Genomic DNA, 58,831 nt, shown 5'->3' with positions numbered 1-58,831 from the left:
TCTGGCTCGCTGGTAACAATGCTGAGTGAGAAGCTGATCCGCTTCCCTGTCCAAAGAGAGGCATGTAGTAATCAGTTTTATCTGCTCTTTTGGCATGAAGTCCTGGAGCAGAAGGAGGATTTGAAGCTGGTCCTCACTGCCTCAGTGTAACAGCAGCTGCTCTTCCCTCTCTCAGGTCAGGACATGCTATTTCCCGATCTCTTTCCCGCGGGGTAGTGGGGAGTGAGTGCCTGCTGGAAAAAAAAGGGTAAAAGAAAGGGTTCGAAGTTGGTCACGTGCAACAGAGCAGATGTGAACGTACGAAGGAAGTGATCAGAAAATTCTCAACGGAGGCAACTGGTTCCTTTCCCCTTCCCGTGCCTGCGCAGGACTTTGGGAACTCTGCTGCTGGTGCATCAGCAGAGAACTGCTAACACTTCTCGTGGAAAAAATAGGTTTCTGCCTGTTTTATAGAGTTGATCTGGGGGGACAGTTAAAGGGTTGAACTGAACTTTTTGTAGTAAGGATATAAATCCTATTGTAAACTACGGAAAGTGCTTTGGAGTAAAACAAAATTAGCAATAATAAGCAAAAAAATCCATGGTATTACACGTGGGTTGTTATAATGCGTTTATGAAAAGATGAGGAAATAGTGTTTTCCTAGTGTTTTTTAATCAGAAGTTATAACACTTCAATTTTGGTGGCATGCTCCTGGAAAGGATTTTAAAACAAACAGCCCTCTTCCCCCCCTTCCCCTCCACACACACACGCACGCACACACAAGGAAAAAACAGTGAAAACCAACCCTATTCTCCCAAGTAATCTTTTATCTTGTGCAGAATTTTACTTTATTTTGTTTAGAATGAGGGAAAGAGTGCAACAGTGCAGCTCAAGTAGGTATTTTGTGGACTAAGTGAACCAATTTTTGTTTTGCTTTTAATTCAACCTGAAGTTATACTCCTGTTACTTTCTAACCTTAAGAGCAGAGCTCTGTAGGTCTGCTACAAAGAATCAACACAAAATAACTTTTTGAATGCATGGGGGATGGGTGCCAGGGAAGATTTTTTTTTTTTTTTTTCCTTGTTTCGTATTACTTGGAACGGATCTGTTTCCCTTAGACTATATCCCATATCCCTGTCTGCGTTCAAACAGTGGACTATTCACTTGCTTGCCCATCTGTCTGTGAATGTGGAAGACATTTTATGTTTCCTTCTCCAGGAGGTGGGCAGTATGATGGGAAAGGAATCAAGTGAGAAGAAGAAGGGGGAAAAGAGGTGTTTTTTTAACCATAGTTTACTTGAATGTAGGAGTAGAAGGTGTTTTGCACAAATCTGCTGATGATACTAAATTGGAAGGAGCTTTTGACTCCATAGAGGCTTGAGAGGCCTTGCAGAAAGATGGAGAAAAAATAGGGAGCTGGGCAATCACTGACCACATGAAGTTTAACAAGAGCAAGTCCAGATTCTGCAACCTGGGAAGAGGCAATCTTAGCTATATGTACAGACTGGAGAATGAGATGCTGGAGAGCAGCCCCACTGAAAAAATCTGGGGGTCTTGGTTGACAGCAAATTGAACATGAATCAACAGTGTGCCCAGGCAGCCCAGAAGGCCAACCACAGCCTAGGGTGCATCAAACATGGTGTTTCTAGCTGCTCAAGGGAAGTGCTTCTCCTGCTTCACACTGTAGTGGTGAAGCCCCAACTCGAGCACTGTGTGCAGTTCTGGCCATCATAGAAAAAGAACATAAAGCTAAGAGAGTGTCCAAAGGAGGACTACAAAGATGGATCTAGACAGGAAGGTGTATGAGGAGCAGTGGTAATCCCTTGGTTTTCTCAGTATGGAGAAGAGATCAAGGAGAGACCTCATCATGGCCTACAGCTTCTTTGGTGACAAGAAATATGCCAAGGGAATGGCGTGAAGCTGTGACTGGGGAGGTACAAGTGTGTGGCACAAGCAGTGTCCCAGGCATGTGGATCTGAATGGAAGTCATCCTTTCTGCTGTTGTTCTTGCTGTTGAGTGGAGCAGCTCTGCCATGCATGGGGATCAGTTCTGTGCTGTGTCAGTTCTCTGCACCGGTATGCCCTCCTGCTCCCACCATCCTTCCCACCAACTGTCCCAGCTGCTAATGAAGTTTCCTTTTTGGCAGGGGCAAGGCCTCTACTTAAATTCACTGTGACTGCACTCTATGCTCTTTCAGCCCTTCAGAGCAGCACATCTGCTTTCAGAACCACAGAATGGTTAAAGCTGAAAAGGGCTTTTGGAGGTCTTCCAATCCTATTTTGCTCAGGAAGAGACGCCCAGAGCACATTGTCCAGAACCACGTCCAGGTAGCTTTTGAAGGTCTCCAAGGAGGAAGACTCCACAACTTTTCTGTACCAGTGCTTGGTCAGTCACACAGTAAAGAAGTGTTTCCTGATGTTTAGAGAGAACATTTATGTTCCACTTTGTGCTTGTTTTTCTTATCCTGGCTCTGGGCACCACTGAAAAGGCCTAGCTCTATCCTCTTGGCACACTCCCTTCAGGTAATTATGGACATTGATGAGTTCTCTCCTGAGCTTCCTCTACTCCAGGCTGAACAGTTCCAGCTCTCAGCCTCTCCTTGTAGGAGAGGGTACTCCAGTCTCTTAATCAACCTTGTTGCTCTCCACTGGACTCTTTTTTAGTTGACTCCATGTCTATCTTGTGCTGGAATCCCAGAACTGGGCTCAGCACTCTGTGTATGATCTCTGATGCTGAGTAGAAAAGAAAAATCACCTCTCTTGACCTACAGGCAATACTTTGCCTAATATAACCAAGAATATAAATATAAAGTTTTATTAACAGAAAAGGCACTTTGCTGATTCATGTTCAGCTTGGTGTCTACCAGAACACCTAGGTCCTTTTCAAAGATTGTTCTCTCAGAGACTAGTAATGAGCAAGCCTCTGGATAAGAACATATTCATTGCCTGAGGTGTAACAGGGAGGTCACAAAAACAGCTCGTTAGCAAGGCATGGCCTCTCCTGCCATGAAAGGAAGCAGGTCCTACCAAACTGAAGTCTACAAGACCTGGCAGCATAGGCAGGCTAGCAACAACCCTGTACGTAACATAATGCAGCAGCTCAGAAGTGGATAGTCAGACATATTCCTATGCTGTTCTTTTTACGTTTTTCAGTAGGAAATAGGTTGAGGAATCTTTTGAGTCTTCTAGTACTACATGTTTGCTGAGTCCAGGTACAAAAACAAAAAGAAACCTGTGTACCTGCTTTGTTTTGATATTGACTCCTATCACACCCTGTCCCAAAAATGAGAACTGTGTTGCCCTGCAGATTAGAGATGTCAGTCAGCCCTAACAATAATGGCCTGCATGAGGTCTCAAGTACTTGATCTAGTGAGATACTCCTTGTAAGAACTGCCTATTATTAGCAGCTCTGCTGATTAAATTAATCTTTCTAATCTTGAGAATCCCTCATGTGTGAACAGCATTCAATAGCTAAAAATCACAGTGTATTTCATTTATGGTCTGTAACAGAATGACTGAAACAATTTTACCATGGACCTGCTCACTTCTTCCATATCCTGCTGTAAAAGGCAATGTAGGCTCTTCTGGAACTCCAACAATAAGAAATTATACATTTCAAAGGAGACCTCACATTTCCAGCTTTATCACAACTATGTATGACAATTTTTTTAATGGAAAAAAAAAGTTGCTGCATGAGCTAAAGCATTTTGAAAGTACTAAGAAAGTCTGAAGATCTAGCTTCTTCCCTCCCAGGAATCAGAATCCTCCGCTTATATCACTTCACTAATCGTATCAATGCCTTGAGATTTTACATCAGACAGTCTAAAATGATGAGCTGCACCAGGAACCTGCTCTCATTCTAAGAGCAGGTTCTCCTAAGAGTCCTGAGAAGGTCTCCCTTCCAGCTACCTGTCAAAACTCCCTTCAGGTCTTTCTTCATCTTCTTCTTCTTCTCATTGTTTCTTATCAGCTCAAAAGTGAAAATGTTCTCCCTTTCTCCATTTCATTGGTGATATAGAAGAGACTCCCCCAGGAGTCTGCTCTTGCATCAGATGCCTTCACAGTCCCGAAGATCAGCTACCTATCAATGCTTAGCATCTTCCCAGCCTGAGTAACAAGAAAGGGACACAGTGGGGAGATGCAAAGAATCTACTCTTTCTGTGGGAAAGGGAAAGGTTATTTGGATGCTAAAATTTGAGATGAATCAGAGAAGGGAGGATGGAAATTCAGAGATCTGCTGTCAGTTCCCTGCCTTCTTCCCATGGCCTAGAAGATAGCTGGCAGCCAAATTGGCACCATGCTCCTAGTATTTAAGGAGTAAAGATCAATAATCAACTGTGCTGTGGGCCTCTGCAGTGGGCCGGGAAAAGACCAGGAAGAGGAATTGAGGGAGTTTTTTACTTCACTTTTTCAACTACTGCATTGCAAACCATAAGCAGAATGTGAATGATCTGACTCTTTACCCATGAGTTGATGGGGAAACAGAGGCACAGGGGACTCAGCTCCATGCAATAAGCCATGACAGTTTTGGCCAAAGAGTCAGTAACAGCTCTCCTGCTCCAAACACTGGGCAAAGCTGTCAAGTCAATATACTTCAAGTTGCAATTTATACACTTACCAGGCCTCCACATTCTGATCAATTACAAAGCTAGTCTGAGGCATGCACAGCAGCCCAGCTCATTGGTAGTCCTGGTCTGCTTCAGATATTTTGCTTGCATGTTGATAAACTCCTATATCAAACTGCTGCTCCACTTGGGAGTTTCTCCTTCCCTTTCCCTTTCTCCTTTCTCTCTCCTTTCCTTCTTTCCTTTCCAAAATATAAAAGCAGTTGTTTATGCTGTAGCATGTTAGCTACTTTAGATTCATTGTCTTTCTTCACAGTTGCTCATTTGCTCTGGAAGAATGGCCATGGGGCCTAGTACACAGAGCATGCACAAAGCTAGCTCCAGCACACCTGACTCACTGATGAAAACCACTGTTGAGTCAGTAGTGTTGCAGGCACTGGAGGCACTGGATTAACACTGGTCAAAAATTAGGAAATACTGTTCCAAAGCAATAGTTGCCTGTGTGTGTATGCAGTGACAGGGCAGTAAGGTTTTCACCAGTTCCTCTTTTACTACAAATATTCACTTGTACAAATAAAGTTTCTGGAGTCCTGCTTTCTTACCATACATACATGATAAACATATTGCATCCCTTTCTATTCTCTCCTTTCCTTTTAGAAAACATGAATATGCCTGCTTGGGTGTCAGCACAGGCACACTCCCTAAGTAGTGTATTGCAGTATCTGGACAGCTGCATGCAGAGTGTGTGTTTAGCTGAAAGAAAGCATGCATTGAACACATTCTGCTCCGATAATTGCATCCCCGAGACCTGCCTATCACAGACAGTCCAATGCTTGAATATTATCATAGGGGCTACAGACAAATGCTTGGAATTTGAAGAATGTTTCTTGGAACATTCTTGTCTTGCATCAGGAAGATCAAGTGGACCAATCATCTGCAATCTGCTTTCCTGGGCGAGCAAATGTCCTAGTCCTTAGCAGCATGTGTAGCTGAGATTTCTCCTTCTTTATGATGGAGACAGTAGCCACATAGAGTAGTGCAGCAGTGCCTTTTGAAAGGCAATCTGAACAAGCTGCAGGGTGAGACCAGGGTTCAGTCTGCATGGGTTCAATCTCCACTGGCAAAAGACCATGACAAAAAGATGGAAAAAGCGGATGACAGGAGAAAAGAGACTTCAGCCCTGCTAATATAGTGCCAGACAAGGCAACAACATGGTGCAGCTGATTTCACAGTGATGGCTAATGCTCGCTGAGTTCCATTTGTGCCACTCCCAAAGGCCTTCCCAAGTTATTAATTGCAAAGCTAGCTAAAGCCAGAGAGAGTACAGTTCCTGCTTGGTGTCTCCTAGAGTTTGGATTTAGTTCTTCAAGCAGACCAAAGAAAGCATTTCTAAAACAAACATTCTAGTTGTCCATATTTGAAAATAAAATACCTTTATCACTCCTTGCTTAGGAGGCCACCTTTCATGGGATATGAACTACTGCATGCAGAATCAACAAATGTTTCCTGTCACTTTAAGACAGCTGTCTTTCGATTATTAGTACAGACTGGATCCAGTCTGATGTCAAAAGGACCTTCTAAGAAAGTCATTAATAGTGCTCTGAATTAGTGTTGCATTTGTTGCATTTGTTTGAAGCTGTGTTTTTAGCTCCCTTTTTTTTTTCTTATATCCACCAGTGCAGTAGAACACACTCCTCCCTGACAGTTAAAAAAGCAAGTCCAAAAGCTGTGACTCATAAAATGAGTTTTAGTGATTCATGGTTAGAGCTTTTCAGTTGGGAAAATTTTGCTCAAATAGGCTTGCCCAATTATCTTTATCCCAAAAAGAGACAGAGGACAGTCTTTTGCTTGCTTTATTAAAATAAAGGAAAAGTCCACGGGGACACAGCCCTGTGGGGTCCCTTAGCACCTCAGAAGGCACTGCCTCTTTTTTATCCCTCTTTCTGATGCATTGTCCCTCTTCCTTTCCTTACTGAAGTATTTGGAGGTTACAGACTTTTTGGTCCGCCTAATATGTGTTCCCCTTGTATATTACCTATTAGGCCTGCACAATAAGTTCAAAGTTTGTTAAGTTCAGGTTTTCAGTATACCATTATAACTAAAACTATTTCAGTGAGAATGTAAAGACCTTCTGGAAAGGAATTTGCAAGCTTTTGCACAACAATATGAGAGCAAGTGTATCTCACAAGTCTCCGTGTGAATGATGCTATTAGCAAGGGCATCTTCAAGCTTCTTTTATCTCAAGCAACATGCAGATATAAGATTCATCAAGATATACAGAATGCTCAGCTGGTACAAAAATCTGTTTTACAGAAGTACCTATTTCAGTAACCTGTACTAAAAACATCTCTCGTTGGAGTCCAAAACCCACAGTTTCAATAAAAAACACATATGCCTTTGAAAGCTTAGTTGACACGTTTTATTCTTACGAATACAGCCTGATATTTTCTGACATGTTCAGATCAAGTGTCTCAAAATTGCACAAATCCATTGCCTAGTTTGTTTTCCAGTCTTTCCAATTGTGGATAGGCATTGCTTGCCCTGGTTTTTAGATTCTAATGTAGCTACATTAACATTGGGAAAACAGAGTAAGTAGGATAAATAGTATTCAACCTTCTCAACCAGCTGGATTTTTTAAAATTTTTTTATTTTTTTTTTATTTTTTTATTTTTTTTGAGAAGATGAAGGTATTTCATTTTTTAATAAACTTTCTATATTACCCATTAAGAGGAAACTTATAATGATAAATGGTGTTTTTGTCATACCTCAAACAAGGACACCTAGGCATCATATAGCATCACAAAGGCAGTAGCATCAGAATTCACTAATGGTTACCCTTTTGTGATTCTAATAACTCTACCCAGGCTGTCATCTATCTGACATGTTTCTACATGGAGGAAGGTAAATGGACATCATAGTCAAGTAAAAAAGTCTAATCCTGCACTTAACTCTCCCTGAACTCAGTATTTTTTGCACAGTTGTTTCTCTCTTCGTCTGCTCTTCTTCAGAGCCAGTTATTGTTTACCATGATTAATTTTCCTATGTGTAGAAAAGGGAAACTCTCCTCCCTTTCTGTTTAGTCTTGATTCTTTTCATGTACATGTTTTTGAACTTCAAAAAACCTCACCTATAGTTAAGGCACCAAATAAAACTCTTGGGCTGCTCGTGAAAACAAAATGCTATTTTTGTGGTTCCACTGCTGCCTGAGTCTGCTTTTCCTCTGTGCCAAAACAACCTGATTAGAGCTGGTTAAATCATCTTTTTAAATTCAGAGCTGAGGCTATTTCAGAAAACAAAGCTATCTATAAATGATTATCCTTGCTTATTCCCCTCTCTCTTTCTTGGAAATCTACATAGTTGACATTTAAATAAAGAACAATGGAAACTGGTAGTAACAGACTGAAAATTCTGGGGAAGAGATGAGAGTGGGGAATGTGATAAAAGTTCTCTTATTCTAGGAAGGTTTGCAGCGCTCATCAGCTCACTGTGCACTCTACCAGGAATTCTTCTCAGGGTCCTGATGAGCACTCTTGTCATTGTCACCAAATGAGAGAATCTGAATTATCCTTTTCTTTAGAGTAATCACTGTCCTGTTATATTTTAGCAAGTGTCTACCTTGCAACATTCCCATAAATCACAGGAACTGCCTAGAGATGCAGTTGAGGTGTATTATCACAACAATGCTAAACAGCTCATCCCTCTCAAGTCTGCCTGCTCCCAAAGTGATTCCTTAGGAATTGCTTTCCATAATTTTGGCCTTCTTTTTCTGAAGAGCTTTCTGTAGCTAAACCATGAACAGTTGGCTTCTGGGAGCCACAAAGATGGTTAACTTTTTTTCTCAGTGGGGGCAATGTCCATTAACGAGAGAGAACTGATGCAGCTGGATGCTGTTGGCAAGCTGTGCTCTAAGCAGGAGTGGTAAAATTCCTGTCCTCACACACAGCTAATATGACCACTTAGAAAAGGGAAGGCACAGGAAACACAGCTTACCACAGTCTTATAATTTATCTGCAATGGATGCTTTATCCTACATCTCTTCTTAGTCTAGCCACAATCCTCCCAGGCAGTGCTGGTGTGTTGGTGAGGACCAGATAGCACAGACTTTACAGACCTTTAAAAGCAGAGATTAAGAGATACATGTTGTCCTCTGTGTCCAGTCCATTGTCAGGCTGATCTTTCTCTAAAATTCTGAAGCTTTTAATACCACTTTTGGCACCAAAAAAAAAAAAAAAAAGCTATTTTGTCATGCTGTGAGATGCCTCCATATGGCCTTGGGATTCTCCATGGCCAGGTTCTACTAGTAGCCTTAGTTGTTTAAACTCAGTACACCAGACAGTCTGGAGCCATGGCAGCCCTGTTTTCTTCTTGAGCAAGCAGAAGTATTGATAAAGTCAGGAATTTCTAAATAGAGAGCTGGTACCCTTCTATGAGGCTTTAACGTTGTCACTCACTCAGTTAGGGCAGATCTGTGCCAATTGGAAGGACCTAGGCATGCATGAAGGACAAAAGAATGGAGATGTGTTCTGGGAACTATCTGTGTTATGTGTGATATGTATTACTATGGAACAGTGGTTCAAGCTGCTCTGCAGTACAATAAGACAGATTATTTATTAAGGAAGTGTGAGGAATATTCTTGTGTGAATGTGCAAATAACTGCATTTTAATGTTGGTTTCTCTGTGCTTTGATTCTGTTCCATGAATTTTCCAGTTGATATCAGGTCAGCTGAGTTCTTCCAACCTATGACTTTGTAGTCCACTAGCAATTTCCATATCGTGTGCCAAAAAACAACCTTGAATTGAATGTAGATGACAGTATGGCTGAGGTGGCTGCGTCTGTGAGAATGGCATAATAATGCATAATAATGCTTCTGAATGGCTTATGGCACTAAGTGCCATAGTGAATGGAAAAGAAGAAATCACAGGCAAAATATTATTAACAGCAGAAGGAAAATGAGACTTCCAAGAGGGAAACCATGTGGTATATTCTTTTTTTTCTTTTAGCGTTTTTCTCTTAGCAAGATAGATCCTTGAACTGGGCTATTAAGAATAGGTATGGTTAGGCACTATAAGTAGATTTACTTTGCAGATTTACTTTGCAGATGGAATTTACTGTCTTTTTCCCTTTCTTTACTAAGCCCCAGTCCTCCTTTTTTTTTTTTTTTTTTTTTTTTTTTTTTTTTATAAATTCTTTTTCTTTTCCCAGAACATAATCCATATTAATTCATTTGCCAATCCTGTACTTTCAGACTTCTGCCATACATGAGAGCTGCTGTCACTTCAGCACCTCTGCCCTGATACTAAGGACCTCTTTGCAGAAGGGACAGAAAACAGATGCTAATCACTTTTTCTACTCCCTTTTAAATAAAAGGTGAATAAGAAATGAAGTAGACAATGCACTGAGGATTATTCCAGTAAGATTGTGCAGTGGTGACTTTGGTGCAGTCTCTCCTGTGGCTAAACAACATCAGCTACTAGCACTGTGGCTGTAGTGCTCATGCCATGTTTCCTTAAGGTCCTTAAAGCTGTCTAGGAATGTATCATAAGCCCCACACAAAACAGACAACTCTTGATTAGGTTATTTCTTGAATTCAGGAATCACTTGAAATAGCTGATTATCTTGGGAACTGCCTTAAATTAAAACTATTCTCAGGAATGCTTGTCCAGGGTGCTTTTGCTTCTCCCATAGATTTCTGCTGAAAGTTGGAGCCTTAGAGTACTCAGCTGAGAACAGACATCTAGCCGGGGAACACTGTGTCCTGTAACACCAGCAGAAAATAGAAGAGAGAAAATCTGCAAAGGCTACAGCCTTTACTAAGAAGAAAGACATTAGAAGTTTTTGTCTTATCAATTACTGCCCTGCTAATAAAATCCATAAAAGTTTTCTGAACATATTCACTAGTTTCGTATCTTTTAACTATAATATTGCTAAGTTAAAGTTACTACTAATAAATAGAAGACTATACAATCAAATACAATTTAAAGAAGATAACAAATTCAAAAGGAACTGCATGGCAGAGATTTGTAGAACACCAGAGAGAGCATCTTTGCTTTGGATGAGCCTCTTGCCATCTGACTACTGTCTAAAAACCACATCTTTGTCTGTGCTGCTAAGAAAGGTCAAACTGTTCACAGTTAATAAGTCATCTTTGAACCTGTAGTAATCATCTGTTTTTATGTTTTATTTTAGTGCCAAGGTTAGGTATTGAAAGTCACAGTTAATGGTGTCTGCCAAATTGCATCTCCAAGAGCTGCTTAAACCAGCTTGGGAAAGTCTTGCACATTAGAAAAGGAAGGATGGCTAAAAACAAATAAGTTATTAAACAAAACTGTATGACATAGACCTAGATACTGAAACTCCATTGTTAATTCACAGTCCCTTCTGATAATTATTAGCATTGCTGTATGCCATTTAGAAGATCTAGAGCATGAACTATAAGGCACAACACTATGAGGAGCATTGTATGCAGATTTCAGACTGAAAGGTGTGTCATTCTTCCTGTGTATACTGTATAGTACAGCTGTACTAATATACTAATGGTATGCTTTATTGGTGAGGAACTCAACTGGATAATGCATTATGGTTTTTTTTTTGTTTGGAATCTGCCTCCAGACACGTTGTATGAAAGATTTCTCCTCTTGTGGGCCTGTTCCCAGCAGGACCAAGTGCAGCTATCGGTAAGAATTCCTCTTTCTCCTTTTCTTTAATTGTAGCAATAACTCCTTTTGTGTCCCATATTCTGTAAGAAGTGCCTGCCACAGACTGTGGAAACCTCTCTCTTTCCATCTGCAACATTGTTGGCTGAGTAGAATACATGGAACTGCAGTTTGGTCAGAAGACCTAGTTGTAGGTGAGATTGCCAGCAACTCACCCCCAGTTTTCCTCTGTCCCTGGTTCCTCTGCCAAGGGCACTTAAGTGTATCTCCATGAAAACTGTAGGGTGATGGGATGTTGGTGAGATGGTCACATCCATTGCTGGCTGAGCTCATTATGTCTGAGAGACCCTTTCAGTTTGGAATATTTGATTTGATTCTACATGCTGTGAATACTCTCAATGTATCCAAAGACAAATTGAGTAAGGATACAGAGAAGACAATCAGATGTTGAAAGTGGTGAGAAGTTAGGTGGTTTTTGGTCTTAACTCAGGATGTGGAAAATTCTCATTTCATTTTAAAATGGATCTTAAAATAGTCAGCCTGTATGATCAGTTCTCTGGTGCGCAGCGTTCTCCAACTTGAATGGGCACTAGCAACCCTGGCTGGATGAAGTCATCAGAGAAACTGACAGAGGATGCAGCTTATTCAGAGTGTTTGTGTGCTCATCTGCCTCTGCTATAGGGAGCACAGTGGAATAACCAGAGTAGTACCACGGTGCTGCTTCTCATGTTGTCCCAAAGCAGGACCCTTTGAAAGAACAAGCTATAGGATAAAGGATCCAGTTTAGAGCCACTGGAGCACATCCAGAAAACAGCAGGAAAGCTGCGTATTCTACATTTACATCAAGCTTTGCATATGCTGAAAACAACTTCTTGGTTATTTTATTTTCTTTTTTCTTCCCATTAGTCTCCGCAACATTTTTCTGTTGCCTTTATCTGTACTCTTCAAAGAGCACTATTCATCTTCCTTTGCTCTTTATCTTTTCTTCACTTTTGTGTCTAGCCATTCTTAGTCATTCCTTCCAAACTCCAGCTCAGACTTCCTGATTTTGCCCCTACTTGTTCTAGCCCTTCACTGAGACTTTGCATTAGTCCAGCACAGGTAAATTTAGCCCTGCATTACCTACCCACTTTGTGGGGTATGGAAATGACTACCTGTAAATAGCAGAATTACTGCATCCGTGCCTTACTTCTCCCTGCCTGTCAAATATTGCAGACTCCAGGCAGGACTTTGGGAACTTTGGGACTTTTCATTCCTTGCCACTGAAGTCCAGATGGATGCACTCAAAAAGCTAGGAAGTTTCTCCACCCCAGTCCTATGCATGTTCTCATTTGCAGGCTTGGACATTAGTAAGGCTGAACATATATATATTTCAGAGAGTCACACACAAAAAAGACAGAGATAAGGCCAGCCAGCCATGCAGACTATCACAGACAAAGTAGTACCTTTGCCAGACAATGAAATGCTGGAGTTTTGCATTGGTCTACAGACTCAGTTGTCTCTCGAGGTAAGGAACAGCTTCTTGCTTATTGCAGGCCTTCTCTCAATGAGTCCTCCAAGTCTAGTGCTGGATGGATGAGAAATACTGATGGCCAGGCCTTTTAGAGTGCCACTTGCAATGCTTGTTTCACAGTTCATTGTTTGAAGACTTGTCCAAGGCCTGTGAGTACATGGGTATCAAACTTTTCGCTTCCCTGGGCCACATATAGTGAACAGAAATTGTCTAGGGCTGCATATAAATAGGTTGCTCCAAAAATATTACCTCCTATTTATTTCCATGGAAATGACAACAGATAAAGGAGAACAATAACAAATTTTGATAGAGCAAATTCTCTGCTGCAAAACAATATTTTCCAATATTTTCTGAAACTGGGTGACTTGTTTCTAGGATGTGATCTCCTAATAAGCCAACTCCTCACTTTTGCAGTTTTTTGTTCCTCAGAACTCAGCTATAGCATTGCGATCAGTATTTCCTGCAGCCCAAGATGATGCCCGTCCTCTAACCTGTAGGCCACCCCCTGAAACAAACTCATGGATCTCCTCCACCTCAGGCAATGCAGCAGTAGACACTCAAATATTTCTTCAGAAGAGCAAAAAGTCATCAGAGAATCACACAGAATCACGAAATTGTAGGGGTTGGAAGGGACCTCCAGAGATCATCTACGTAGGTAGATATCCAGACAGATCTTGAATATATCCAGGGAAGGAGACTCTGCAAGCCCTCTGGGAAGTGCTGTCTACCTGTCATCCTTCAAATGTGCCAATGCTGACTTCAGTGCCCTAGCATGTAATAATTAGATGATGCAGGCACCTGGAGGGAAAGAGAAAGTGCCTTTCTCCATCTGACTGTTTTGCCATCTGTGTCATGAGGAGACTCTTGCACACGGTTGAACCCTAAAGCTACAGTGCTGAGTGCCTGGCACTAAAAATTCTCCAGTGTCTTTCATTGATGGAGTTGGGAACTCACAGCAGTGTCATAGAATCATAGAATGGTCTGGGTTGAGAAGGACCATAATGATCATCTAGTTTCAACCCCCCCCCCCCCCCCGCCATGGACAGCCACCAACCATTAGACCAGGCTGCCCAGAGCCAATCCAGCCTGACCTTGAATGCATCCAAGGATGTGGCATCCACAACCTCCTTGGGCAACCTGTTCCAGTGCTTCACCACCCTCTGAGTAAAAAACTTCCTCCTACTATTTAACCTAAACCTCCCCTCTCTCAGTTTAAAATCATTCTCCCTTTTCCTTTCACTATCCACACTTGTATATACAGCCGTTCCCTCTCCTGTTTATATACTCCCTTCAAGTATTTTCAATACCACAGTAAGGTCCCCCAGAGCCTTCTCTTCTCTAAGCTAACCAAGCCCATTTCCCTCAACTTTTCTTCATAGCAGAGGTGCTCCAGCCCTCTGATCATCTCAGTGGTCCTCCTCTGGACTTGTTCTAAGAGCTCTGCGTCTTTCTTGTACTGGGGGCCCCAGGCCTGGATGCAGTACTCCAGATGGGGTCTCACAAGAACTGAGTAGAAGGGGACAATCACATCCCTCTCCCTGCTGGCCGCCCCTTTTTTAATGCAGTCCAGGATACAGTTGGCCTTCTGGGCTGCAAGCGTATACTGCTGGCTCATGTCCAGCTTCTTGTTTGTCAGGACCCATCAGTCCTTCTCCACAGGGCTGCTCTCACAGGGTTCTTTACCCAGTCTGTATAAATACCTGGGGTTGCTCCGGCCCAAGTGCAGCACCTTGCATTTGGCCTCGTTGAATGTCTTTAGGTTCACATGTGCTCACTTCTCCAGCCTGTCCAGGTCCCTCTGGATGGCTTCCTTTCCCCCCAGTGTATCAATTGCACCACTCAGCTTGGTGTCATCTGCAAACTTGCTGAGGGTGCATTCGATGTCCAGCTGGAAATGGCTACACATTCAGTTCAGCTTTTGCTAGTTATTTCCAGAGGGAATTTTTATTTCCCCATCTTGACTGGGTGTGTAAGACAGTTGGTACCAAAGCTGCTATGTCTACAATTATTCTGCGTTCCATAAGCCCTGCTGCTGGCCTGCAAGAACATAGCATGCAAGGATAGAGAAAGGAAAAAGAAATACAAGCTCCAAATAGCTTGCTTGGCCTTCTTGGCTATGGGGTGCTGCTAAGATACATGGAAAGTGTCAGCACATTTACAATCTTAGTGATAAATCTTACCTTGAGGATAAAAGCAGAGTGATGATGCAATGATGATGCAATGCTAAGGCAAAGCTCTGCAGGGCCAGCGAGATTTGTGTTACTGTTCCAGTGCCACCTGGTGGGACAGTCTAACCAATGCAACCCTTCTTCAGCTCTCCCTCTCTGAGAAGGCTTTACCGCATTCCTCTACTGTGAATGAAGAGCATGTGAGGACAAGGAGGAATACGGGCTGAGATCAGAGTAACCCTAAGTTTATAACATGGATATGGGGAAACTTACCTGACTGCCCCCTTGCTTGCTTGATGATTGTGGTGGTTTTCCATTTTTCTACTTTTTGTTCCATGCACCCTTCCTTTCACAAGAGGGAAATAAAGTGCATTCCATTTCACAGGTCAGAGATGTAGCTAAACTGAATTCAAGGCTGTTGAGCTCTGTGCAATTTCAGACAGCACTAACAATGAAACATGGAGAGTTGTTTCTGTGGGAAGGTATTATGTGACCACTTGTTCATGTATATGCAATGTGGTCACTCCAAGAAACTAAATTTCATACCCTTGTTTCTGAAAGAAGCCACTGAGTCTGATCAGGACTTGGATTTGGCCCAGTTTTGAATCAGATGTGCAGCTGTGGCAAGCAACTGCGGTATCTGGATCTGGTCTCCAGCAGCTTTTGCCCTCAACACTTGTTCTGATCCAAAAGAGGAGCAGGGTGAAGATACAGTTTTTTCATTAAAGGTATGACATAAAGCTGTGAGATAACATATGTGATCGTGTCATCTGTTGGCTTTGGTTTGATAATTTGTTAATTTAGTTCCTAGCGGTAAATAAATGAAATATATCCTTTCTTTTCTGAAAAATTATCTATGGAAAGAAGTGTGTTGAAGCTTCTTGTCTGCTTGAACGTTCCCTAGGTACAGCTCTTCATGCTTCTATCCCCAAACTATGTATATCTGTTGGATTTCAGAAGCCTGTCATCATAGGTGATGTATTTCCCTTTCCACTGCTGACTGAGTTTGAGCTCCCTCAACTCAGATAGCTTTGAGACATACTTCAATTCTGCTTGAAACCCTCTCTAAAACTTGGAAGGAACTAGGGTGGGTGTGCTGAGGAATGCACAAATCATTTTGTGGAAGAATGTCTCTTTCTCACATGTCCTACTTTTCCTTTCCTTCACTGTGACCTGCATAGTACTATAAGTGTAGCGTTTTGGAGAGCTGCTGGGCCAGAATATCACTTTAGGTGGTTCCAGTAAAGATAAAATGTGCTTCTTCTGCCTCAGACCTGACTGATAACGTGCTACTATCTGCTGGAAATCAGTGTGGCCTTCCAGTTCTACTTTTGTTTTAGTCTGTGTTTAGTCTTTGGTGTTAGTCTGAGTGCAGGAGAAGAAAGCCTACATAAAGTATCCCACTTTCGTCTAGAGGAACACCATCAGTACCAAGGGGCTTTGGGAGCTGGCAGGAGAATGGGTCACAGGAAAAGAGAATCACTTACTGGGAGGTGTTTTTAAGTTGCGATAAGTACACAAGCCTGGACAAATAGAAGGGTAAAGAGACAGCAACATTCACTACAGAACAGAAGTTTTTGGAGAGATTGATATTAATTATAAGCTTAGAGAGACCTCATTCAGCATGAAACTCCCAGGTTCAGCAGCAGCCACACGTGCACGCTCTGTTTGGTATTGCAGTATGGAGGTAAAGACATAGTAGATTGGCAAGTTTATGTCCCCAGCAGTGATAACAAACTACTTATCTATTTGTTCATTTATTTACACAGGCATAATTTTGCTCGTCTGGACCTTGCTGTTCTATATGATCTTCTATCTCAAGGAGGAAGCAATGAGCCACACATGGAACTTCTGTAGACATTTCTCTTAGCATAATGACTGCAGTATGCACACTGATTGGAACATGCCTATTGGGCAGAAAGCCTAGTGAAGGCGCTATTTCACAACTGTGATGTTTAAATAGCACTAAAAATGTATTTGTTTAGTGTGTTAATTACTTTTCATGATACCAATCCACTAATCATTTCCTGCAGCCCAAGACCATGCCTGTCCTCTAACCTGTAGGCCATCACTCCTTGAAACAAACTCATGGATCTTTTACACCTCTCCATCACCACAGGCTTTGCAGCAACACACACAACTTTTTCTTCAGATCTGTTAGCTCACAAGAAATCTTCTCCTAGCTCAGGAGAATGAAAAAATCCTGCACCAGTGTCATGGTTTTATGATTTTGTTATCAGTATCCCACATCATAGCATTATGTAGTGCACTGGGAGTTAAAGAGTGCTCCAGCTCCATGGACTGTTGATGGTACTGGTTCTCAGAAGAGAACAAGAACCACATATCTCAGAAGACTTTCACTATTCCATTTCTGTTTTCTGTTCAGAGGGAGCAACATCCTCTCAGCTCTTTTCTTTGTCTTCAGCCTGGGCTCTGCTGCTGCACTTAAGTATACCTGAATGGTTACTGAAACTTAGGTAGGTTTTCAAATTTCATGCCAAGATTTCAGTCAGAGTAATCTTACTCCTGTCCATCCCCATCCAAGCTACAACCGATGCACAATTTCACGGGAGGGAGGGGTTAGGAAAAAAAAAAAAAGCCACATTTTCTGGGATTGCTTTAAACCATCCACAATGAAAAATAAATAAATAAAAAGGGATCTAGAATCAGTAGAAAAAGAAGTTACAGTGTAGCTTCACGAGCTTATTGCTGCTGAAACATCTCCAAACGCATGAAGCATTTCAGAGTCAAATTCAAGGTCTAGTTGCAGATTTTATTAGAACACACAGAATCTTACTCAGACATAAGGAGATGGTGTAACTGTTCCTTCTCAGCCATCAGAGCTGCTGCTTGATGTCAGAGTTTAACCCTGAACAATACTTCCAAGGGATACAGCACACAGTGTTGTACTCTTGTGCAAGAACAGTTCCTGGGGGTAAAATTGGAGCTCTGAGCTTGATAGACTCGAGACTGATGGCAAGTAATCGAATGGGAGACAGGAAGGTGAGTCCAGCAGGTAGCTGTGGGGCTGAAAATGGAGGGGAAAAAAAAAAAAAAAAAAAAAAAAAAGTCAATTAACTCTACTCTCTGCAGAAGAATGGAGACTAGTTAATGTTACAAACCTGTGGAAAGCCTTGCTAAAACATAACCCCCTGCCCAGAAACTGTGTTTTGTTTCCCTACATTCCCATTGCTGTTCTCTCTTCCCTCTCCACCTGTGTTCCCCACCTCAGTAAAATAAGTCCTTCCATAAGTGCCTGTTTTCTCAAACATGCTCTTCATCTCAGCTCCTCCCCGCCCACCCCCCCAGCACTTCCAGGTACCTCTAACAGTGCTATTTCTATCCACGTATGAACCAAAAGACCAGGCACCAAGGCTGTTTATAACACCAAAACCCAACATATTTTTCACAACGTTTTCATAATTGCAGAGTAAGTGGTTGGCATACATTTCTCAACAGGGAGACAGAAATTGGCTGTGGCAGTTTATCACACATTTTGTTCCATTTCTATTGGCAATCTCAACTCTTTGCTATCTAAATTGTGTTCACATTAAAATAGGGGCTCTCATGTTCATTGGACTTCAACAATTGTGCTTAAGAACCAATGGGAATATCCTAGACTGCATCAAAAGAAGTGTGGCCGGCAGGGGGAGGGAGATGATCCTGCCTTCTCTACTCTGCACTGGGGAAACTTCACCTGAAGCACTGCATCCAGATGTGGAGTCCTAGGAGACGTAGACCCATTGGAGCACATCTGGAGGAGGGCGACAAAAACCATCCAAGGGATGAAACACCTCTCCTGTGAGGATAAGCTGGGAGAACTGGGGCTGTTCAGCCTGGAGAAGAGAAGGCTTCAGGGAGACTTGATAGCAGATATTCAGTACCTAAAGAGGGGCTATATAATAAGGAAGGGGACAGACTCTTTAGCAAGGTCTGTTGTGATGGGACAAGGGGAAATGGTTTCTAACTTGAAGAGAGGAGATTTAGGTTTGAGATCAGGAAAAAGTCTTTTACAGTGGGAGTGGTGAGGCACCGGCACAGGCTGCCCAGAGATGTGGTGGATGCCCTGTCCATAGGGACACTCAAGGTCTGGCTGGACCAGGTTCTGAGTAACCTGATCAAGCAGTGCATGCCCCTGTTCAGTGCAGGAGAGTTGGACTAGATAACCTTTATAGGTCCCTTCCAACTCAAACCATTCTATGATTCTATTTTCAAATTCCTTTATCAAATCAGAAAGCATGGCTGTGTATTCTTCACTATTCAGAGCACTGTGGTTAGCCAGTATTTCAAAGTGCATAGAAATACTTGCTGTCACTTGAGCCAGCACTGTCTTCTCCATGCCCTGCTTTCAGCACAGCATTAATAACACAATGAAGGTTTGGTTGTTGCTGAGCAATGGGTGCACGCCCAGGGCCACTCAGTGAAGAAAAGCTGCCACCTTTACAGCGTGGGTAGGGGTTGAGCCATGCTGAGCTGCACGCTGTTCACGAACAGCGGGTTGGACATGCCTGCCTATGTGCAAGAAGTAACCCCATCCCAAATCCATGTACCATCCTGAAGCCATAATCACATCAGAAAATAGATTAACTGGCAAACCCTATGCAAGATATGTGAAATGTGTAGATGGTCGGTGCCTAGGGAATGTCATATATTATAATGTGACTAAACCAGAAGTAATGTGCAGGTCGATTACTTTACCTTACCTGTTTTTTTTGTTTTGTTTTGGTTTTTTTATACATGCATACTAGATCTTACCATTTCAAGGACTCATGACTTAACTTTATGTGAGCAATATGTAAAAGAAGCATTTTACCAATTCCTGAATTTGAAGCATTTATGTTAAAATAGTGTAAAAGAATATAGATTGCAAATGCCATTTGTAGTTGTGCTTGAAAAACCTATCCCATTTGTTTTTTGAAACTTTGCAACAAAGATTAGCGAGCCTTATTTTGGTATTATGAATCTCTGAACCCTAGAAAGGCTAGGATTTCAGTAGATAAACTCAAAAGTATAATAAAACCCAGAATGAACTGAATCAGATTCTACAATCAACGAACATTAAGGTGTTACAATTACAATACAAACAAACAAGAGAGTAAGGCAAAGCAGACTACGATAACAGAAGAGAACAGATAGAAAGCTTACCTGTATCCTAGGCTCACTTACAAAACTCCAGCAGAGCAGATCTCCAGAAGAGATCTTTCCCCACTGGTAGCCAGCTCTTAAATGGGATCTAGGAGAGGTGCAGCCAGGCTCCACCCCTTCCAGTAGCACAGGTGAATTGCCTTTACCTGTGCTCCTCTGGCTGACTCACTGCTCGCCTCAGGTGATCAGTCAGAGGTTCAGGCTGTGACTCAGCAGTTCCCATAAACAGACCTCAGGGCAAATGTTGTTAAGTGTTAATTCATCCATTATTAGTGTCATTAGTGACAATTCTGATATAACTAATTGTAAAGTTCATTTTGGTATAAACTTAAGAAATTAACCCAAAAGGTTTGGGCATTGCCTGCTGTGATTAAGTATGAGCAATATGAGCTTTTGCGAAAAATTTCCAAGCTCACTGAAAAGGGGAAGAGGGGGTGTTAATTTGAAGAAGTAATTAAAGCCAGGATCCACATATACCAGGCAGAATTAGCCTAAAATGTGACAGACATCAAGACGTTCCCCTTTGTCTTCCTTATCTATGTGTACAGAGACTTCTAAAATTGTCATTGCACTCCACAGCAACCTTTGGGACAAAAGGAGTGTTGGGAAAAAGTAAAGGACCCCCTTTTAAGGACTAACAATAGACTGACAATGGACCATCACCGTGCTAGAAGGAACTGAATGATATTGAAGATCACCAAATAAGGCTATGTCTGTTGGACAGTCATTGGAAGTGGATACGATAACGAATTTGGGATTGTAATTACTATGTAATTAATGTGAAACTATGACCTGTTCATGAGTGATCAACTGGTGGAGTATTCTTGGAGAGTTCTCACAATGCTACCCCAGCGCTACTGGTAAAGAATGCTTTGCTTAATGGTAACAAAACTTTGCTGTTAAGTTTCTATGCATTGATTTCTTAGAATCAAAGTGTAGTTAAAAGTTCTATGACATTCTTGTACGGAAAGAAAGTGTCTACAGTAAGAGATGGCTTGAATATACAAGTGAGAGCCTGGGCTCATGATAAGACAGTAACATGCTCAGGCTTTGCTCTGCAGGACAGTATTGCAGGAGCAATCAGGAACTTGGGTCACAGTCAGAGTATGCTCACATATGAACAACATTCAGAATAAAACTGTTAAGCTGGACCACTGAAGAATGGGTTCAGATTTGTGTTAATTTGAAAATGGGACAAAAAATCTTAGGACTGAACTATGTCCCACATGCTTTTCCACACCTTTCAGTACCTGCATAAGAATGAGCATCATCAGACCACCAGTAGGATAGGCTAAAGCAGTAAGCCATGAAATGTAAAGACCAAACAATGTATAAGAAAGTTGGTAGGGAAAAAGTAATAAATCCAGGTTCACAGGTTCAATGGATTTAAAGCAAAAGTGAAACAACACTTACACTTGTGCAAGAACCCTTAAAAAAAAAAAAAAAAAAAAAAAAAAAAGCTTCTAGTAGAAATAAAGCACTGACAGGCAGCCAAGCAAGAAAGCTTGCGTCAGGGTGTCAGGGAAGACACAGTTAGAAAAAATGTACAACAAAAAAAGTCAAAGAAACAAAGATAAGCAATTCAAAGGAAAACAAAGACAGAGAAGAGTAGGTGAGACTGTAAAACTAGTAACTCTAAAATGTCACATAAAAGCTAGATTCACCAAGAGCAACATCATAAAAACTTCCAATAGTTTATACTTTCCAATGGTGGCTGTTGATAACAGCCAGGGGAAAAAATGTAATCCATACAGACTGATTGAACCAGGTTAACAAAGACAAGGTCAAGAAAGCAATTAAAAAAATGCAGCAGAATAAATCTGGCAATTGCCATCTGTAATTACTTATGGGTAAAATGTTGGTTATATTCTTCATATTGAAAAATATCAACAGGAATTGCCCATTACTTCTGATGATGGCAGCTACTCACTGGTTCAGAATGCAAAGAAAAAGAAATCACTACTGTCTGAGCACATAGCTATCCAGCAATCTCAATTGCTTTCTGAAGATTAGGAAAGAATAGAATGAAATCAGCTGATTACACCTGCTCAGGCATTTTAAAATACATTTACATTGGCAAATGTAATCAAAATTTTAATTAAAATTTGACTAAATTCCTATCTGCCCATGAAAGTATGTAAAGACATGGATGCACAGAATCATAAGAGATATTTATTTTTAAATGACTGTTTTGTCTTTTTTAAAATCTGGAACCATGATCTAAAAGGGGCAGTGGCAGTATGTATCACATAAACCATGGATGCCCAACCTTTTGGCTTGCCTGGGCTGCACTGAGAAGAGGGAAATTGTCTGGAGCTTTATTCGTGAAGGTCACTCCAAAAATAATGCCTCCTATTTATTTCCATGGAAACTACAACAGATACGATGAGCACAGTAACACTGTCTTATAGATCAAATTCTCAGGTACAAAACACCATTTCTCAACATAGTCACCACCGTTTGTTCTGCACTGTTATCACCCATAAACAGAAGCCTTGCATGCCACACTTGTAAAAACGTGCACCAGCAGAGATGACCTGTTACTATCATCACTGCTGAAACACATCATTCACTGACTTGCTGTGTTCACATCCTCTCTTCGATTTCCTTAAACGTTCGGCAAGTGTTGATTAATGTCAATGGGTACACTTTTTTTCTGCATGGAGGAATTCAATGACACACATCTTTGCTTCACAAACACTTCCGCATCAGAATCACAGAATCACAGAATCACAGAAACACAAGGTTGGAAACGACCTGCAAGATCATCTAGTCCAACCACCCTCCCATTCCTATCAGTGCCAAAAGCTACTAAACCATCTCTTGTAGCTCCTCATCCAGGCGCCTCTTGAACACTGCCAGGGATGGTGACTCCACCACCTCCCTGGGCAGGCCATTCCAGTGCCTGAACACCCTCTGAGAGAAAAAGTTTCTCCTAATATCCAACCTAAACCTCCTCTGGTATAACTTCTTGCCATTTCCTCGGGTCCTACTATTTGCCTGGGAGAAGAGGCCAGACCCTTTTGCACCACAACCTCCCTTCAGGAAGTTGTAGAGTGCAATGAGGTCTCCCCTGAGCCTCCTCTTCTCCAGACTGAACATTCCCAGCTCCTTCAGCTGCTCCTCATAAGACCTGTGCTCCAGACCCCTCACCAGTTTTGTTGCCCTTCTCTGAACACGCTCCAGGGCCTCAATGTCTTTCTTGTAGTGAGGGGCCCAAAACTGAACACAGTACTCGAGGTGCGGCCTCACCAGTGCTGAGTACAGGGGGATGATCACCTCCCTGCTCCTGCTGGCCACACTATTTCTAATGCAGGCCAGGATGCCGTTGGCCCTCTTGGCCACTTGGGCACACTGTCGGCTCATGTTCAGCCGAGCATCAACCAACACCCCAAGGTCCCTTTTCTCTTCACAATCATCCAACCACTCATCCCCAAGCCTGTAACGCTGCCTGGGGTTGTTGTGGCCAAAGTGCAGAAGTCATTTGGACAAACTGCCCCTCTGCTGCCATCTTCTGCATGGCAAAAAAAAAGTAGTAAAATATTGGTGGAGATGCTCATCCATTACAGCCATACCACCAATACCTGCTTCTCATGTTGTGGGCCAACATAATAAAATAGCAGGTATTACTTTTGGAGTTGCCTCCATAAAATATATAACATAGTTAATGTATATAAGTAATAAAACGTTTTCTAGTATTTTTTATTATAACATAAGGAGGAGAGCAACAAAACTATAAAACTAGCGGGATATTTGAACTTTTGTTAGTTCCTTTGAAACTAACACATCAGCCCAGCTCAATGGTAGCGCTTGCAATTCTCTGTGAGGTCTCAAAGTGTTTCTCAGTGATTTTTGATGAAATTTCATTTTTCCTGTGCTTCATCCCTGAAAACAGTTGTTCACAAATATACACACAACCAAAAATGATCATATGAATAAGGCATGACTGTGAAGCAAGGAATATTTTTCTCTGTTAAGATAGGGCTTATGAACATCCAGAAATGAGATATGAAAATTTTTAATTGAATGTCTGATTGCAACTGTATACTTTCCATGTGAAAAATTGTAGGTAATGTATTTATGTCATCTGAAAACAGTCAAAAATATACACACAAAAAAATAGTATTTTTGTAATCTTGAAATTTGTTCTCAAATTTATTTGACACAATGGAAAGCACAGATGTATATTTTTTTGTTGTTTGAGGAGACGGTTCTTAGCCAGTCTTTTAAAATACATAAAATTATTTGCCATAACTTGAGTTAGCACTGTACTGTTCCCTCTCCTTGTCCTGGTTTTAGCCCACTTATGATTAATAGCTCACCAATATTTGAGCGACGGCTGCACACTGACAACTGCAAACATAGCACAGAGCAGGGGACAGGCCGCATTGCAAATGAGAAACAACTTTCTCTCTTCTAAGTTTAAAGGACAACAAAGGACTTGTTTTGCTATATACTGCTGAAAGCAAGGATAATGGGGGTATCTCAGTGAAGCTGAGAAAGTAAAATATAAAGGGTTTAACCTGTCTGCAGGCAGCAGCTGACATCCTTAATGGCGTACACAGCAACGTGTTACAAACTGACAGCACAACATTATACTGATGGACATTTGTACCCTGGTGTGAACTACCAAGCGTAGCACCACTGCTTCCAACAACATAAAAATTGCAATTCAAAAAAAGCTATAGCAGAGCTATGTTGCTCTCTGTCCCTCTTTTATATCCAAACCTTTTCATCTCTGGCAAATCTTTAAAGGAAGGCTGCTCTGAAAGTAATGCCTGCTATTTTACTATGTTGACACATAATCAACATGTTCCATGTCAGAGGAAGTTGGTGGTAAAGCAGGCGTTGAACCTTCCCACCAATATTCCATTACATTTTGTTGCCATGTGGAAGATGGCAGCAGAGGGGCAATCTGACAAAATGGCACCTGACATGGAAATTCGTATGAAACAAAGGATGCAGCAAACTGCAGACAAGCAGTAGCTAGGCTTCACGTCCTTCAAGGCAATTTTAGAGTCTTCCTGCAATTAGTTTTTTTGGGATATTTTACTGCCCAGGCTGTTCTTTGCTATCGTAGACACTCATTTTACTAGCCTTTTGGTAACAACCTGAAAGCTATTGTCAAAACTTTCATTTTTACCTTTCCTGCTTGAACCCATCAAATTCTGAAATATTTATTTCATCGTTCACCCCATCTTGCTTTCAAAATTGTCTCTACGTTTATCTTCTTGAAAACAGGTCTGTCATGACTTTGAGGTTCTTTTCCTTTCCTTTGAGGAACTATAAACATATCTCAAAAGGCTTAAAAAGGGAAAACTCAGACTTTTTGTCTATCTTGTGATTTGCTTTCCATTCCTACATACCTAGTGTTGTTATGCCATTGACATAACTTAAAACACCCACTACCTTTTTTTATTTTTAAGTCACCTGTGCCACTTTTCCATAAAGCCCTCCACATATACCTCATTTTCAACTTTTGTCTATTGAACCTTAATGGAGGCCCTTAGACAGTATTTCAGCACTCTTTGAAAAGCTAATAAGGGACACAGCCTATTGCACTGGGTTTATATTACTTACAGAAGAGTCCAGCAAACATGATTTACACACAGGTGCTAAGCTAGTATCTCCTGCCATACACCTGAAAAATAAGTTTGTTTAACTAGATCCTTGTGACTGAAACTCCTCTCAGCTCTAGACTGCTTTGCAGGGACCTCCTATCCTTCTTTTGTTCTTCCCAAGCTCTATTTTGCAAGGACACCTTCTTGCTTTTCCTTCAATTTCATTACCTAATGAAAAGCAGATGACAAGCAAAGGTTAGTTTAACTCAACGTACAGTGTGGTAATATAAAATCTACACAGAAAAGAGAAGCCAGGAGCTGGATGACTAGAGAGAGCAGTGACTTGGGCATTAGTGCTCACCACAGAATGTGCATAATTTTGCAGAATGCTGCAAAAATTCATTAAATGCCTCCATATTTTTGCTGCTTACAGTACTAAGTCCCACTGGGCCAGAAACAGCTTATATACTTCTCTCTATTCCCCAGCAGATCAAGCCCAGGTTATGACAGCCTATTACAGGACCACCAGGTCAGCAAGCGGAGACGCCCGCACTCCACAGGCACGCTACTCACGCTCAATGCACTGTTTCCGAGCCTACTGGTACAACTTAGTCTATAAACCACCTACCAGCGCACGAGAGGACAAGCCACGACACCCATACATTTGGGAACACTACAGCAAGGTTTAGGGGAAACACCCGAAGCCCAGCGGCTACTACTCTCTACAGACCCAGGCACCCCCATCACGCAGGAAAAACTGAGCACATCGCCTGCCAAATACTCTTTCAGCCCAGTGCAGCTCAACCGCCTCTTCTAAGCTCCTCCACATCCCCGTCGGCGACGGTCTCTCCGCCCCGAGGGACGACGCGCACTTTAATCCGCCCCTACCACGGGCGGACGCTTTGCGGCAGCCCGGCCGCCTCTCTAGAAACTTCTCGGCCCCTCCCTCTCCCCCTCCCCTTCCTCCTCCTCACTGACCCCGGCTCGCGCTGCAGTGGAGGTAGGAGAGAAAGTGTGCGCGGTGCTTGTTCTCTCGCTGTTTGGAGCCGGAGGTGCAGCGAGGCATCAGCCCAGCGCGGCGGCCGGTGCCGACTCCACTGGGCAGCCCTTTCCGAGCGCAGCAGTGGCAGCGACAGACGGAATGACGGCGGAGGAGATGAAAACGGACGGGGCTCCCTTGGAGGGGGTGGACATCACCCCTAAGCGGGATGAAGGCGTTTTGAAGGTACCGAGTGGCTGCGGTGGCCGCAGTCTACTACTTGGGGGCGGTGGGGTATCAGCTTTGTGCAGGGCCCTCCGGAGCGGCCTGCGAGCGGGCGCTTCTTTCGTCTTCCTTCCAACACTCTCGGGTAGGGCTGTTACCGGGCCGCTCGGCGCGGAATGCTCGCGCAGCCCTCATGGTTACACATCAGCCGCAGCGCTGAAAGCGGCTGTCTGGGCCTACGCAGGCGCTGCCTGTATACGGGGCTACCCGTGGGAGCTGGGGACGAGGAGCCCGCGCTTTCCGTGAGGAGGTCCCAAGGGAGAGGTGGAGGGAAAAAGAAGGGGCGTCAGTCCCTGCCCCGCGTGGGTATGGGAAAGCGGGATGAGTTCTCGGCTCGCTAGGTTTGGGGGGGCGAGGGGGGAGGAGAGGGACAGATCCGTCCCGCCCCCAGCACGTGGTCGGACGCTGGAATTAAAGATGGTGCCTTGGCAGAGTGTATGTATCTCTTCTATCTGTGTGGATAGATGGTTGTGATTAGTACTGATTTATGCAGGCTGAAGTGACTACTTCTCACAGCCTGAAAATGAGGGCACTCCATCTTAATATCAGCATCTCTTGGAGCTTGAGATGGTGCGTTTTAAGCTTGGGCCTAATATAGATGTGCTTGGTGTCAAGAGCTGGTAGTAGTAGTTGCAGGAGTGCAGGTTACATCTATTGAAAAGATCTAACTGAACATACATAAACCAATTCTCTACTACTATCATTGCACTGATTACAGGGAAGATCCTTTCATTAGCTTTGTATCAGAATAGCAGAATAGTAACCAGAGGATTTTACAGCTGGCAGCAGAGCCACCTTTATGTTCTTCCTGCATTTGAAATGCTACTTATCTCTAGATAGACTAGTTGTAACATTTCTAGATAACCGAAGCAAACTTGCAGATCTGTTGTTGACTGGAGATGGTAAGGCACACACCTTAAGTGAACAGAACTGACGTCCAGTAAGCAAATGTAGTTTTGATCATCTTAGTGTTGCTTGCTGTTTTTCTCAGGTTGTCAAGAGGGAAGGCACTGGTACTGAGTCTCCGATGATAGGTGATAAAGTGACTGTCCATTATACAGGATGGCTTCTTGATGGCACAAAATTTGACTCCAGTCTGGACAGGAGAGACAAGTTTTCGTTTGACCTGGGGAAAGGTAATACCTTATGTTTGCTTTTGATCAATCTTAGTAATACTGAGATGGAGCTTCCTTGCACACGTGGCTCTTCCACTTACTAAAACTGCAATTTAAACTAGTTTTCAGAGCTTAAGGTTTATTCACATAGATTAAATCAGAAATGCTTTGAGATCTTTCTGAGTGGGCATGCTGTATATCTGCCTCCGAATTCTCAGGACCTCAGATACAACACTCCAGGGGAAGTAGGCTCACCTCAGTGGGAATTTACTGTGAGATACAGCGATTAAAAAGCATTTAAATAGCATGTATTGGTTTTGTATTTTGTTGCCTCAAATTCAAGAAGAGTTAAGTGTGGCTGGGTACTGGGACAAGGGTGCACAACTACTGGGACAGACTGCACAGGGGCAGCCATCAGCCGCAACTGAAGGAAAGCAGAAATGTGCACTCTCTTTCTCTAAGCTCCCTTTAACTGTTGGAGTCTCTTCATTATCAAAAACTTTTTTTTTGTTTTTTTTGTACAAAAATCCAAACATTCTACTTCCAGCGAATTTTACTATTCAATCAGTGTTTTTCACTAGGAGTTCTCCATCTACTGGCTTTTTATTTGGGAGATAAATTGTACAAAGTCCTGAAATTTGGAATGATAGGAATTTTACCGAATGGTAGAAGTCAAATAATAAAAGGCAACCTGATTGAACTGAAAGGAACCATGAGTAGGTTGAGTAGGTTGCGCTTGAGTGAGAGGTTTTTGTTACTTTGGCTTTAGAAGGGATACTTGTTCTGCTTTCCTTCCCCTTTTGGTTATAAACAGGCACAACTTTCAGTTACCACTTCTGTTGGTCTTTGCATCTGATAAAGTACAGAGAGAAAAGGCTATTGTGGATTGTTTTCAAAATACAAGACGACAATCTCTTATCCTAAGACCTTCCTTTTTGAAGAATATTCCCATTTGCTCACACCTGATGTTGTGCCAGGTGCTTCAGGGATGATCTGTGTCCAGATTACCTATGTTTTCTATGGGTGAAAAAGTGAGGGGAGAAGAAGAATCACTATAGAATGAAAAAAAATTAGCTAATTTTGGGTGTCCAAGTAACTTCATAACTTGATTACAGTTAAAACTGATGCATGTAAACCTGAATGAGTTTAAGTCAGTATTTCTCAGCTTTTTATACTGACAGAGCTGATTATGTCTTTCATGTATACCTAGCAATCATTATAAAAATTTGCTTTTTACAGGTGAGGTGATCAAAGCATGGGACATTGCTGTTGCAACTATGAAGGTTGGTGAAATCTGTCAGATTACGTGTAAACCAGAATATGCCTATGGCTTGGCTGGCAGCCCACCAAAGATACCTCCCAATGCTACGCTGATTTTTGAGGTAAGTGAGATACAGTCACTAAAACTCTATGACTGAAGAGTAAACAAAGAACATGATATTTCACAGTGGAAATTATGCAATATAATTTATTTTTGGTCAGGAATGTTAGATGAATATCTATGAAGCTTCTACTTTCTTTAGTCTACCTCCTACATTTTCTTTCTAGTTTAAAATAAACTTTTAAATTTGTCTTATAAACAAACAAAAGCAAACAAAAAAACAACCAATGCCAGCATGGTTCCTTTGCAAATGGCTGTCACCACACCAGAATTTTGTACTCTTGTATTGTAAGAGTCTTGAATTGTAAGTTCTCTTTCAAATAAAACTCTTTGTATATGTTCTCATGTTAGGACTCTCAAAAACTGTTCTTCGAAGATTTAGTAGGTCTTAGTAATCATCACATCAGCATCCAAATGTCTCTATATATTTTCTTTATTCCTCATGATCCTTCCGTAAAATATGTTGGGGAGTGAGTGTGTAAAAAGAAGTGGAGAAACCTGTATTGTCATCAGTAGAACATTTTGGGACATCTGTCTTAGGTAAACTAAATTAGACCAGGATTATATTTGGTGTTAGATATCCATCAAAATGTCAAGTAGAAATAATCTTTGTGCAAATGCATATTCAATTCCTTTTGTATTCCGTGTAGGTTTAGTTCAGTTCATGAATCTCTGGAGTGATGGCTTTGAACTTTTTTAAAATAAGACACTTCATTGTAAACCATAGGCGTGAAAACTTCTGATTTGCCTGCAGAGCAGCGAGTGAAGAGGAAATTTCTTGGGCTGAATATGTAGTATGTTTAATATAAGTAACAAAACTTTTACTTTTTTAGTATTTTTAAATATAATATTTTTTTAAAGAGCAAAAAAAATATGCAACTAGTGGTATATTTGATCCCGTCTTTGTGAAACTGATGCACTGTTTCAATGGAAGTGGTTGCATTCTTGAGTTCTCAAGGTGTTCGTCAGAGATTTTTGGTGAAATTTCACTCTTCCTATGTTTCATCCTTGACAATAATTGTTCACAAATGTACATGCTACCAAAAAAAGAAATGAATAAGACACGATTGTGAAATGAGGGATATTTTTCTCCGTTAAGACAGGTCCCACAAAAGTCTCATAAACAGATGCGATCAGATACTTGAGTTGGATATCTGATTGTAATTCTATACATTGAAAATGCACAGGTAATGTATTTAGAAGAACTGAAAACAGAACTGCACATACAACAAAATAGGGTGTTTTCTTAATACTTAAACCTATTCTCAAGTTTCTTTTTCAAAACGAAAAGCAAGGCTGCATATTTTTCACTGTTCGCAGCACAGTGTTTAGCTGGTGTGTCAAAATGCATGAAATTATGTGACATGACTTGAACTTGCTGTAATTTAAAGTTTAATTTCAAACACTGTTATGTTTGAATCATAGCAGATGATTTGAAGCTTCATGTTTAATTCATTGAATGGAGTGGTCACATCCGCCAGAAATGCTAAATCTGTGAGCCATTTTTAATCTTCATGTTCTGGCACAAATTTTCATTTTGATTCCAGAAAGGGCTTGATTTCATTTCTCAAATCATATATTTTTAGTGTTCAACCTTTACTTACTTACCAGGTTCAGAAATGTAAATGATGTCCCCCTGATCAGCATCCATACATTTAAGGAACTCCTGGAATTGGTGATGATCTGATAAACTTGAACTTCATGAAATTGAAAACTTTGAATTGCATTATATATTGGCAATTGTGTTGTCTTCCATTAATTTCCTCTTTTTTAGCAACTTGTCTTCAGTGCACTGGTGGCTATACCAGATATGATGAAAAAGTTTAAATAAAACCACTTCATTGTAATTTTGACTGTCTCATACAAGAGGCGTATTTGTGTCTTTTAAAGGCACCAGAGAAGCCATTTCTTCAGTGATGTTGTATTCATTTTCAGTACCTCTAATAAAAATGGCAAGTACAGCTGTATTTAGAGTGTCATACTTTAATCTGTTGCCAAAGCAGAAAATTGGAAATCAGCAGCTTTACTTTCCAAATTTGTTTTGATAGATTTTCCTATTTCTTCAGTTTGCCTGTTTATAATCTGGTGAAACAAATTGATTTTAGAAATTTCTTTTTTATTTTTTTTATAGTCAGGACAAAATATGTTTGATATGCTTTCCATATGTTGCTTAATAAATTGTCATTTTTTTTTTTTTTTTTGGTCAAGTTTGCTACCACATATCAAGTTTTTATAATGAAGTTACTTGAGTTCTAACTTTATTTAAAATATTTTGTTGAGATGACAGGCTTTTCTTCAGTTCCACTATTTTGTGTTTACAAAGCATTCAGTGAAATGCGTTGGGTTTGGCAGCGTGTTTTTGCTTAGGATGTCTTTTCAAATTCTAATCTTTGAAACTGACACTATTTTCTTAGAAGTTAACCGCAGTGCTCATCATTTGTCCTCATCTGCCTGTTTCCGTTTGAGCATTCTTCCTTCATCCACAGTTTTCTTTTTGGGGGGTTCCGCTCTATTTTGAGAGGATTGGGTAGATTGAAGTACTATTGGCAATCGCTGTGCTTTATTCACTAGGCAGCACAAGAGCATGTCATGTTCATTAGGCATAGGTTTCAGTTCAACAAAATGTGAGTGGCAGACTTAACACTGCACTGTGCCCTCCTCTGGTCCTTGTTTCAGCTGAGACAACCTTAGTGGCGTACTGATTGATGTTTTGTTGTTGCTGAGTGATGGTTGCATGCCTGGGACTGGGTTGGGCCGTAGTGGGGAAGAACCACTACTATAATGGTGTGGGGCAAGGGTTGGGCCATATGTGGCCCTCGGGTTGGATATGCCTGATCTAATCAGCGTTAACTACACTGTATTGCTTTTCTGTGCAGTCTTTATTACTGTTTTATTCACAGATAAGATAGCAGAAGGTTTTCTTAATCAATTTTGTAGCCATCAAAGTTTGTTTTGTGACTAGGCCATTTTTCCATTGTGTCTAACTGTGATGTGAGTTAAAGTCTTGGAAGACCATGTGAAGATTCAGACTGGGTAGTCTAGTCCAACATTAGCACTTAAAAAGCTTGAGCAATTTGTTGCAGCAGCAGTTCAAGGCTACAAGCTGGACCAGATAATGACTTTGTTGTGTTTTTGCAGATACTTTACTTAGACTTCTTTCTCAGCGATTGAAACTAAGATGACTAAATTATTTTTCTGTCTACATTTTTCTGAAATGCTCCCACAATACAGAAAGATAAGCACAAGTAGAGGGGGGAATGTAAGAACAATATCTCATTCCTGAATTTGTTTTGTTGCTGGACAAAGATTTGGAATATTTTGGGCTCTTTTATAAGCCCTTTAAAGTTGATCTGAATTTGACGATAGATTAAATTAAGGACGTGATCAGAACTTAAGGGAAGGATTAGATCTTTTATATTTAACTTTCCTGCTCCTTCTCTCCTTGCATTACTTATAACTCAGTCTTACCTTAGGATATTCTTTTATGTTTTTGTGGGGAAAGGATGCTGCTTAATGAACCAATAGAAGCTTTTTTTGTGTGTTCTGTAGTAGTCCTTAAGTATTGTGGCTCATGTAAGCTTTACTCAGAAGTCAGTCTCACAGTCCTTTCAATTAAAGGGTCTTATTTGTAGTATTGGAAGACCAAAGTTGTTGGAGGGAAAAAAAGCCTAAATAATCATTAGAAACTGCTCAGTAGGTTTCCATTTAGTATGTGCTAAATATGGCATCTTCGTAGTCTTGGCTGTCTAATATCTTACAGGGTATGAAGACAGTGACTGTCTTAATAGCTATAGTTTCAAAGAATTCAAGTACAAATTCTGTAAGTTGCTGACTTAAAGTGATAGAAGGAAATGCAATATTTTTCTTCCCTTCATAGATAGAGCTGTTTGAGTTTAAGGGAGAAGACCTCACTGAGGATGAAGATGGTGGCATCATCCGAAGAATCCGTAAGAAAGGCGAAGGCTACTCGAAGCCCAATGAGGGTGCTCTGGTAGAAAGTATGTATATTATACAAATAGTAAATGGGTTTACTGTGATGGAAAGTGTGTTTTTCCCTACCTGTGATTTGTTTGTTCTGGAAGACAATAATATCTGTCTTCTTTCCATTAGCAAGTAACATAACAACTAAAAGTAAGCTTTCTTTCTCTTTATTCTAGAAAAGGTTAGATTTTCCAGCAGCGGTTGTGTTCTTCAGAGATACCAGATCTGATACAGTGCCTATCACAAAAGTTAAAGGAGTCTAATAAAGTATATCCATTTGTTGAAGTGGGGAAAAAAAAAGCCACACAATGCAACAGCTTGAAAGAAAAAGCATTTATTAACTAAAGAAGCAGAAGTGGAATATGTTGCCAGTAGCTGATATGCATATGTTACCCTTGAAAGGAGAAAAGACTGGTTGGGAGGGGAAGCTTTGTTCCTTGTATTGTCTGTGCTGCCTACCCCTTATCACACATAGACACCTGATTTGTATCTGGATTCTCTTTTTTTTTTTTTTTTTTTTTTTTTTTTAACCAGTCCAGTTTGAAGGCCGATACAAAGATCGTGCTTTTGATAGGCGTGAGCTGCGGTTTGAGATTGGCGAAGGTGATAACTATGATCTTCCTCATGGTCTGGAAAAAGCAATCCAGAAAATGGAGAAATCTGAGGAATCCATTTTCTATCTCAAACCCAAGTAAGCTGTTTGTCATCTTCTGATACTTGAGAGGGCTTATTGTAGGCATCTGGTAAGAATGATATGTTTATTTGCGCTGTTTTTCAGCTCTTTTCAGTGCTACTGTAAACACATAATCAGACCTGAAACTTTGATTTATGGAAGATAAGAAGTTAAGATTACTTAGCCACTGATATTAGCATTGAAAAAGAAGTTGGTGTAAGTCTCTATAGTGTTGATCCTCGTAAATATTATAGCAAATACTGTTGCTGTTTTTAACGTACATTCATATGGATGCTTCATAATGAAAGTACGCTTAAATATACAGCAGTAGTTTCTAAAGACACCTGGATTAAGTAACAGAACAGTAAAAGTTCCAGTAAGCCTTCTGAGTAGCTTTTTGATAAGGTATACTGTTCAGGTGAAATGTGGTTAAGAGTATCTGAAATCCTTTGCCACTAGGAAGTGTTTGCTTGAATTTTATAGCAATTTGGAAGAAGACATTCAGGTTTTCTGTGGGAAATAAGGTGGTGTTTTGTCTAAATCCTGGATCTAACATTTCAGAATTCTGAGACCAAGAACCACCAACTCAAAGATAGGAAGGGACTTTAAATGCCTTTAAAGGCAAGCAGAATTTTCCCCTTACAGTGTGAACAAATATAAAAGAAGTGGAGTTTGCACTTTTATCCACTTTATGCACTTCATTTTATATTTATTGCTTTTATCCAATTTGAATGTGTTTGTTTTAAAGTTATTTTAAGCTGGAACTGAATTTGGTAGAACAAAGGAAAAGTAGACCTCTGTTCAGTGCTTTTCTGCTAGTATGCAGTTTCTTACTGGAGTCTCAGGGCAGAACCTTTGTACTGACATTTAGTGTTAATTAGTGGATTGGCAGTATCTTGTGCACAGCTGTTCACTTACTGCTGTCTCTTTCTGGAAATAGTTAGAATACAGACATTATAAAGGAAGTAGCCTCTCTTGGCTGACAATAAAAAGCAATATATATGCCATTTTAAAGGGTTTTTTTTGTTTTTTGGTGTTTTTACTTTCTTACGCTTCATAGAAACAGTAGCGACCAAACAAGTAAAACTTCAGAAATAAAAGCACAAAACCAAACCAAACAAAAAAAAAAAAAAAGGTAATGTGGAAATCAGCAAAATTAATCCTAGGTTTTTGTCTTTTGTCTTGTGCATGCAGATTCTGGAAAATTATCTGCAGTTCTCGAAGAGTTTGTCTTGCAATAATATAGGCAGATTTGTGTGGTTTTTACCTCCAGCTTCCTGTGTAGAGGTTTGTCCTGAGTATCCGGTTTTGTAACTTTCTTCCCCACCCCCCCTTTCCCCCTCACCTTCCCTATCTTACAGCTACGGTTTTGGAAGTACTGGGAAGGAGAAATTTCAGATCCCTCCGGATGCAGAACTGCAATATGAAGTGAAACTCAAAGGCTTTGAGAAGGTGGGAATGAGGGCATACAAATTGGGAGGTACGGGAATTGTTGATGCAGCTTAAACAAGGACAAACTGAATCCTTAAAATTTTGACCTGAAAAGGAAGATGTTACTGTAGGTGATGATTACATTCTGGGAGCTTTTGATTGAAATTGTCCTTACTGGTCTCCTGTCGCTGTCAAGTTGCTGTCTTGTTCTAGCTCAGTTTCCAGAAGCTGTGCGAAACTGTTCCTTCCAAGTCTGTCTCTTGTGTGCTGTTACTGAGAAACAGCACAGTCGTGTGATTTCCCTGTCACTGTCTTGAACTATTCCTGTTTGGATAGGCTAAGGAGTCTTGGGAAATGAATACAGAAGAGAAATTGGAACAAAGCTGCATGGTGAAGGAGAGAGGCACTCAGTACTTCAAGGTAAATGATAATACCCAAGAAATAATAACATTTCTTATCCATGTTATGAACTGATGATAACGATCTAAGCTTTGATCATTTCAGAGTGGTGTTCATGGTTTTATCCATGTCATTTTATGGAAAGGACTACGGAGAAAGGTGTCTGAAAAGGAAAAAGAAAAAAAAAAATGGAAAAGATAGTCTTACAGTTGCAATGTCCAAATAGATTTTCTAATCCACTACCATAGTCATACACTATGATGATAGTGTATTTTTGGTAATGGAAGTTTTCTGATTACTCTGATTAATTTTTTTTCTTTTTTCAGATCTATCATTCTAGGTAAGATGAAAGGGCAGGGGGAAGTTTCAGTAAAAATTACTATGGTGAGCTGTGTGAAAATGTAATTGCCTTGTTTACAGGAAGGGAAATACAAACGAGCAGCATTACAGTACAAGAAGATTGTATCGTGGCTGGAGCATGAATCAGGACTCTCTGATGAGGAAGATACAAAAGCCAAGAGCTTGAGGCTTGCTGCTCACCTTAATCTAGCTATGTGCCATCTCAAGTTGAAGGAGTACTCTCAGGCTTTGGAGAACTGCAACAAGGTAGCAGGGTTTATTCACTCTTAAGCTGCTCAAGCAATCTGACTGTTTATCTCTTGCTTTAGTGACTTGAGGAATACTCAGCTGTGTGGTGTTCAGACTTTCTGATCAGCTGATAGTTGGGCATGAGGAAATAAAACGAACATAAGGTGCTGGATATGGCTTCTTGTATCTTTCTCTACCTATTTTTGCTGTATTTAGTTTAGCTTTTTACTAAGCCCTGTCAACCATGAAAATAAGAATGGTCATTTTCTAGCAGTTGCTGATACTCTGACTTGCATGTTAGTTTTAAAAAAGCAAATTAAACAGAAAAAACCCAACCACTACATTGTTCTCAAATGCTGTTTTTGTTTTTTTCTTTCTTACTTACTCTATTTTAAATGCAGGCACTTGAACTGGATAGCAGCAATGAAAAAGGCCTCTTCCGGCGTGGAGAAGCCCACTTGGCTGTCAATGACTTTGAATTGGCCCGAGGAGATTTTCAGAAGGTGATACAACTCTATCCAAGTAACAAAGCTGCTAAAGTGCAACTAGTAACTTGTCAGCAAAAAATACGGGAGCAGCATGAGAAAGAGAAGAAGATGTATGCCAATATGTTCCAAAGGCTTGCAGACAAAGACTTAAAGGTAAGTAGGACTACTTCAAAAGATCATATGGTCTAATGTCACGTGTTAGACAAGGGATAGAATTTTGAGTATTTGGCTTACTTCTCATACAGTCAGACAGCATTCAGGTAGCTAATTGCTTTTGGGGGAGAAATAATGGGGATAGGCAACACTCAACATGATGAAACCGTCTTGTTTCAACAAGACAGCTCTCAGTACTAAGGATGTTGCATAAAATCCTTCTAGTTATTTAAACTGATACTGCAACAGAGCAGTATTAATAAGAAAGTAGTGGTGAGCTGTAAACACAACATTCAAGAATTTAAAAAGTGCCTTTTGTCCTTGAACTGATTATTCTGAGAACAGTTGATTCTGGTGGCTGAGTGACTCTGATGTGAGTGTGTCCTGGGCCTACTGTCCTTAAATGAAATGAGCGTACTGGCAATTAAAACAACTAAGGCATCTCAGACTGTGTCAGCTGACAGCTTCTTACATCACAAATTATTTTCCTTTCCTTGCCCCTTCCCTCCGTCCCCCCCATCATTCTTTCAAAATAAGGTGCATAAGAAATCAGAAATCAAATTTTCTCCCAGAGATAATTGTAGATGAATTTTATGCTTCAGCCCTGCTAACGTCATATAGTACGGATGGGTGGGAAAGGGGCGATAATTCGTAATTCTGTGGTTAGATGGGCAAGCTGCTCTGAAGAGTTTGTTTGCTTTTCTTTTCAAAGTGTAGCAGTAGTTTTGTGCATTTAGTTCTCCTTCTCGTGAAGAAGTATAAACAAATACACAAAAGTTCCCTGCTGATTCTGCAAGGAAAGCAGCATTATCAATGAGTAGGGTGGTTTTGTACCTGGCTAAGGTAGTCCTTGCATACTGGATCCTGGGAGAAAATATTCTGTCCTTCTAGACACTGTCATATAGACTTATCCAGAGTCTTAATTGTTATTTTGTTTTTAATGAAGAGTCTTAGCAATAATTAAGGTGCAACAACCAAACTAGAATTTTCTGCATCTTGACATGTAAAATTTCAGGGTTTAATTGGGAGCTGCACTGGATGATCTCCAGAGGTCCCCTCTGACCTGTGATTCTGTGAACTGCTCATTATTTGGCTGTGCTGTGCAGGTTCCTTCAGGCAGCACAGCTGCTGGGAGTCTGGTGTATCTAGGTGCGGCACATTGCAAGATGTGCTGCTAATGGAAGAGTAGATTGCTGAAACAAGCTGTAGCCATGAAAAGTGCAAAAGGACCATGTTAACAGTACTGAAATGTATGCCTCTGCCCTTAAGAAAGACGGTGGAGTCCTGTTCTCTGCAGAAGGTAGATTCATGCACTGCAAACTACTAGAGACACTGAGAAAATAGAACACTGATTTTTGCCATCTACTTTTGCAATGTACTTTAATACTTTGGTTATTGGTTTTTTTTGTTTTTTTTGTTTTTTCAGTATATTGTTAGATGATGTTGAGAATCAGTTCTAGTGATAAGCTTAAAATGACATTTCTGGTATTGTTTCAAATTTTGGCAATTCTTTATAATAAATGAAGACATTTGTTTTATATGTCTCTGTTTAGCCAGCTACTACTCTTCAGACCAGCCACACTGAAGATGCAGAAATGAAAGATGAGCAGAATGGAGTTGAAGATAAATAAGTTGACACAGAAGCATAAAGAAACCAGATTCCATTAGTTTTGTAAATGAAAGAATTTCCAGTGAATTAGACCTTTATTTTTCTACCTGGTTGGACAGTGGCTTCAGAGGAGCAGAGGCTGAGCCGCCATGCCACAGTCAAGAACAGCTCTGTATGTCTGTGAAATAAGCTGAGTGGCAGCACAAATCTGATTTAATCTAGGGACTTTATTTATTCATACAGCTTCTGTTACTGTTTGGGTTCTGTCTGGATTTACTCTGCTTGGTTTATCTGCATTTTGCCATTAGTGTTTGTGTCTCTCTTGTTCCAGCTCACTTAAATATAGGAAACAATCTGGGATTAATTTCCTTGATTTCATTTTTTTCTGTTTTTTTTTTTTTTTTTTTTTTTTAAGCAGTTGGCCTTTTTCAACAGTCCTCATGTGAGATTTGAGAACAAATCAGTGCTCAATGTTCTACTGCCTTGGCATTGTCCCCTTTCCCTTCCTCCATTAAGTGTTGTAACCTTTATATGCTTCCTTTTTGCGTATTGCTGAAAGTGAAGACTGTGAAGTCACAGCTTAAGTAATAAAGCTCCAATTAAGCTCAAGGAAATTGAAATTTTTGTATTTTTTATTGGCATTTGCAAAGAATTATGAGTCTGTCTTCTTGTCATTCAGTGTTTTCTTATCCACGTAGTGTTACTGTAACCACAATATCTACTTTTTTTTCTGGTAATGTTGATTCATTGCCATTTAAAAAAGTGTACGCAATTGATCGATCTATTTGCAAATGAAGAAAATGTTGCTTAAAACTGTACACAAGTTTGTAACCTGTATATTATTATCTGTTAGTATTTCTCTTTCCCCTTTGTGTTGTGAAACTGGACCAGAAGAGTACTGATTGATACCTGAAAGTGACTGGCTTTGAAGATAAAATAAGTGCTAATAGTAAAATATCTTGAAAGTGCTTATAATTCCTAATGACATGCAAATGTCTGAATGATTTCAGTCTTTATTATCCTTACCTCACAAGAAAACTACTTAATATTCTCCTACTTTTTTTCTGTGGTGTTTCTTGTGTTGGCTTGGAGAATGCTGTGTGTAGAGGGGAAGTGTTGTGCTTGTATTTCTCTCTATAGGTATGAGGTAGAATATTCAGACTTATCCATGCTCTTCATGCTGTTCTGTGGTGTTAAACTCAGCATCTCAACTGTCCTTTCCTGAAACTTTCTAGCAGCAGGGACAAATTTATTGTTTTTCAAAAGGAACATAGTTTTATCTGTTTCAGAGGAGAGAGAGGTTGGGCCAGGGAGCTGTATGTCTAAACTGTCACCAAAGTGGTAAGTCCTGCATGACATGCTTTCCTTACCCCAGGCCCAAGATGGTAAGTCCAGCCAATTGCTGGGTTGGAGGTAGCTTATGGATCTGTGAACTGCGCTGCTTTCTGCGAGATTAGTAGTGCCCTATGGGCCTTCAGGTTGGGAAGGGGTAGAGGAAAAGGCAATATAGTCTCTGTTAGGTTATTACAGGAAAGAAAATGCTGTAACTTTGAAGGACCAGTTTCATTTGCTTAAACATCAACAGTTAGTGCAGGTGCTTTTCATAAGTTTTGGTTAAGTATTATCAGCCCTGTATATTTGAAAGCTGTTTTACATTGTACTTGAGCACAAATAACTCTAAATGGAACATTTAATATGGCTCAAGTGAGGAAAATCCTACTGGTGGAACACTAATAGTTGTCCATCCTTTGAGCTTGGTCTAGGCTGCATTAAGCAAACAGGAATTGCCATGGGTTGCATACTAATTATATGAATTCAGTGTATTTAACAACTATTTTTGAATGCATTTTTATTAAAACATAAAAAAAGACAACAAAAGCATAAGGCTACTGGGATATTTGACCTTGTTTTTGTGAAACTAATGCACTAATCAGGCTGGTTCATTGGGCCTAGTGAGTTTTCCAAGTGTTCATCAGAGATTTTTGATGAAATACTACTCTTCCTGTATTTCATCCTTGACAATAAATGTATGTACTGCCACAAATGATGAATAAGGTATAATTGTGAAGCAAAGGATTTCTTTGGTAAGTGAGGGCTTACGACAGTTTAGTGAAGAGACTAAATTTTTTTTTTTTTAGTTGAATGCCTGATTACAACTATACATTCCTTGTGAAAATTTACAAGTACTGTGTTTGTCGGCTGAAAATGGAGTTGCAAATGTACGAAAAAGTGATTTATTTTTTTTTCTTTTTTCAAGTCATGAAATCTATTCTCAGATTCCTTTATTAAAACAACACTTTAGCTGTTCACAGGACTGTGCTTAGCGTATAAAAATGCATGAGATTATTTGCCATAATTTGAATGTGCCATAACTTGATTTCCATCACTGTCATTGTCTGAAATACAGCACGGGTACGGTGATTTTCACCTTGAAGATGCATGATTTAATGGATCAGATAGAAAATTACGTACTGTATATTTGCTTTGATTGGAAGCAGAGGTGTGCATTCCCTTTTAATTCATTTGAATATGAAATAAAGCTATCAGTTAATACACATAGACCTGATCATTTCCCAAGCGAATGGAGGGATTGGGAGAATACCTAAATGGTGGACTGAGAATTAAGATCGACCTAGTGAGGGATGTGGAACACAAGTCTTAGGAGGAGCACCTGAGGGAACTGAGATTGCTTAGTCTGGAGAAGAGTTTCTGGGGAGACCTGTACAACAGCCTGAAAAAAAGGAGGTTGTGATGAGGTGGAGGTTGGCCTCTTCTCCCACATAGCTAGTGATAGGACTAAAGGGAACAGCTCGAAAACGCGCTGGGGAAGGTTCAGGTTGGGTATTAGGAAAAATTTATTCTCTAGAAGATCGGTCAGGAACTAGATTGGGCTGTTTTGGGAGGTTGTGGAGTCACCACCTCTGGAGATGTTCAAGTATTTAGAGAGATGCTTCAGTGCAGTAATATTGGTAGGTGGACGGTTGGACTAGGTGATCTTGAAGTTCTTTTCCAACCTTGGTGATTGTATGATTCGATATTTAGCTCATTTAAATGAACTGTCAAATCCACCAAAATACTAAATATATGGAGATTAAAAATGGCTCACAATCCAGAACAAATTCTCCTTTTGATTCCAGGAAGTGTTTTTTAGCATTTTACCTTGAATCACCTTAAATGATGACCCCATAATCAGTATCCATACTTTTGAGGAACTGCTAGAACTGGTGATGGTTCAGTCTCTTGAGCTTTACAATATTCACGGCTTTGATGATTTGCATGACAACCATTTTTAAAGCTTTTACACGCACATTTTCTTGATGCCTGATGCAGTGACATGTTATCAAAGGTGAGTTAGAGGTAATTGCATCATTATCTATGAATCTTGCAAGTCCCTCCTTTTTACCAACAACAGCTGGGGCACCATCAGTAGCTGTATCAGGTATGTTGACAAAGGTTAAAGAAAACTTCTTTAACTTTTTTCTACTGCTTCATAAAAGATTGTATTGACTGGTAAATTACACTTATCTGTCTCTCTGAATGTATAAGTCTTTCATCCCACGCTGTTTTCTTACAGTATCTTTAAGGTATGGTTTACTATCGTAAGTAAAAATGTAAATGAGTGATGTAATTCAGCCTACAACGTAAGGGAGCGAAAACCACTCCAGGCAGTCAATGGCATACTTTCCCACTGAGCTGGGGCAAGAATCTCACACCTGGTCTGCATAACAGTAGGGCTTTTCTCACGTTTTCACGTTTTCTCACTGCGAAAGAGAGCTCGGTCGCGGAGCACGGAACGCCGCCTCGCGAGGTCGCAGCGTTTCGAGAAGAGCGCAGCCCCGCTCCGCCCCTTCTCAATGCTGACGTCATCACCCCTCGCTCGAACCCGCGGAGCCGCCATCGCCTTCCCGTCGTCCCAGGCTGGAGGCCGGCGGCGTAGCGAGCGGCGGTATGAGGTCTGTCAGCTACGTGCAGCGCGTGGCACTCGAGTTCTGTGGCAGCCTCTTTCCGCACGCCATCTGCCTGGGGGACGCCGACAACGACACGGTGCGACCGTGACGCGGTAGCGGCGGGATCTGTTCCAGGCTTTGAGCCGGCGGGTGGCGCAGGGCTGCGTGGCGGGCACACTTGTGAGCCGAGCGTGACTACGCGGGGGGCTGCAGTGCGGGGCGGGCAGAGAAGGTCGCTCATAAACGGGATGTTAGCGTCACAGGATTACAGCCAATCAATGTTTGCGTTACCATTGGAAGTCGTAGGCACTACTTGTTGTGAAGCTCTTAGGGAAATAAACTTTTGGTCCCAGGGAGAGACGTTGCCACCGTTGCACGACTGGAAGTGCAAAGCTGTGGAGAAACAGTTTGTTGACGTGCATTGGAGTACTAATGGAATAAAGTCGAGGATAACTGTCTCTTGATCTATGTGTTGGATGGATGTGCATCAGTGCTATTAGTGTCAGCTCCACAAATGGTTGTTCTTGGAATGTCTGATTTTGCTGTAATTAGGAAGAGATTAGCTTGAACACGTATACGAAGACTGTCTCAATAGACAAATCTTCTTAAGCTATCCTGGAAAGTGTCATAGCTAGCCATGTGAACTAATGTTACACAGGGTAATGTGCTAGGGGAGTTATGCAAAAAATTGAAGTAGAGACGTAATGCAGGGGATGGTATATGTGGGCTCATTAGCAGGAGATGGTGACTATTCAGCAGTCATCTTACAAGAAAGCCAGTTTGTTTAGCCAGTTTGTTAGTGAGGCTGAAGATCCAGTGTAAATGTGTTGTGTTCTTGCAGATTTTTTCTAGACAATTACTTTCTCCACATCTTCCTCAGATGAATGAAGAAAGCCCAAGTCAGCTGTTCAGTCTGATTGTGTAAAATGAGGACTCTTTTTTTTTTTTTTTTTCTTAGACCTTTTCTACTGTTTCAAGCTTTTAACTCTTGATTTGCTGATTCTTACCCATTTCAGATATGAGATCTGTAATTCACACTGTGCTGGAAGTACTATGTTACTGCGATTGTGAGCTTCTTACTAACCTAATTCTCTTGTACAGCTGAACGAGCTAGTGGTAGGAGACACCAATGGGAAACTCTATGTGTACAAAAATGATGACAGCAAACCCTGGACAGTACGATCCTGCCAAGGAATGGTCAGTCCTTTACAAAGCTTTTAACTGATTGGGCCTTTTAATGTATGTACATATTATTGTCCTTGATCACTGCTTAGGAACATGAAAGCTAGAGAGGAGTGGCAGCCAGAACGGCTTCTGATGCTTTTCATCTAGTGATGTAAGACTCTCTTGCTTACAGCAAGCCCTTTGGACTAGAAATTATGAGTGAAGAACTGAACAAACACAGTAATTCTGTTGGGGCTTCTCCCACCTTGAACCTATTCCTGTGCACTTTGAATTTTGCTCCAGAGCTCTGGACAGTTGTGTGGCTTATGTGTTTCTGTCCTGGGCAGTTCTTTTTGTCGTTAAAAAGGCTGTTCGAGTTCAAGAGACTACAGTCTCTTGAGGAGGAGAGGAGAGGGCATGGCAGGGGTTTATCTAGAAGTGCTTCTTTGGGTTGCCTTCTCTCATAGATGGACTCTTAAGGTCTTCTTTTCTCTTGCAGCTTACATGTGTTGGTGTGGGAGATGTATGCAATAAAGGAAAGGTGAGAGCAATCAAACTCCCCCCATCTTTGTCTGTAGGGCAAATGGGAAGTGCTTAGGAGATTTAGCTCATGTCTGTCAAAGAGTGTGGACGAGAACAGATGGTAAGTGTTTTCTCTCCAGGATCTGACCTCATGTACAGAATTTTAATGCTTCTATTTTAAAATTGTTTTTGGGTTTATATGTAACCTGAATCTCATCTGTCTGTGAACACCATACAAGTCTTAGTGAGCAAAGTGATCTCATCTTTAGGAAGCTTTACTGATAAGCACATCCTTCTGTGTGAATGCCATGAGGCTCCAGGGGTTTAAGGATTACTCCCTTTCCTTGTTGGCTGTTATCCAGCTGTCCTGAGCCCTATTGCAGGTCATGGCTCTTCTGCTGCTTGACTGTATGTGTTTCAGGTCACCTAAACAAGACAGACACAGAATAGTTTCGACTTCCAAGCAAATTCTAGTGGGTATAGTGTGACTTCTTCTGGGGGCTTGCTATTTTTAAGAATTAAACAAATGACTAAGAGGTCAAAAATTCCACTTTAGGCACCCTGCCTAAAATATTGTGCTCCATAGGAAAGTAGAGCTGAAGTGAGGTTAGAGTAAGCCATGTATTGGAAATTGCATGCAGACATCAGCTTGATATCCTGTTCTGAAAATGATGAGCCTTTTGAACCGTTTGGACCCTTCAGGACCTGAGTGGTTTGTGAGTTTGTGATTTTTGTTATTGGTATTCCACATCATAACGTCATGTAAAGCAGTAGCAGTTAAAGAATTACTGTCCTGGTTCTGGGGACTGCCTTTTTTGGGCATTTTGGTTCTTGGAGAGGAGCAGCATTCCCCAGAGGAGTTCAGGCCCAGAGGAAGAAAGGAGGAGCTCGTGGCTCGCTTTCCTGGTCCAGGTGGCTGACAAGCATGTGGTCCCTGGCTGCTTTTGCCTGCCATGATATCATAGAATCGCAGAGTGGCCTGGGTTGGAAAGGACTTCAAGGGTCATGAATCTCCAATGGCCCCTGCCACAGGTACAGCCAGCAATCTCCCCATTTAACACTAGACCAGGCTGCCCAGGGCCCCATCCAACCTGGCTTTGAGCATCTCCAGGGACAGGGTGTCCAGAACCTTTCTGGGCAGCCTGTTCCAGCACCTCACCACTCTCATAATAAAGAACTTCCCCCTGACATCCAACCTAAATTTTCCCTCTTTCAACTTAAAAACCATTTCCCCTTGTCCTGTTATTACCTACCCTTTCAAAGAGTTGACTCCCCTCCTGTTTAGGCTCCCTTTAGGTACTGGAATTCTGCAATGAGATCACCTCCCAGCCTTCTTTTCTCCATACTGAACAAGCCCAGCTCCCTCAGCCTTTGTAGGGAAGGTGCTCCAGCCCTCTGATCATCTTTGTGGCCCTCCTCTGGACCCTCTCCAACAGTTCTGTCTTTCTTGTACTGGGAGCTCCAGACCTGGACACAGTACTCCAGATGAGGCCTCACAAGGGCGGAGTAGAGAGGGACAATCACCCCTCTATCCCTGCTGGCCACCCCTCTTCTGATGGAGCCCAGGATGCCATTTGCTTTCTGAGCTGCAAGAGCACACTGCTGGCTCATGTTCAGTTTTTCATCCACCAGGACCCCCCAGGTCCTTCTCTACAGGGCTACTCTCAAGGATTGCTCCTTCTGGTCTGTATAAATGCCTGGGATTCCTCCGGCCCGAGTGCAGAACTTTGCAGTTTGTTGTGTTGAACCTCATTAGATTCACCCAGGCCCACCTTCTGAGTTTGTTGAGGTCCCTCTGAATGGCATCCCTTCTTTCCACCATGTCAACTGCACCACTCAGCTTGGTGTCATCAGAAAGCTTGCTGCACTCAATTCCACCATCTATGTCACTGATAATGATGTTAAAGAGCACTGGTCCCAAGACAAACCCCTGAGGGACACCACTCATTACTGGCTTCTAGTTTTGGACACTGTTTCTCTCATTTTCTATCATTTTGTTTGATTTTGTTGGATGTAGTAAATTAATATTCCTCCTCAGATTGTTGCTGTTGCTCTGTTTTGGTTTTTTTTTTTAGACCCATCTACTATTTCCCTCCCCCTACTTTTCTCTCTCTCCCGAGGCGCTTGCCCGCATGTGCCATGCCTCATTAGTCACAGGGCTGGGCCAGACTAGCTGTAAACAGTTAATACTTTTTTTTTCCTACCTCTCTCGTTTTGTTTTGTTTTTGGGACTGTGACCCCTGTCACAGACACGGATCTGGAGATACCTCTGTGACAACTGGCCAGAAATAGTCTCTTGTTCCCTTGTAGCAGTCATTGATCTTCCCTTGCCCTGCTACAATTTCTAAAAGAAAAAAGTAATACGAAGACTGTTCTCTTTTTCTCTTAGAATCTTGCAGTGGCAGTGAGTGCAGAAGGTTGGTTTCATCTTTTTGATCTGACTTCCCCTTCAAAGCACCCAGATGCTTCAGGCCACCATGAGCTAGCAGAAGAACAGAAGCTAGTGTTCAAGCAACATATTCCTGCCAACACCAAAGTCATGCTAATCAGTGACATAGGTGAGTGGGACAACAAGGATGGGAGTTCAGGGTGAGGGGATTTGGGGCAAGAAGTGGTGATGGGGAGACAGAAAGTGTATGAGCATGTAGAAGAAAATGACTACCAAGCAAACAGTTGCTTTAACAAGACTGTCCGGTCCTTGAGGAGAAGAGCAAGAATTTACAAAAAAATTCCAAAGTGTGAGTTCTTGTAATAGGGTTGGGATCCTCGAGAATGGTGCTTAATGGATGTTGGGGTTTTTGCAGTTGTGAAGGCCTAAGAGAGCCCTTCTGTCTCCTGGTTTCCCTGCAGATGGAGATGGGAAGTGTGAGCTTGTGGTAGGTTACACTGATAGAGTGGTGCGTGCCTTCCGCTGGGAGGACTTGTCGGAGAATTCAGACCATCTCTGTGGGCAGCTGATCCTGCTGAAGAAATGGTTGCTGGAAGGTCAGGTAAGGATATGGGAAGAGGCACGAGTTCTCAGTCCTATCAACAAAGTAATTGTCATCTTGATGGCTTGAAAGGAGATTTGCCTAGCAGTTGCCCTGGGCACGCAGGGACGCTGGTGTGATGTTCATTAGCTTCTCTCACTTGACTAGAGAATGTTTTCCACTAAGGGCGTTCCTAAGTGGCTTTTGCTAGGTGAAGGTCCGTTTTACTTGGATATTTTGCCTGTAGCTGGCTTTGTTCAGCTTATGCTCAGCTTCTATGAAAAAATCTGCTGTAGTCAGATTTAGGCACAAGTTGCACAGTGGAAACTTCTAGGTTAAGTAAGGTTTTCAGTTCAACTCCATCTTTGTTTATCCTGTGTCAGTACAGGTGGATAGCCTTTCTGTGAACCCAGGCCCTGATGGCTTACCAGAGATGATGGTGTCCCAGCCAGGCTGCGGTTATGCCATTCTGCTGTGCACCTGGGACTCCGAGCAGCAACCCATGATAGAGGGAAGAGACAGCTCTTCCCCTAGCAGGTGAACAGTGATTGCGTGGAGTAGATGAGGAGATTCTACTGTAGATGCCTGTCACAAGAGGGCACCACGACCACTGCCTTTCTGAGGGATAATGCTGTCATCCTAGTGAAGCCAGTATCTGCAATGAACTACCTGCTGGGAGTTCATGACTTAAGCTTGTTGGCACCCAAGTGCCCATGAATTCAGGTCTCTATGCTAGAGAAGAATATTGTTTTTGTTGTGTCCTGCTCTTCTTCTCGAGTTGGCCAAGGAGTGAGTGACCTAGATCTCTATAAGGAGAAGGAGTCAGGGGAGCTGTCTGATGGTGGGAAGGGTGGCATCTGTAAGGCTGAGCCAAGGCCAATTAATCTGAAGCCCAGGAAAGACACTACTGGTTTCTTCCAGGTAGGGCAGGATTTCCTAATAAGAACCTGGCAGCCAGTGCTGTAAATTACAAGCAGAGAAATCAAGATGGGCAGTGAGGTTATTTTCCCTGTCCCTAGAGGCACCACTGTGAGAAAATCAGGCATTCCTATGCTGTTCTTTGGGACAGTAAGGCAGACCCAGAAAATGTGCAGGATGGAAGCTGAGCAAGTCTTGATGTCTTAGAGACCTTAATGAAATCTAAGTATCTTCCTGGCCAGAACTCAGGCCCAGACATGATCTCTGACTCACTTGGACAACCATAGACAGAAAGTTTTCCTGAATGAATAGCATTCAGGCACGTGTGACAGAAAATAACTTTAAAAAAAAATAAACAAACACCAATCTCCTTGTTTAGAATAGATGTTTTATTGACCTACTTGAGTTCTTTCCACTTTTCTGATGCTACAAATCACTAGGTCTTGTTTTTTAATCATTAGCAAATTTCTGTCATTCCTGAGATGGTGTGCTTTCTTTTCATTGCTTTTTGTCAGCAAATAATCCTTTTACTGATGATTGAAATGTCCCCTGCTTAGAGCAATCTGTCATTTTTTGCTTTGGGAATAGCATATTGTTCTTGAGTATTTCATTAAGGGGTTATCCTGCGCACAGACTCTATCCATCTGTAGACTTGGAGAGTTCTGGAGTACTCTGCTTTTCAGATTGTCCTGACACAGGACCAGGCATGATCTCATAACCTTTCCTGATGCCTGCCTCTTTTCTCTCTAGAGAGGCCCCTGTTCGAGATGTTATTCTCCACCAAACATCTGGTCGGATTCACAACAAGAATGTTTCTACTCATCTGATTGGTAGTATTGGCCAAGGTAAGAAATTAAGAGCTTGCGGCCTCTGCCTCAACAGTTGCCTGTGATATTTTTTCAATATGTCAGTCCAGTGTGAAATTAGATTTCCAGAGGCTGAAAATTAAAAACTTCAGGAGTTAGATGCTAGAACAGAAGGATTTCATCTCCTGTTGGTCTGCCTCCAAAGAACAGCTAAACGTTTGTTTTTCAACTTTTTACAGACTTTAGACCTTCCCTTGTTATTCATCACCCAGCACAAGTTTCCCTGCATCCTCTACTTGCTTACATTTACTCATCTTGAACGTCTATGAAGCCCTTCTCCTGCAGATATACTAGATCCTTGCTTTTGCATGACTGCAGCATCATTTTTAATTTCTTGCATTTGAGCACTTGATTCCTCTAACAGCTATATCCTGCCTTCTTTTGCCTGTGGATCCCAACCCCTCCAGAGCTGCTTCCACATTTCATTTTTGTTGCTGTCCTTTGTCTCCTTTCAGTTTATACTGTTCAACTGTTATCTATAGCTGCTGGCTTCTCTCAGCCCTAACCTACTGCTTTTGTATCCAAGCATTTCTTACGTGCTGCCAGTGCTTCCCCCATGAAACTGGCTGTATATGCTGAACGCTGTACATACAGAGCATGCAAGTTTCACACTCCCTTGTTTATATGCTCCATAGTGCAAGGAAGAAGAAGATTCAAAGCAACCCATGCTTTTTCCCTCCATGTCTGCAACTGGCTGGAATTGATGTGCATTTGAATTATCATCTGCAGTGCTGTCTGCGGAGGAATTAGGCTGTGTAGTGTGATTAGAGTTGAGGGAGAAGGACAACTAACCAAACACTCCCCCCATCCCTTTCCCTGCTCCGCAAAGTACAGCTCCTACCCAGTTGCTAAGCTTGTCATATTTTCAGCATTTCAGCTGCTGTGAGTACCATGATCACTGGAGCATGAAATCAGTTATTTCACTGCATACAAAACCTGCAGAATAAGGGATGAGAAGTTTGTAAAAAGCCCCTTGGTGCTGGAACAGCAGTAGTGAGACAGCTAAAGTATGTCATGCTGACCAGTTTGTAGAGGACACAGCAGATCATTTAGAACAGAGTGCGTCTAGATGAATGTCAGCTACAGGCAGTATAGCACCCAACCAGCTAACTGTTTGCTATAAATGATCCTGTAGAAATAGGGTACTCTGTGTTCTGGAGTGTTGTAGCCTGGAGCTGTGCATGGTGGCAAAAGTAGGCTTGCAGTATAGTGTCATTTTGGGAAAGCTGTCTGGGAAGACCATGAAACTCCTTTCAGCTCTGCTGTCTTGCCACTGACTGCCACGTTTCCTGGGTTGCTGCAGACCTCAAGGAGACTGTGCCTCCTTTAACATTGTCAGTGCAGACATAAAATGCAGCTGAAGTTGAAAAGAGCTCTAGCCTTCTGCCACCAAGTGTGATATCACTTCCAAAACTTTTATCTTGCATGTCTCTTCTGACTAGTGGACAGGTTTACTGAATTTACTGAAGTGGTGGTCAGGAAAGTCATGTCTTTGGGTTTAGCTAGTCCTGTGCACAATTGTGTAATACACAGGCTTTGGAGAGGAACTGTTTGCAGGAAGTTCACAGCTGTGGGAACTAATAAAGCCAGGGCTGGGTGCATGAGCATTGACACAGATGTCTAATCTACCCTCAAAGCAAGAGCTCTGTAGCATCTGAGCAGCGTTTGCTGAGTGGGAACCACAGTTTCTGTTCAGTTTTCATCTAGTGGAAATAATAATATTGGTAGCATGATCTAGGCAGACTCATTCAGGAGCTGACATGAAGGTGCTTTTGTGCCGCTTTGACTGAAATGTAGTCCTTCTAGTGGGATCTGCTTTTTCTTCTTGTTTCTGGAACAACTGAAGGCAACATTGCTATCCCTGAGGGAAGCAGTGAGGGTATAGTTGTGATATTCATTTAGCTTAGGCTATTATCCACATTGTACCTTTGTGATTATTGTGCCTGTGTTTGTGCATTTTTGGAGCGTAAAGAGGGTTTGATGATGTTAACTGCAACCAGAACTGCTGAAGGTCTGCATACATTTGGCATAAACAAATTCCTGGAAGCAGTCAGCAGAGCCAGACATGCCCATATCAATGCAAACTAAAGATGCTGGATTCTTGGGTTTACACTGATAGTTGTGCTCTACTAATAAAAGCTGGCATGAGGTAGGATTGGTTGCAAGACTGCAGATACTTGTTACGCAAAGTTGTAAGACTTGATGAAAAAGGAGGCAATATGGGTCAGGTTGTTGTTTTGCATCTTTTTTTTTTTTCAGGAGAGGGAAGAAACAATGCTCATAAATAGGTTTCAACTGTAATTCTCTTCTGCATTTACAGGGTACTCCAGTGTGGGTAATGGCTCGGGTCTCTTTGCCCTTTGTACACTTGATGGTAAGTTCTGCCACTGTCCCGGAAGAAGGGCCTGTGAGAAAGCCCAAGGCTTGTCCTTAATTAAAAGTAGGGAACAAGTGTGCAGTGCTTTTGATTTTGAAACAAGAGGGAACTGGGCTTCAGAAATGTTTCCTGATGCACACAAAAGAATTTGACTAGCTCCTTCTTCTGACGTTTGTTTTCTTCTTTTTTCAGTGTCTTATTAGTATCTCCCTTTTTTGCTATTACAATCTCTTCATCTGTGGATTTCAAAGCATTTTACAAACATTTATTACTCATATGGCACCGTGGCCTATGGGGATAGAACTATTAAAACTTGGCCCAAAACGGAAAGCTTGAAACTAGAATTAGCATCTGCTTACTCCTAAGCTGCATGCTTACCCAATACTTAAACTACTGTTTGAGATGCCAATTTGGCAGTGCAGTGCATGTAAACAAGAGCCTGTAAACCATAGCAGAGATGTGCCTTTGTACTTGAAGGGATTTGTGTTGTTTCTAAAAGTATTAAAGGAAATGGATGCTGAAACTCAAGTATTGTTAGTGAAGAGCTTGCCTCACACTGGCCTGGAGCCATGTTTTTCTGCTCCATTGCAGACTGAGAAGTGATAGGACAGACTAATTAACTGAATGGAGGGATTCTGTTCAAAAAGCAGCTGTGTGGAGACAAGGTGCTGTGTGTCCCTGTTTCCAGGTAGGCAACTTGGCCTATATGGGCTAGATGTCCATCTGCTCTATGATGTTCTGCTAGGGAGTTTCTGATTCTTGTTTGGGCCTTAACTGTGAAGCTGCCTCAATGGGCAAGGCTTCCAGTCACACAATGATTCCTTCATGAGCCGTAATGAGATTGGAGGGCATAGTGAGGATAGGTTCATGTTTATGTTGTATGACCTTCTGTCTCAGGTCTGCATCTCCCACTAGCCTCCATGGTATTTTCACAGTACCTCTGGAAAATAGGAAAATGGTATGAGGTAAGTGTTTAGAATGATTTTAGCATCCAGGAGGCCACTTCTATGCTACTAGCCAGTAACTTCTCAGCTGATACCAGTTCTCTTGAGATTGTGTGATCCATGGGACATGATGAGAGGATTCTAGTTTACGTGGTCTCATGCGAGACCTGTTGATGTATTGTATCCAGGGATCGTGTTTTGAACACTTTCTTCTTAGGGTGCAAGCCAATTAGCAGAGCTGCTGCCATTTCTTCCTGTTTCCTTTTACTGCTGAAAATGCAATCAACTACTATCCCTCCCAGAAATGAGATTCCTGTCAGCTACAGTCTGTACTATGCTCTCCCCTCCATTAGCAGACCATGAGGGCTGAAGAAGTACACAGGGCCCAATGTTAGCAGACATTTAATATTTAAGCCTTTTAATATTTTCAGGACAATCTTTTTTTTTCCTCTTCAGGGACACTGAAACTCATGGAAGGGGCAGACAAGCTGCTCTGGTCTGTGCAGGTTGATCACCAGCTATTTGCGCTGGAAAAGCTGGATGTTACTGTGAGTACTATGTGAATAGGTCTGAGAGTGAAGGAGTGAAGACAAAAGTTCAACATAACTTTTCTATGTTTAAATTTTGGAAGGGCAGAGATAGTACTGCAGCAGCTGAGGCACGAACTTGGAATGATGCGAATTGTTTATTGCAGGTTCTAACATCCCTTGTATACATTCACAAGTTTTCTCTTTTAACTTTCCCACCACCTTTACATGTCAACAAAACATTCCACAAACACTCCTTAACTGCACACAGGCAGTTATCCAGTCAGAGCCACGAGTTGTCTCTGGTAACACGCTCTTCCTCCAATCAAGGCCATCATCACGAGGCCATCACACAGCTTACTTGACTTTGCTTTTTTCTTCTTCTGGAGATGTCCTTGGTTCTCAGTGTTGCTTTCTCTTGATGTTTATTTTGTACCACAGCTGCTGCTCTGAATAGTCTTTCTTGTATTCCCACAGAGTATGACTCAGCTGAAAAAATACTGGGATTATTGCAGGCTGATACACTGAAAGCTCTGACTGTGCCAGCACATTCTACACTGGTGTCAGTCTGCCTTCCTCCAAGAGTTTGAGTTGTGTCTGCCTATTTGGCCTAGTGAGTGCAGCGCCTTGCTATGAATTTTTCCATCCCTGAACTGCTCTTTTATCTCATTGCAAAATTGAAAAGTTTTGCAAATTGTCAATACTCCAATTGACAGCCTATGGGCTCATAGGATACATAAGGATTGTAATAGAGAAGGAAGAGTTGGTTTCCAAGTTAATGAGTGTTATCTTGTTCATTTAATAGTGCTCTACCTCTTGAATAAGCAGAAAGATTATTGACTGCCTCTGGGAGTAGCTGATGTCTGTGCTAATCCTATGTTTCCTGCAGGGCAATGGACATGAGGAGGTAATTGCCTGTGCATGGGATGGCCAGACATATATCATCGACCACAATCGCACAGTTGCCAGATTTCAAGCAGATGAGAATGTCAGTGCATTCTGTGCAGGTGAGGATTTTGACTGCAAAGCCATCCCTCACAACATTTCTCCATAAAAGTTACTGCTCTCCTCTGGGGAACCTGTGATCTTTTGTCTGTCTGCGGTGGGGAATAATTTTCCTGGGGTGTATATTCTGCAGGAAGAGGCACAGTTAGTCTTCCCACTGATGGAATCTGGGAAAAGCAGAATGAGTGGGGGTGATGCTGGGGTATGGCTGTGATTGGTTTAGTTTATTTTTGTTGTTGTTGTTTTTTTTTTTCCTTTCTTTTCTGTCTAATCTGAGAGTGTTATCAGTGTTTTCTTCTCCATTGCTTTTTAAATTTGCAGTCTTCTAAGCTGTTCTCACTTGAGATACAGACCCCCGTGGAGCCAGCCTGAGTCTTGACTTTGCTAATTCGTTTCTCTCAGACTTGTAAAAAGCAGCTTGCAAATCCACAAGCTGCATACATTAATGACAGTTTAGAGACAACTGAAATGTCTCAGAGGGGCTTAACATAGCCAAGTCCATCTCTGTTCTTTCCTTGAAGGTGCTTACTGCTCTCTGCTAACGTCTTTGTTGTCTCATCCTGAGAAGTTACCTATTTGCCTTCTCTGTATTTTGAGAAGTAGACAGATTTTCCATATTTCTGTTCTTTGTAGGCCTATATGCATGCAAACAAGGAAGCAACAGTCCCTGCCTGGTTTATGTCAGCTTCAATCAGAAGATCTACATCTACTGGGATGTGCAGCTGGAGAGAATGGAGTCCACCAACCTTTTAAAAATCCTGGAGAATGACCCAGAGTTTGACAGTCTACTGCAGGAGCTGGGTGTAGGTGAGTGCACAGAATGAGGGATGTACAAGAAAAAAGAGAGGAAGAGCTGCTGGTGCTAGAGAACTGGAGGGTACTTCTTCAGGAGAAGGGCTACTTAATCTTTTGAGAATCCCTGCCAATTGTCTTTTTCTTTTTCTATAGAAAAAAGTGATGTTTCTGCAGTCCAAGATCTGATTTACAAAACACTGTATTTTCCTGAGAAACAACAGCCTAACAGCTCTTTGCAGTGTCAGAATCCTGGAACAGACTCCTCTGCCCACCACACTGTCATCCAGAATCCCTTACAAGATTCAAGGTGAACATCTGCCATCCCATTGGAAACTTTCTTCTGACTGGAACTGCGCATTCACCCTGCATGATAGTATTCTCAGCTTGTCTCTTCTCTCTCAGCTGAATTTGGATGGGAGTGATAGACTCACCTGCTGTATTACATCTGTATCTTCTCCCATTTGTATAATGTTTTATTGGGCATGCGTGGAGCAGTCCCTTCACCATTATGGCAGCCTGAGAGGATTGTGTATGAGATCAAATATTATTAATTTGGTGCTTTTTTATCTTATCAAATGATAACATTTGAAGATCTTGAAAGCTGCTTTTTGAAAGCTTTCTGTGCTATGCTCTGCAAAATATCCAAGAGCTGTTCCTAACAGGGAGGATGAATTTTGTGTGGAGGAAAAGGATATCTTGCCATTGGGTCAAAAAATCTGTTGCTCTTGTGTGGGAGAACAGGACTTTTTACATAATATTGCAGCTTGTTTTTTGTTTTGCAATTTCCATTTATAAATTAATGAAATATAGAGGACAGCATCAGTCCTCTGTATCTTATGGCTGTGAAAATTGAAGCACAAAGCAATAAATTGATACAACCTGCTTTGTCACAGTGAGCACTCCTGTTACTTCTCAGTATTCTTGCATCTCTGACTACTCTGTAACTACAGTGGAAGTTTTTCTCCATTTTAATGACCTCTCAGAAGTATTTTTGCATGCTCCCATATAATACTAAGTGCTTGTGTATAACCGGACTAATGAGGCAGGAGCTCTGAAGTCGCAGTAGTGCTTTGGTACCAGTGTTGCTCAAACTAGTGGAAGTTTTGAGCAGCAGCGCTTGAATTTGTTATCTGTGGAGAATTGACTGTGTAGGAACCACATATTATGTAGAGGTGGGATGAACAGGCTGGTTTCTTTGTACTCTGAGATACATTCCTAACCCTATTGCTACTTGATTTTAATCTTCAGGATTAGTGGACCTGACACAGGGACCACAGTGGAGCAGAGTTCTGCAACGCAGGTTGCTGAAAACATGTAATAAAACAACAGGCACGTGTGTCTTAGCATGTGCTGTTCTATCCCTAAAGCAAACTGCTGCTCTTCATCTGTGATGGGTTGTGTATTTCCTCCTCATACATCCTTAATTCTGTGGCCTCTGCCTCCTACACTGGGGACATAAACAGGATAATTATAAATAACACCAATGTCTGAGTTCTCACTCATGGTTTGCACAACCTGGCATGTGTACAGCTTTATAGGTAATGGACTCTTATTGTATGTGCTTGATGAAAACGGAGCACTACCACAACTTGTGCCTACCGTGGCCTCACTTAACATCTTGTTTGTCTTTAGTAAGGCATGCTGTTTCCACAGAAGTACTCTTCTTGATCCCATGTTGGGATCTCAGATGTTCCTGCAACAATTGCCTGGAACATTTCATTTGTCACTAGTTGAGCTAATATGTTAGCTGGGTCCTACAGGCTATTACTGCGCTATTGCAATAAAACTTCCCAACCCATAACAGCAAAAGAAGATTGTCTATGCTCATTAACAGAGAACAACTCAGTACTGGCAGTTTATGCCAAATAGGTACCTTAGCAGCACAAGCACAAGGAGGGTACAAATGGTTGTATGACTGAAACTGATTTATGCAAAACAAATTTTGCTATACAGGTCAAATGAACAGATAGTTCAAATTGATCTACTGTTGAGATATTGATTTTATTTTAGTCAAAACAGGAAAGCATTAATGTAGATGAATGACATTTTTCTAGGAACCGTCTTAAAAAGAAAATATGACAAAACACGTAAATGTTGCAACTTGTGAAGCTTAGGGCTTTTCTCCTGTTGGATATCATTGCTTTGTGCAGTGCAAGTTCAAGAATGCTTCTTTGTGGAGAACAGAGGTCAGAAGGTATGGACGCTGTGTATCGTGGGTGTCCAACATTTTTGCTTGCCTGGGCCACACTGCATGAATGGGAATCATCTTGTGCCACATGTAAAATATGTAATAATGTATAAAGTTTCATAATCAGACATGATAAAATTTTTGAGCTGAATATTAGATTGCAGCTGCGTACAAAATTCACAGGTAGTGTATTTAAAATAGATTGACTGAAATGGAATCCCAAATACAAAAATAAAAAAAGTTTGTTTTTCTTTAATCTCAAAGCCTATTCTCAAATTCTTTTTTCAGAAATGAAAGCAAGGCTGCATATTTCTCACTGCTCACAGGACTGTGTTTAAGCCAGCATATCAAAATGCATGAAATTATTTGATGTAGCTTGAGCTTGCCATAATTTAAATTTTATTTCAAACACAGTCATGTTGGAAACACAGCAGATGAGATCATTTTCATCTTGAAGCTGCATGTTTAACTCATTTAAGTGAGTGGCCAAATCTGTCAAAAATGCTAAATCTGTAAGCCATTTTTAATCTTCACATTCTGACACAAATTTTCTTTCTGACTCCACAAAGGACTTAATTTCATTTCTCAAATCATATAATATTTTTAGTGTTCTACCTTTACTTAGCCACCTGACTTCAGAAAAGTTAATGGTGTCCCTATAATCAGCATTCTTACTTTTAAGGATTTCCTGGAATTGACGATGATTCAATCCCTTATTATGAAATACAGAGCTTTGATGATGTTTTTGAATTATATTATCAATTTTTAAAGCTTTCTCACATACATTTTCTTAATGTTTGATGCAACAGTATTTCATTGTGTGATTTTTCTTGTGGCAACTGCATTATTTTCTCTTAATTTTGTAAGTCCCTTTTTTTTTTTACCAGCCATTGGTAGGGTGCTATCAGTAGCTTTAACAAATATGTTGACAAAGGTTAAAGAAAATTACTTGAATGTATTTTTTACTGTTTCATACAAATGGGGAGATGTAGTTGTGTCTTTTAAAGACACCAAATTTTCTTATATTCACTTGGCTGTAGTCTGGCAAGACAAACTAATTTTAGAAAAACCTGCTTTGGACATATTATGTGTGCCGTGCTTTCCATGCATTGCTTAATAAACTCTTCAGTAAATGGTTTTAATTTTTTTGCAGTCAGGTTTGCTATCATGTAACTAGCTTTTATAATAGAGCCCATTTGAGTTTTAATTTAAAAAAAAAAAAAGATTTTGTTGGGGTGACAGGTTTTGGTTTTTTTTTTCAATTTCACTATTTTGTCTTTATGAAGCATTCCTTAATATTCATTAAATTTGGCAGCATGTTTCTGCATGTAATGTCTTTTCAAATAGCAATCTTTGAAAGCTGACACTTTCCTTGGAAATTAATCATAGTGCCATATTATTTATCTTGACCAAAATCTACTTGTCTATCCGTTTTTCCTTGAACACTCTTCCTTCCTCCACAATTTTTCTTTTTTGGCTCTGCTATCCTTTGAGATAGCATTAGACAGGTTTAAATATCATTAGCAATCACTTCATTTTACTCAGTAAGCACATCTATATGTAATACACATAGGGTTTGATTCAACTGGATGCGAGAGGAAGACTAAGCACTACTACTGCCGCACCCTCCCCATGTTTAGAGGGTGGGCCCTCTAAATTTGGTTGCTTGATTTCTAGCCAATGCCTAGCAACAGGGGCTGGACTACATTGCAAGCCTGTGCCAGGCTGTGGGTTGAATATGCCTGTTGTAACTCAATGCCTATTTGTCAACCATCACAACTCACAACATTGGAATTAGAAGTTCTTAACATTTGCTACATCCTATTCAGTGGCAGATTGCTGGTCCATAGTAACTCTTCCACAAGACATGATTTGCATGATACTGTTTTATGTCCCAGTGACAGTGCATGGCAAATGAGGAGTTCAGCAGACTCAGACAGTA

The 58,831-nt window shown here is 41.3% G+C and overlaps 3 protein-coding genes across 3 annotated transcripts in view; all 3 read left to right on the top strand.

Annotated features, from left to right (window-relative positions):
- LOC122177463 overlaps positions 1-18,861 on the top strand; it is a 20,266-nt gene extending 1,405 nt beyond the window's left edge. The window contains exons 2-3 of the mRNA XM_042866843.1: positions 11,155-11,219; positions 16,649-18,861. Of these exons, the coding sequence (XP_042722777.1) occupies positions 11,155-11,219; positions 16,649-16,736 (153 nt within the window). The 3' untranslated portion in view covers positions 16,737-18,861. The remainder of the gene's footprint in view (positions 1-11,154; positions 11,220-16,648) is intronic.
- Positions 18,862-26,134: 7,273 nt separating this feature from the next.
- FKBP4 (FKBP prolyl isomerase 4) lies at positions 26,135-39,276 on the top strand. The gene is made up of 10 exons (XM_042867953.1): positions 26,135-26,810; positions 27,841-27,985; positions 29,204-29,346; positions 33,223-33,343; positions 33,861-34,017; positions 35,361-35,451; positions 35,767-35,850; positions 36,250-36,435; positions 36,819-37,058; positions 38,612-39,276. The coding sequence occupies exons 1-10, from the start codon at positions 26,727-26,729 to the stop codon at positions 38,687-38,689; spliced, it is 1,329 nt and encodes a 442-aa protein (XP_042723887.1). The 5' UTR covers positions 26,135-26,726; the 3' UTR covers positions 38,690-39,276.
- Positions 39,277-42,539: 3,263 nt separating this feature from the next.
- ITFG2 (integrin alpha FG-GAP repeat containing 2) lies at positions 42,540-58,031 on the top strand. Its single transcript, XM_042866428.1, has 12 exons — positions 42,540-42,711; positions 43,716-43,811; positions 44,278-44,319; positions 46,690-46,858; positions 47,151-47,290; positions 47,658-47,806; positions 48,938-49,032; positions 51,374-51,427; positions 52,831-52,922; positions 53,791-53,908; positions 54,540-54,713; positions 54,855-58,031. Exons 1-12 carry the CDS (start codon positions 42,616-42,618, stop codon positions 55,010-55,012), a joined length of 1,383 nt encoding a protein of 460 aa, XP_042722362.1. The 5' UTR covers positions 42,540-42,615; the 3' UTR covers positions 55,013-58,031.
- The last annotated feature ends 800 nt before the right edge of the window (positions 58,032-58,831 follow it).

The sequence above is a fragment of the Lagopus leucura genome, unplaced genomic scaffold (assembly GCF_019238085.1).
Source record: "Lagopus leucura isolate 7727_CA_CO unplaced genomic scaffold, USGS_WTPT01 Super-Scaffold_100001, whole genome shotgun sequence".
NCBI classification, from domain to species: Eukaryota; Metazoa; Chordata; class Aves; order Galliformes; family Phasianidae; genus Lagopus; species Lagopus leucura.
This window is presented reverse-complemented; position numbering and strand designations above follow the sequence as displayed.

Excerpts from the sequence above, each read along its gene's own strand:
- ITFG2 (XM_042866428.1), top strand. The coding sequence starts at position 42,616 with ATGAGGTCTGTCAGCTACGTGCAGCGCGTGGCACTCGAGTTCTGTGGC. Across the intron at positions 49,033-51,373 it reads GATTGGTAGTATTGGCCAAG|GGTACTCCAGTGTGGGTAAT; the intron begins GTAAGAAATTAA and ends CTGCATTTACAG. Across the intron at positions 51,428-52,830 it reads TGCCCTTTGTACACTTGATG|GGACACTGAAACTCATGGAA; the intron begins GTAAGTTCTGCC and ends TTTCCTCTTCAG.
- FKBP4 (XM_042867953.1), top strand. The coding sequence starts at position 26,727 with ATGACGGCGGAGGAGATGAAAACGGACGGGGCTCCCTTGGAGGGGGTG. Across the intron at positions 35,851-36,249 it reads GAGGCACTCAGTACTTCAAG|GAAGGGAAATACAAACGAGC; the intron begins GTAAATGATAAT and ends CCTTGTTTACAG. Across the intron at positions 36,436-36,818 it reads CTTTGGAGAACTGCAACAAG|GCACTTGAACTGGATAGCAG; the intron begins GTAGCAGGGTTT and ends TTTTAAATGCAG.